Source organism: Phyllopteryx taeniolatus, chromosome 11 (genome assembly GCF_024500385.1).
Source record: "Phyllopteryx taeniolatus isolate TA_2022b chromosome 11, UOR_Ptae_1.2, whole genome shotgun sequence".
Taxonomy (NCBI): Eukaryota; Metazoa; Chordata; class Actinopteri; order Syngnathiformes; family Syngnathidae; genus Phyllopteryx; species Phyllopteryx taeniolatus.
Genome location: NC_084512.1, coordinates 7,533,052 through 7,603,733, shown reverse-complemented (window position 1 = coordinate 7,603,733; position 70,682 = coordinate 7,533,052). Strand labels below are relative to the sequence as shown.

Sequence of the window (70,682 nt, the reverse complement as noted above, 5' to 3'; positions counted from 1 at the left end):
AAATTTTTTTAAAAAAATATTACAACATATGAATAAATAAGTATTTTAAAATAGGGAGTTACTTTTCAATCACCCTGTATCTCCATCATGACATGGCTGCCACGTCAATGCTCCACATTCAACATGCCCGCCACATAGGCACGGGAGGCACATCTTTTGGAATTGGATCTATTTGTTTTGTATATCTGTGACCCAGAAATACGTCAGTCCCACTCTCTGCCTGCATTGCGCCACAGCGCCAGTAAACAACAACGGCCAATTCTGGAACGAACAGACTTTGTCAGCGGCAGTTTAAGTGACAAATGGAAACTACTTTTGTACACATTAAGTCCCTACGGTCAGTTTTATCCGATATCCGTTACATTGGGGTCCATTTTATCGAGGTTCCACTGTACATTAAATATGTTTGAAGGTAAGGTTAGTATGGAATTACTGAGAGTGTTAACTGTTTTTCACCAGCTCCGATGGGTGGATTTTTTTTTTTTAGGGGGCGGGGCTAAAACAGGGTTCCACTGATGTCACCAGGGAACAGCTTGACTTGTCCCTACGCCACTATATAACTAACAAGCGGAATCTATGATTATTTGTCGGAATTGTGAGTTACTTGGTAATAATACCTTGTTCCATTTCCATCACCACTCCTTCCTGCAGTTACCCATCAAGCTATGCCTACAACGCAAGAAATGCATCTTCCCTGAGGTCTTGTGTGTTAATGTGGGCTAGTGTCACTGTTGTGGTGACCGGTGCCCGGGTCACGCAGCGAGCTGACGGCGAGTTATACCACCGTGGATGGCTCCACTGTGAAATGGCCTCCTACTAGCGGCTAGGCTAGTATATATTAGCTGGTAGTGGGGTGGACTGGTGGCGGCGCCGCCCAATACGCCACAGCCTTGCTCCATGCACCCCGCATAGATCCACACAACAAAGACAGGGAGGGAAAGTTAACCGTTTATGTTCGTGAGCTAACGAAATAGCAAGCTAAGGCCCTCGTAGGGGGGGATGTTTAAAACGTCAGCACCTCGCTTGGAGGTGTTGTGTGTGGGTTCCCACATCACAGACACGGGAAAGTTAACTGTTTATTAATCATAACCACAGCGGCACATGTTATTCAGCCAGTAGTTGATTACAGACACGAGCACACAGCCTACGAGGGAGCGTATTTGTTTGACGGGTGGAGGGCTGTCACCAGCGCCTTCAGTGGACACGCCCTCACAGTCCTGCAGCTCATTCATAAGTCATATTGCAATTTTAAGAAAGAAAAAAAAAAAAAACCTTCTGACTTGTCTCTGATAGTTTAAAAGTCTTTGAACAGGATGTAAAGTAATTTACTTATTTGTACCATTCTATCCTATTTTGTCCCAATTAACCAGCTATGCAAGAATGTGCTCCAATGTAACGCTCATCATAAATGTTCTCTGCTTCTCTGCAGTGTACCTGACTCACTTGGACTATGCAGACACAGAGCGCATAATGACAGAGAAGCTTCACAATCAGGTGAATGGTACTGAGTGGTCCTGGAAGAATCTCAACACATTGTGTTGGGCAATTGGATCCATCAGTGGGGCAATGCACGAAGAGGATGAAAAAAGGTTCTTGGTCACAGTCATTAAGGTATTTTAAAAAGTTGCAAAAAAATTACATTTTGTGAAATAGCTTTACAGAGTGTCTACAAAAACAGTTCTTGATTTTAAACTGATGGATGTAACTTTATTGTAATATTCTTTCGAACTTGTGTAGTTATTAGAGAGAGTCAATGTGCGCCCCTCTGTTGACGCTGCAAACATTGATGCAATAGTTGAGCGCTGTCCACTCTCTGCAGCATATCTGTAGTGATCAAGCGTACTCCTTTAGTGGTACAAATTTTCATCTCATCCAGGGTTGCTTTGTAAAGAAGTCAGAAGCAATTAGGTTCAGTGATGTTGCCGGCCACTTGCCGAACACCTCATCTGTCTTATCCAGTGTGCTCCATCAGTTCTGACAGTGAGATAGATACCAGTGTGGCAGTGCACCATCTTGCTTGTCACCACCATCAGCAGCTAGTTGTCGAAACATACAATTAAGTTCATCTCTCAAAGAAAAAGAGTCCATATGAAGTGTTTTAAGATATTCAGGGCTATAAGACTGAAAATATAAAAAAATATATATATACAACCCCAATTCCAATGAAGTTGGGATGTTGTGTTAAACATAAATAAAATCAGAATACAATGATTTGCAAATCATGTTCAACCTATATTTAATTGAATACACTACAAAGACAAGATATTTCATGTTCATACTGATAAACTTTATTGTTTTTAGCAAATAATCATGAACTTGGAATTTTATGGCTGCAACACGTTCTAAAAAAGCTGGGACAGGTGGCAAAAAAGACTGAGAAAGTTGAGAAATGGTCATCAAACACCTGTTTGGAATATCCCACAGGTGAACAGGTGGGTGCCATGATTGGGTATAAAAGGAGCTTCCCTGAATTGCTCAGTCATTCACAAGCAAAGATGGGGCGAGATTCAACTCTTTGTGAACAAGTGTGTGAGAAAATAGTTGAACAGTTTAAGGACAATGTTCCTCAACGTACAATTGCAAGGGATTTCATCATCTATGGTCCATAATATCATCAAAAGGTTCAGAGAATCTGGAAAAATCACTGCATATAACCAGCAAGGCCGAAAACCAACATTGAATGCCCGTGACCTTCGATCCCTCAGGTGGCACTGCATCAAAATCTGACAATGTGTAAAGGATATCACCACTTGGGCTCAGGAACACTTCAGAAAACCAATGTCAGTAAATACAGTTCGGCTCTACATCTGTAAGTGCAACTTAAAACTCTACTATGCAAAGCAAAAGCCATTTATCAACAACACCCAGAAATGCCACCAGCTTCTCTGGGCCCGAGCTCATCTCAGATGGACTGATGCAAAGTGGAAAAGTGTTCTGTGGTCCGACAAGTCCACATTTCAAATTGTTTTTGGAAATTGTGGATGTTGTGTCCTCCGGGCCAAAGAGGAAAAGAACCATCCGGACTGTTATGGACGCAAAGTTCAAAAGCTAGCATCTGTGATGGTATGGGGCTGTGTATATGCCAATGGCATGGGTAACTTACACATCTGTCAAGGCACCATTAATGCTGAAAGGTACATGCAGGTTTTGGAGAAACATATGCTGCCATCGAAGCAATGTCTTTGTCATAGATGCCCCTGCTTATTTTAGCAAGACAATGCCAAACCACATTCTGCACGTGTTACAACAGCGTGGCTTCGTAGTAAAAGACTGCGGGTACTAGATTGGCCTGCCTGCAGTGCAGACCTGTCTTCCATTAAAAATGTGTGGCGCATTATGAAGCGTAAAATACGACAACAGAGACACTGGACTGTTGAACAGCTGAAGCTGTACATCAAGCAAGAAAAGGAAAGAATTCCACCTACAAAGCTTCAACAATTAGTGTCCTCGGTTCCCAAACGTTTATTGCATGTTGTTAAAAGAATAGGTGATGTAACACAGTGGTAAACATGACCCTGTTTTGGAGCTTTTTTGGAACGTGTTGCAGCCATAAAATTCTAAGTTAATGATTTGCTAAAAACAATAAGGTTGATCTGTTTGAACATTAAATATCTTGTCTTTGTAGTGTATTCAAATAAATATAGGTTTAACATGATTTGCAAATCATTGTATTCTGTTTTTATTTAACACAATGTCCCAACTTCATTGGAATTAGGGTTGTAATTGATGGGGTATCTATCCATCGTAATCAATGTATTTTATTTTGTTTGGATGTCATGAAATTGGGGAGTGTTTTTGTGGACACCCTGTATTGTAAACTGACTTTACAAAGAATGCGCAAAGAAATACATTTTAGTTAGTTTGCTTCAGCTATGATTGGTACGATTGTTGAGATTGGTACGATTGTTGAAAATGTGACTTGTGTTTGTCCCAGGATCTGCTAGGTCTGTGTGAGCAAAAAAGGGGAAAGGACAACAAGGCCATTATAGCCTCAAACATCATGTACATTGTCGGCCAGTATCCTCGCTTTCTCAGAGCCCACTGGAAGTTTCTCAAAACGGTGGTCAACAAGCTCTTTGAGTTTATGCACGGTGAGATTTGGAAAGCGGATAATTTTGTTTGTATCGTGTTTCCACTTACTAGTCTGATCACCGTCTATGGTCCTTTGTCATCAGAGACCCATGATGGCGTTCAAGACATGGCATGTGACACATTCATCAAGATCGCCCAGAAGTGCCGGCGCCACTTCATCCAGGTGCAGGTGGGAGAAGTGATGCCCTTCATTGATGAGATCCTCAACAACATCAACACCATCATCTGCGACCTACAGCCACAGCAGGTCAGCACAGAGATGTGCTTCTGTTTCACAGAAGCAGAAAGACAGTTGTCACACTTCAGTCATCTGCTCACCCCATCACATTTGTGTCCAAGGTTCACACATTCTATGAAGCTGTAGGTTATATGATCAGCGCTCAGACAGACCAGGCGGTACAGGAGCATCTTATCGAGAAATACATGTTGCTGCCTAATCAAGTGTGGGACAGTATCATCCAGCAGGCCACCAAGGTAACGCATACTTATTAGACTTCCACTGTCTCCAGCAGGTATTTCAATAGTGGGATAATGAGATACAAGTAAACCCAAATGCACTTACGTGTTTCACACTGCATTGTCATTTTAAAGACCTAAATGTATGGCCTCAGGAAATCATGTTTTGTGGATCACTTTTTGAAGAGATGAGTTGTGCTTGCTGAGGTCATTTTAAATAAAGATTAGTCTTATTTCTCTGTGCTTTCTCCTGATGCATCCACCTTCAGAATGTGGACATTTTGAAGGACCCAGAGACTGTGAAACAACTGGGCAGCATCCTAAAGACCAATGTCAGAGCCTGTAAGGCCGTCGGACACCCATTTGTCATCCAACTGGGACGGATTTACCTCGACATGCTCAATGTGTACAAGTGCCTCAGCGAGAACATATCTGCTGCCATTCAGACAAATGGTATGGGAGGTGTGTGTTCATTATTGCATTTATGTGTTTGGAGTTTGGAGATATTTGAGTATCCAAATTCACCTTGGATATTGAGTAGTCATACCATTGATGTTCTTGGTTTAAATCTTTAAAAGTAATTTATTTTACAAAATGGCACACTGACCTAAGCACTCATTTGTGCATACGTAATCAGATATTTAGTCCATAGCTAGCTCACGTTTAAACAGATTCAGCGACTTCTAGGGACTGACCTCAAGGCAGAGATTTCCTTTAAAAATTAACTGCCTTGTTTAAAGATAGTGGGGGGAGGGGGAAACCTCAACAATATCATTTAAGCAGGTGTGCAAAGGCAACGAAGCATGAGGATCTGCCATACTCCTTTTTAAGGTAAAATACACAATCCAAGTAAAACACAAAGTTGAGCATATGCACAGGTATCCAGGACAGGTCTCTGTCCCGGTGATACAGTCCTGAATTTTCCTTTATGGATTAATCAAAATATATTTTTCATAGCAATTCATGACAAAGCTTGTTGGGCTTAAGATAATTACGCCCTCTGCTGTTTCCCAAGATGCGACCCTGGCTTCAAGGCAAGAGCAGCTACACAACAAAATAAGATGTATTTCCATCCATCCATTTTCTGAGCCGCTTCTCCTCACTTGGGTCGCGGGCGTGCTGGAGCCTATCCCAGCTATCATCGGGCAGGAGGTGGGGTACAACCTGAACTGGTTGCCAGCCAATCGCAGGGCACATACAAACAAACAACCATTCTTCATATTAAAAAGGATAGCAACCGCTTTAAGTAATGGAGGCTGAAGATTCTACTCTACGCATTATTCTAGGCATACATACACCTTGGAGCTCAGTAGTCCTGTGGAGTTACCGAAAGGTGAAATCTGGCACCAAAATATTTTCCTTCTGAATTCTGTTGTATGATATGTTGAACATGCTGCTCTCTTTGTGGTGCAGGAGAGATGGTGACCAAGCAGCCTCTGATCAGGAGCATGAGGACAGTGAAACGAGAGACCTTGAAACTGATCTCTGGCTGGGTCAGCCGATCTAACGATCCACAAATGGTGAGAAATTTTCATGAAATCCATAGAGACAGTAGTTAGGTCTCTCACAGCTGTTGTTTGAAAATGTACACGTATGACTTGTCACCGGACTCACCAAAGCCTTCTGGCCGTGCTGATCAGAAAGAAAAGGAGGCGGCACTTACCGTAATTTATCGTGTATAATGCGAACCCTTGTATAATACGCACCCCAAAAGTTGACCTAAAGATTCTGGAAAACCCTTCAACCTATGTATAATGCATTTTTACAATGTATGATTTTTTTCTACCCATATGATCAAAACATGAAGTATTATCTGTATTTTGTTAGTTTTTTCAAATAATTATTCTGAAGTTAAGCACTTTATTTGAACACATACTTTCTTTTTATTTACTTGCACTTATTTTGAAATTCACAACCCTACTTTTACAGTATTTAGTAAATGAGAAAACACACAGTTGTGCTCATGTTTGATTACCCAGGCATAATTTGTAAAATCTGTTTTAAAGAAAGACCAGGCGAAACACATTTTATTTTAATGGAATTCAAATTAAACTGTCAAGCATTTCAGAAAAGCATTATCATTAAACAAAACAACCATAAAGAAATTAATGATGGTTGTTGTTCAGTCATCAGTCGTGTATTTTTTATTTTTTTTTAAATCACAAATCTGCCTGGGTATGTAAACTTATGAGCACAATTGTACATATATGCAGTCATATTGGAATGAAAGTGTCAGCTACACCTTTTTCATAACCTCTAGATGGTGGCATACATTTATAAAATGGAAAAGTCTTCATTTTCTCCTACTGCATAATGAGCACTATAGACTTTTGACTTTTTTGGGGGGGGGGGAAATGTGCATTATACACGACAAATTACGGTATGTCAAAATCCTTTTATGAACCTCTGCCAAACAGATTTTCTAATTGACATAGTAATTTTGCTTTAGGTTCCTTTTTGAGTCTTCACTTGAAAATACCACAATGGACAAAAAAAAAATTTCTTGCTTATATTGATTTTCTGTTTTTGGTTTCTGTGGGTAGCAATTAAAATGTGTTAAAAGCGTCTTGATGCAGCCTATTCTGCCATTCTCGCCACCTGTGGTGTCAATGTGGAAACAATTCTATCACTGGTGACTATGTTGAATCACTAATTGTAAACCTCAGAAAACAATAATTGTCTTTGAAGATATAATGGCATTTAAAATTTCAGTCTTGTTTTATTTGTCAGTCTAAATGATTCCTTTTTTACCTTTTGAGGCTTGCTGCACATAAGTGACTCTGGTGATTGATTATCTTGATGTGCTTGAAGCAGCTCTTTCTGCCTTCTTTTCTTCCCCTGGTCATTGGGCTGCTCCATCTTGTCCTTTACAGGTTGGGGAGAACTTTGTTCCCCCGCTGCTAGACGCAGTCCTCATCGACTATCAACGCAACGTCCCAGCTGCCCGCGAGCCTGAGGTTCTCAGCACCATGGCGACTATAGTCAACAAGCTAGTGGGACACATCACCACTGAGATACCCCAAATCTTTGACGCCGTCTTCGAGTGCACTCTCAACATGATCAACAAGGTACGGTTGGACTTGTCATGTTTGATGCAGGCTTTATCTGTCTGAACGCAGTGATGTGGCTTAGTTTTAGTTAAGTTGAAATTGTTTGGAACCAACAGCAGCCAAAACCAGGATTTGACCAAACTGAAGGTCTGCTTTTAAGAGGGAGGTAACCAGATTTCACGCAAGTACAGTGGTACCTTGAGTTATAGGAATGTCCCAACTTGAGAAGTCTTTAATGTATGAGCCATCACTTAGTCAATTTTGTATTTTTATTTTTTAAATTACTTTGAGCATGGGTTAGCACATGCTTGAATATGATACGGACCAAACGGACGCAAACTCTGGACAACACTGTTACATATAGCCGGGACAGTGAGAAAGTTAGAGTAAGAAGGTCATTAACAGTATTTATTAAAGTAATTTAACTGCAAAATAAAGTAATTACAGTAAGTTAGCACCCATTATTTCTGTAGAGTTTGATTTGACCTAAACTTATGTCAATGGCCAATCCTTGAATGCCCCCTAGAGGTCATTGATGTTTTAACTTTTGTCTAAAATGCTAGAGAATAAGTTTGAGCTGCGATGGGCTCCAGCACGTCCGCGGCCCTAGTCAGGATAAGCGGTACAAAAAATGGATGGCTGGATGGATGGATACAGTACTCAGTATACAGTACACAAGTATATACAATAAATGAACAAGTCATCTACATGGACACATTAATCCCATCTTGTGATCGGATCGGTTATCGTTTTACAAAATTTGCTGATCGGTGATCGGCCCCAAAAATCCTGATTGTGTAAAGCCTACCAGAAATATACAATCCCTTGCAACCCTACTCGTCAATAAGACCCCAAGCGCCTCCTCCACTTGGGGTAGGTTCACATAACCAAGCCTGATTTTCATCACAACCTCTTTACACTCAGCTGTGAATCTCTCCAGCAAGAGTTGGTCACGGCTTGATGAAGCCAACAATCATATAATCTGGCAAACAGAGGAAAAAATAGATGTAATGCAAACATATGCGGCTTTGTGTCAGTTACTAATTTAAATTCTACTCTCAGCTGTATATTTCGAATATTTTAGGCACATGAGGAGGCCCTGATCAGATCTTATGAAACAATGTCAAGCAGTTGTGTTGTCAGCATTAAGTCTCGAGTGATTTCTCCCCCCCCCCCAAATTGTGTCACCAGAATTTTGAAGAGTATCCCGAGCACCGAACCCACTTCTTCTACCTGCTCCAAGCTGTCAACTCTCACTGCTTCCCTGCGTTCCTCGCCATCCCCCCGGCCCAGTTCAAACTGGTGCTGGACTCCATCATCTGGGCCTTCAAACACACCATGAGGAATGTTGCTGACACTGGTAAGGACTCACAGCCAGACTTCCCCCTGTTAAAATTTTAAGAAGCTCAAATGCCATTTGATAGCACAGATGGTAATGGAAAACATAAAGACAGGCCATAGAGTAAGCGTAGAAGGATGACAATGCGGATATGTCGTTTACCACTGTTAGCATCAAGAAGCTGCTCCCTCACCTGTTGTTGAGTGAGTTTTGCAGCATCTTGTTGTTGTGCTGATCAGGTCTGCAGATTCTCTACGCAATGCTTCAGAACGTGGCTCAAGAGGAAGCTGCAGCTCAAAGCTTCTACCAGACGTATTTCTGTGATATCCTCCAGCACATCTTCTCTGTGGTTACCGACACGTCTCACACGGCTGGTGAGTTTGCACACAACCTGACAACCACACTTATGTGAACGTCTTGAGTAGAGATTAAAGGGTTAACCGATAAATTATTTCAAACTTAATATGACAATTTTAACTGGAATTAAAGTAAATACTGTGTTTAGTCTGTGTTGTTGGTGTTGCTAACGCTAGTGACTCTTTTTCCAAAAAGCGACCTGTGACAAATTTTGCAAATTCTTCTTGTCACTGGAGAATTTTGAAGACTCAGACGCCCTCCCACATGCAGTCGGAGTGCAAAATTGTTGCACCCCTCTGAGTCCAGACTCTAAGTCGGGTGTGCGCATGTTCATGGTCCAATATTAACGGTGGCTTAGGGCCACTACGCCGCTGACGCAACGAGAAACCTTCACCAGCACTGCTTGGCTAAATAAACGGGCACGCATTTGGGTTAGCCTTAAGACTATAGCCAAAGCTAACACCGGTAGTGTCATACAGCAGCTCGTACTTTGCAGCCTGTAGAATGTAGAACCCTGAGCCTATTTGAAGCTGTTTGACACCCCAGTTGGAGTTTACACAACAAAGATAATTACCCTTATTTTATATTGAAATACATGCCACACACAGTTTTAGAAATTTCCAGTTTAATGCTAACAGTCAATGGAAAACCCTATTGTCGGGCTAGCTAATATTAGCATTTGGTCACGGGAAGGAATTACCTTCAAATAACAAACATTCACACACAAACGCCATAGTAACACATAGACCCGTAATATAAGAACACTAACGGGCATATATTCTTCCTAATCAATGAACGTTAGTTCATTAACGTTATATTGCAACTTTCTTCTTCTTCCCCTTTTATGCATTTATTTATTTATTTTTTTTAAAATTATTATTATTGTTTTAATAATAAGCTTGCATTAAACGAGTAGCTCCATGCATGCATCGCACCACAGTGCCCCGAAGAGGCCAAGGCGCACATGGCAGGAACAGCAGATAGTCATTGACTGTATAAAATGACAAGGTTTTTTTTTTTTTTTTTTTTTTTTTTTCCTCCTGTGACATGAAAGCGCACTACACTTTTGCTGTTTTAGGTCAATTAGGATTACCAAAATTATTTGTATTTGCTAAATGCAAGAATAATGAGACGATATTTTTTCAACAACCATAATAGACAAAGACAATACAGTCATGGCTAAAAAGCATTGTCATGTTTTTAACCATGAATGTATTTATTTTTCTTTGTTAGTTTTTTCAATCTCTATTATATTAATATTATTAATTTTCTTGTTACTAATTTATTCTTGGGTTCTTTTAAGTTAAAGTTGAGTTTTGGTTGTTAAATACAAAGTTTCTTAATCATGATCTCTCCATCTATCAAAATAATCGGGATTATTATTTTTTTCTAGAATGGTGTGGCGTCCCCTCCCCCCTTCACACCGTGCAGGCGCGCTAGCGCTACGAAGCAAACCCAAACATTCCAGATCATAGAGCCAACAGCACTCACCATTAATAAATTTGAAAAGCTTACAGCTAATCTACATGATTGGTATCAGCAGTAATTGGCAGAGCTCACTCAGAAATTATCGGTACCGGAATTGGCAGCAAAAAACCCTGATTGGAGCACCGCTAATTATACATAGTGTGCACAACATTATGACGCAACATAAAGCTTTGTTGAAATGTCAGTGCTAAGTAAATATTTTAATAATTTTCTAATTGATTTATTCTTTGAAACATTATTAATTTGTACACTTGGAATGCCTTGATTTTAGTGAGGTTAGTACAGAGTCATCGCCGTGAATGCAGTTATACTAATTTCCTAAAGGGGCTTAAATAATACCGTATAAAGACTCTAAATTCGCAATAATCACCAAAACTATAACTAATATACGGGTCCAGTACAGGTTCTGACAGGGCCACCACTCAAAATGGCTTAATATCAAACCCTGATGTTGTATGTAAATTAGGGATGCACGATAACCATCGGCCCAATATTGAGGGGAGTGGGCTGTTACACTCATCGGTCCGATACCCCAAAAACTGAATTGATTACGAGCTGTATCATTCAGCAGCGCACAAGTCACCACTCGCCAGTCTGATGGATTGGCTCGTTACGGTCATGGATATTGTGACCAAAATCCTTCGCCTACGATATCAAAAATACTTAATATCCGCCATAAATTAGCTTATGATTTCTAGCACTTGGTGAAATTACAACCATCCAGAGACTTTGAGGTCGTAACGACACTCTTGGCAAGACCCCAGAGCCGATGAATCAGCGGACTCACTTGGCATTTCAAACTGACAGAGAAGCAAGCAGGGGGGCCGTTTGGCCTCATGCAGAAGCACGGTCTTTGCGTTGGGCTAACAGCTAAGGTAACAACAGCTAACATCTCTAAACACTGCTCCTACATTGCAACCTATGCTCACTGGACAATAAATTACATCATCTACAAATGGACTGCAAAACTCACAACCGCCCTCCTACGTTTGGCAGGTGAATGCGTGAGCACGTTTCCACTAATGCTCCGCGCACCTGCCAGCTTGCTCTATCAGCACCAACACTGCGCCCTGGCACTCTTCGCCCAGCCATAAATTCAAATGTCTTTAAATAAACATGAACATGAATGGTCGCCCATTCTTAAATTGTTTAAAGTAAAAAAAAAAAACATGAATATTTAAACCTGTGTATTAAAGTTTGACGAGAAAAAAAAGTTTGCAATACTATAGTATTGATTGCACAATAAACAAAGTGCTCAGTCATTCACAAGCAAAGATGGAGCGAGGTTCACCTCTTTGTGAACAAGTGCGTGAGAAAATAGTCCCAACAGTTTAAGGACAATGTTCCTCAGCGTACAATTGCAAGGAATTTAGCGATTTCATCATCTATGGTCCGTACTATCATCAAAAGGTTCAGAGAATCTGGAGAAATCACTGCATATAAGCTGCAAGGCCGAAAACCAACATTGAATGCCCGTGACCTTTGATCCCTCAGGCGGCACTGCAACCAAAAACCGACATCAATGTGTAAAAGATATCACCACATGGGCTCAGGAACACTTAAGAAAGCCAATGTCAGTAAATACAGTTTGGCGCTACATCCGTAAGTGCAAATTGAAACTCTACTATGCAAAGCAAAATCCATTTATCAACAACACCCAGAAATGCCACCGGCTTCTCTGGGCCCGAGCTCATCTCAGATGGACTGATGCAAAGTGGGAAAGTGTTCTGTGGTCCGACGAGTCCACATTTCAAATTGTTTTTGGAAATTGTGGATGTCGTGTCCTCCGGGCCATAGAGGAAAAGAACCATCCGGACTGTTATGGAGGCAAAGTTCAAAAGCCAGCATCTGTGATGGTATGGGGCTGTGTATATGCCAATGGCATGGGTAACTTACACATCTGTCAAGGGACCATTAATGCTGAAAGGTACATACAGGTTTTGGAGAAACGTATGCTGCCATCCAAGCAACGTCTTTTTCATGGACGCCCCTGCTTATTTCAGCAAGACGATGCCAAACCACATTCTGCACGTGTTACAACAGCGTGGCTTCGTAGTAAAATAGTGTGGGTACTAGACTGGCCTGCCTGCAGTCCAGACCTGTCTCCCATTGAAAATGTGTGGCGCATTATGAAGCGTAGAATACGCCAACGGAGACCCCGGACTGTTGAACAGCTGAAGCTGTACATCAAGCAAGAAAAGGAAAGAATTCCACCTACAAAGCTTCAACAATTAGTGTCCTCAGTTCCCAAACGTTTATTGAATGGTGTTCAAAGAAAAGGTGATGTAACACAGTGGTAAACATGACCCTGTCCCAGCTTTTTTGGAATGTGTTGCAGCCATAAAATTCTAAGTTAATGATTTGCTAAAAACAAAGTTTATCAGTTTGAACATTAAATATTTTGTCTTTGTAGTGTATTCCATTAAATATAGGTTGAACATGATTTGCAAATCATTGTATTCTGTTTTTATCTATGTTTAACAATGTCCCAACTTCATTGGAATTGGGGTTGTATAAGTGGGGGTCCCCGCAACAGCTTTCCATCAGTTTGTGGGTCCTTAGCCTGGAAATCTTCGGTGTCTATTTGGAGAAGCAGCAAGTTATCTGTTATCGGTAGGGGGGGAAAGTTATCCTGCATCCCTAATATGAACAAAGAAAAAAGGTAGGTCCATGGAGAAAACCAGAGTCGGTGTTCACTCATTCCTTCAGTGGAGGGATAACAGTGGATCAGCCATGAAGTGCAGCTATCCCTGTCTTCAGCCCTTGAGTCGCAGTAACAGAGCACAGGAATGACTAACTGAATAAAATAATCAGATTGACATTAAGTTGGAGGTTTGTAAATATTGTCAGTTAAAATGTAGCTCGAAATAATATATTCATATAACTGTACATAAAATAAAAATACCACTAATCTGTTTGTGTATGAAGTCGCCTTATGAAGAATTTAAAAAAATAATAGAATTGTTTGAAAAAGTTTTACCAAATATATATATATATTTTTCATAATAGTCCCAACACTATTAAATGTATCACTGTCGCCTTAGTCGTTTTAAGTGCATTTTTTGGCATCTTGCGTGTACAAATCCCCTTGAGTTGTTGCTGTTTACAACTTTGAATGTCAGTATATTTTTGGGATTCAGAATCAAATGTTATATTGCTTTGTGTGTTTTTCTGTTTACATAACTTTTAGTAAATGTGATCAATTTAGTCATGATAATAGTGATATGAAATTGTCATAGCATGTCATCCCTAGCTTTGAGTGACTTTTTTATTTATTTATTTTTTTGGTCTGTCTCCTTCAGGTCTGACCATGCACGCTACCATCCTGGCCTACATGTTCAATCTGATGGAGGAGGGCAAGATCACCACTGCACTGAACCCCGCCTCTCCTGCCAACAACCAGGTGTTCATTCAGGAGTACGTGGCCAACCTGCTTAAGACTGCCTTCCCTCATCTGCAGGAGTAAGTCCACACAGATCACAGCCCACCTTCTGCTCTGCTTCTCCCATCTAATGTCGCCGCTGTGTGTAGTGCTCAGGTGAAGGTGTTTGTAACCGGACTGTTCAGCCTCAACCAGGACATTCCTGCCTTCAAGGAGCACCTTAGGGACTTCCTCGTCCAGATTAAGGTGAGACTGCCACTCACGATTCTGCCATAAAACTTCCTGTAGCTGATTTGTTGTTGTTATTGGACTGTTGGTCAGTCAATCCCAGGGCACATTTACGTATACACCAACTATTCACATTCATATTAGACTTTACGCCGATCTGATTAGTGTTATCGGTATCGGCCGATAATTAGCATTTTATGCTGATGGGCTTTCATGTCATACGTCACCGATCCAATCAACGACGTCATCGATCGGCTCCGCACAAGACATTTAACTCCGCGTCTTCGTCGCGTATGAATCCAAATGCTAGTTTATTTTTAGCCTTGTCACGTGTCTTGTAGCGCAGTACTGTAACTATCTGACGGCCAATAAAGTTTTTTCAATCTTGTCGGTGAAAAAACACGTCGTCGGTGTGGGACTATTTTGCGGTGTCTCAGACAAACATGCAAGTTATTTGTAGACTGCACAACTGAAGTACGTGGTGGGGAACGTCGTCTAAATGCTTCAACATAACAAATTTGATCGACCACCTGAAGAATGTACGCGAGGAGCATGCAGCGTACATTGGGGGGGGGGGGGGGGGGGGGGGGAACGTGTCAAACTGACTCAAACTCTGGACAACACCCGTCCATATAGCTGGGACAGTGAGAAAGTTAGAGTAAGCATGTCATTAACAGTATTTATTAAAGTAATTTAATTACAGTAAATTAACACCCATTATTTATGTCATGTTGTAATGTTGATTTGACCTAAACTTGTGTCAGTGGCCAATCCTAGAATGCCCCCTAGAGGTCATTGGTGTTTTAACTTTTGTCTAAAATGCTAGAGAATAATTTGAGTTGGGACGGCTCCAGCATGTCTACAAACCCTTGTGAGGATAAGCTGTACAGAAAATGGATGGATGGATACAGTATACAAGTATATACAATAAATGAACAAGCCATGTAAATGGACACATTGCTCCATCTTGTGATCGGATTGGTGATCGGTATTCGTTTTTTTTATTTTTAAACTTGCTGTTCGGTGATCGGCCCCAAAAATCCTGGTCGTGTAAAGCCTACTTCATACCCATCGACAATTTCGTCTTCAACTAATCTAACATGCTTTTTTATTTTTATTTTTATCTTTTTTTTTTTTTTTATGCGGGAGGAAGAGAGTACCCGGAAGAAAACCCCACGCTTGCTTATTTATTTCTACTGTTCGCATTGCATAATTTAGACTAGCTTTTATACAATATTTTTACCATTCTATTTTTTTAATTCTCTAACACAAAACTTGGAGTTTTACCTAAATTTCGTATCTGCACAACACAATGACAAATAACAATTGGAATTCCTTTATTATTATTTATTATTAGTTGAAGTATTAGTATGATTACATTGTGAACCCTTACATATACATGTTTGCAATGTCAGATGAAGAAAGACTCAAGTTGGCTCAGTTTTGTTTCATGATTGAGAATTTGTATATTTATTTGTGGAAGCTATCCTCCATTTGCTGGGAAATTCACTTATTTTTGGGAGGCCAAAGGAGTGTCTCATAAGTGTTTTGGCGTCTTGGTGCCAAGTAGCTTAATTTAGTCAGGCCATAGCTTTGCCTAATAGAAAAAGGGCTTTGACACCACTAATAAACCCTTGAGTGGGTGTGAATTACTGGTGGATTTTTGCTATTGGCAGCAGGGCTCTGTCCCAATCCCCTGTGAATAGCGGGGGTTCACTGTGCTCAATGTATTTCTATATTATTTGCCTCTCAACTTCTAATACTATAAAATTAATAAACATCAGTCGAGAGAAAAGAAATTTCCCTTTTACATGTTTGAATTTGTATTGGTACAAAAATGTTAAGGGTTCTTGCTCAGTATTGAGTTTCTCGGAAATCATGCTTTTTAGGTTTCCTGCTAAGAAATGAACAAGACTAACAATCGACAAATAACTGTCACATGAGTTAAAAGCAAAAAGAGTTGAGAGTCTGAGGTGTAACCAACTGGTGTGACGCTCCGCAGGAGTTCGCCGGTGAGGACACGACAGACCTGTTCCTGGAGGAGAGGGAAGCGTCGCTTCGTCAGGCTCAGGAGGAGAAGCACAAACTCCAAATGTCGGTTCCAGGCATCCTCAACCCACACGAGATCCCCGAGGAGATGTGTGACTGAGCCACGCCCGCTCACTCACACGCCTCTGTCGAACTGTCCAACTAACTCAACTAACCACAGCAAGACATCAAAAAGTCAAGAGGGGGCACTTCAGCGTGATGATGGGAGATTCCGACCCCCTTGGCGGAGTGGATGCTGGTTGTGCAAACAACGCCAATAACATGTAAATGAACCGTGGCCCTTTTTGCATAATCTACATTTTATATGGAGACTTTTTCCCTCTAATCTCTTTCCACAGCTTGCGTTTTTCGGTCCAGCCCTCCACTGAACTGCATGAACAAGTCAACCATCTTGTTTTTGTTGTTTCTTCCACTTCCCTCACTCCTTCTTCCCCATATATTTGTTGATGTATAAATATATATATACGTGATAAATATATATATTTATATAGAGTGAGAGAGAGGTTTTTGTTCTTGAGCTGCATCAAGGCTTGTAGAGTTGGAAGGTCTTTTAGAGGCACATACACCGCTCGGTGGGAGAATGAATGGAACGGCTAATGAATGAAGGCTTGAAAGATGTCAGCATCTTTTCATCGTGAGTTGTGCGGCACCATCCTAAAGTTGTTAAAACACTTTTCTAAGGAACACAACTATGTGCATATCATCCCACTTGTATAGCATCTTTAATACCATGGGAACATCCCCCCCCCCCTTATTCTATGGTTTCTTTGGCGTGTGTGTGTGGGTTCTGTCGCGTAGTCGACATCAGGCTTTTGTTTTCCTCTAAGAGGATTGTTGCTCATTTGTGAGCCTCCACGAATGGGACGTTTTAAAGAAGTGGCAAAGGTATTTATGGGTTCTTGGTTGACTGCTTTCAACGTGTTCAATTGTACTCATTTAGATTGTTTACCATGCAGTAGTGCTTCAAGACACTACCGATAGAGCAAAATGACAAATGATAAATTGGGTTTACATTTTTTTTTTTTTTGTATTTTTGCATTTTTCATTTGTACCTGTTCAGAGTTCTGTCCAAATAAACAATTAGGCTAAAGAATGTATAAATTCCTAATAAGTACCCAGTCTCTAATAGCAAATATCCCTTCTCAAGGTGTTACATTTGTTGTGAATTTTTTTGAACTGATTAAAAAATGTAGAGTTTTACAAGTGTCTTTGCTTTTTGTGTTCACAACATGTAAAAGTACAATGCCGTGAAAAAAGTATTGGCCACCTCAAATACTTATTTCTTTGTAATTTCCCCACCTTAATGTTTTGGCTCATCAAACTAGGGTTTTCAAACATTACCAGTCTTTTTTAAGGTGATTTAAATCGGATTTTACTCTTACTAGTCCACTTCAAAACTTTTTTTTTTAAAAGCCATTCAGAGGTTGACTTGCTGGTGTACTTTGGAAGTAATGGACGACTTGTGATTGATGGAACCGTGAAATCTGTTCTTCACCGGAAAATGTTCAGCCATCAGTTTAAGTCGTCCATTACTTTTTAACATAGGCCCAGGTAGCTTTGAACAGTACCCCCCCCCCCCCCCCCCCTTAATTAAAAAAAATAAAATAAAATTCCAAACATCATTTCATATGTATTTGGGTTATCTTTGTATATTTAAATTTTTTTTGGGGGGGGGATGATATTAAACAAGTGGGGAAACTGCAAACAAATTGAGAAGGGGTCAATAAATTTTTTAAAACACTGTACATTACTGGGGTTGGATGCGTGGAATATTAAAAAAACAAAACAGGAGTGTTCTGTTGCTATGTTTTATTTCTGTTTAAAGCAGTCTAGTATAGCGATTGTCAAGATTTGTCAACTTGATAGTGAGTGAAAACACATTTATTTATTTATTTATCACCCCTCCCCGTTCATTAAACAAGGATTGTGGTAACTGCAAGGCTGCAAAGTTAAGTGATGGTGATGAAGATGGGGGTCACAGAGCTCACCAATCACACATGTGCACATTCTTGCTTCATGCTCGCTACTCTGTAGCTGTCATGGAGCACAGGTCAGACCGGAAACATGTTTTCTTAGTATCATACACTATGTGAGCTACTATGATACACTCTCACGTTGTCCTTTTTGAAGCCCCTCCCCTGCTCCCACTTGCCTGTGGCCCCAAAATAAATCCTCCAGAAACACTTGAGAAGTGCAAACAGTCAGAGCGGCGCTTCCCATAAGCTGACCCAGGTCCAGGGAGCTCCTTGTTTTTCAAGGACTGAACACAGCTGCACAAACAAACTGCAGCGCATGCTGATCCCTACACGGTCACCTCAGTTTAGCAGAAGAGACCGCTCGATCGACGGCTGCTCGGGGTGAAAGGCGGGTGGGGGGTTGATGAATGGCCACGGAGCAAGTAGAAATGCCTGGAGCACATTATTAGATTAATATACAGCCTCAGCCGTCACTTCTCTACATTTGGCCGGATCTGAGCATAGCGTATTTTAGGTCTACAAGGGGACACAGAGAAACAAAACAGTTAATCGATTAATTGAATTAAGCATTTGTATCTTCAAAAGACTCACAGCTTCCATTCCATCTTCTATACATTTACAGGGTATTTGACTTTCCAAAATGAAGTTCTATGGAAAGCTGTTTGAGCATTTATCCTGTATCCAGCTTAAGGTTCATGTACTAGGCAAGTACTTGACAGTACGTTTTGCACAACTCAACTTTAACAAGGAGCTGAATGGCAAAATTCACTACTAATTTGATCTATGAATCAACCAATACATTTCCTGGTTCAATAAAAATGGCTACTTTAGCAGTCCTCTTCATCATCCTGTTAACACGATATCACGAGACCAAGACGTTAACAGTCATCAACAGTACCTCGCCATTGCAAGGCTTCAAACAGGACATTCTCAGAGGGAAGAGAGGCTGGAGGAGTCACAGAAAGGCACAGAAGTGGACTTTCTTGGAAATTAATTGGTTGAGTCATGCATCAAACACTTTTGCTGAATATTGTCGTTCAGCTTCTTGTTTGAATTAAGTTGTACCTTACCGATTTTCACCTCAACGGGGGTCTACTATCAATAACCCCACCTTGGTGTCTTGTCGAAGGTGTGTCTGCTTTGAGTTGAACTCTTGAATTGTGCCTCTAGTCTGGAGTAGATTCCTCCTACTGGCTGCAACAGTACACATGGGCGCACATACGCACACACACCCACACAATAAATAAATAAACTCATATCTTGCATGTATTGCGACACACTATTCAACACACACCTCCTTTGTGTCCTTGCATCTGTTTTGTTCCTGGTCTCCAAAGCGCATCTTGGTGAGGTAGTCGATGATCTCGGCCATGCGACGCTGGTCTGTTAGGAAAGAAAATGAAGTGCTGTAATGTAAACGTGTGCAAACACAAGCGATGAGAGCTGTTTAAACATCTCCAGAGAATTTACCTTCTTCTCTCTGAGCATCCTGGTTGTACCGCATGGAACGAGTACTGTCCCACTTACTTTTCTGGACACTCACTCTACAGCCCGCAAATAACAAATGATCACTGCGTTATTCAACAAAAGCATCTTGTGGAGTTAAAGCCCCTGTTCTAAAATAGTCTAGTCAAGTATATAAGTGATTTGTGTTGCCTGGGCATGGACAATGTAATAACAACAATTTTAATAGTAGTAAGTTATTGTTTCCACAGATGAACTCACATGAAAGGAGTTTTGTCTCCGGACTGTGACTGTAGAAAGAAATTTATATTTGCAAATCACAGGTACTGTTGTCAGAATAAATAATTACGCATGTCATAAGTCACGTTCATATTGTGTATGCAAACTGTGACTCACTTTATCTGGTTTGACCTTTCGCTGGAGGTTTGGCGAGGAAATTTGTTTTTTAAGAACTCTGTTGTTCCTCTTGGCCTTCTTGGCAGCTGCTGACACACACAAGAACATGAGGAGGTATTTACAGTGGAATCTGTCTCTATCTGCTGGTCAAGGAAAGAAATATGAAGTGTAAAATCTACATAATAAATATACAGTATGTCCACCCATTCATTTTCATTTGTCCTCTTTCGGGACAGCGAATCACTGATACACCAGTCGCCAGTCAATCACAGGGCACATACTGTATAGACAAACAATGTCAGAGCACATTTATTTTTCAAAAACAGACTTTTCAACATGAAGACTAGATTACATGTGCAAAATTCATTTCAAAGCAGACCTTTAAGAAAGGGATGAATAAAGCCAGATTAAATATCAAAGTTGTACAAAATAAGAAACAAAACAAAATTCGGGATTTCCCTTCTGTATTTACTGTATATTCCTATCACAAGCTGAGGAAAAACATTCGACCAAAATGCTTCACTCTATAGCACTACTACGAGACCACTGTGCTGTGCTCAATATGAAGTTGAATGATAAAAAAGAGAACATTAAACATTGTTATATGTGTAGCCCACTTTGAAAGAAAATGAACAGATAAGTAGGTGCTATAAATAGTTTCTTAGTACACGTGCGCTTCACTTATGTGTCACTGATAATAAACTCCAATGGTTTGTTCCGAACAGCCACACATGAAGAGTCAGCCCTTCAAGTCAGGTACAGGCATACACATTTTTAGAGCACCATAAAATACTACAAATTCATTTCACAACACTGGGGAGAATTTTTTCTCCCGGGAAACTGGCCATTAATTATTGTCACAAATATGCACATTTCACAGTCTTTCATCGGGATCAGTGTGTGTCATTCATCTCTCTGTGAAACCCTTCTCACATTTTAATTTCAGTATACAATGAACCCCTGCATATTCACCATTTGGCATTAGCAAACTCCCCTATGAGCTGATATATATATATATTTAAACATATCCTCGTTATTCGCTTGAAAACTCACCTATTTGCAATTTTTGTGCTCATTAAATATTTAACACAACCCTCTGAGGGAAACCGTAATGACAATGTGGCCCGTGACAAAAATGAGTTCGACACCCCTTACATCACATTGTAGATGTTATGACGGCGGCAATTTTATCCTGTAAGAGATATAGTTTCCATTTTTGAGACTATACAGTAAGTAAGGACAACGCTGAGATTCCCACACATTGTGAAACAGATTGGTCCAATTTTGAGGTTCCACTCTCGTGTGGATTTGGTTTGTTTTGGGAAACACGCCATCTGTTTTTATTAATAATTAAAAAAAAGATCTACTTCATTGTAAGTTTGAGAAGCTTTTTACGTGTTAGGAGTCATGGGGAAAAGGTGTGTGTGTGCAAAGTTCGAATCAAAACTAATTTGTCCTGCCAACACTACCTCTCTACCGGCGCGAAGACGATGTTAAGGGTGAGGAAGAGAACATGACACGCACACCAACTCGTAATTCACCGAAGACTTGGGTAACAGAACAACTAACTTCCAGCAGCCATGTTTAGACTTCAGGCTGTGGCTTCTTCAAGCGGCAGTAGCTCTGCTACATCATCGGTTCGTCAGGTCAACGTGCTCTAACAAAGTGCTGCCTCCAGCTCGTCTGAGTGTTACCATGGAAACACAGCCTCAAAATCGAGGTAGTCTGGCAACAGCACGGCTAATGTACATTGGACTAGGAGAGTCAAATTAAGACGATAACAAGTTTGCTCGATTTCATTTGTGGTGTAATATACACATCACTCAAATGAATTCTTGAACTATGGATAGGACATTTCATAATGTTTGTAAACAATGGACCCCAGCATAATTCATTTGTCATGTTGTAATGCCTAATTATTTGACCATATTTATTTTGCGCCACTTTGATAGACTTATTCCTTTGTTTTTGTTTTTTTTTTTTTTTTTTTTTTTTTTTTTTTTTTTTAGGCGGCACGGTGGACCACTGGTTAGAGCGTCAGCCTCACAGTTCTGAGGTGTGGGGTTCAATCCCCGTCCCCGCCTGTGTGGAGTTTGCATATTCTCCCCGTGCCTGCGTGGGTTTTCTCCGGGCATTCCGGTTTCCTCCCACATCCCAAAAACATGCATGAATTGGAGACTCTAAATTGCCCGTAGGCATGACTGTGAGTGCGAATGGTTGTTTGTTTCTATGTGCCCTGCGATTGGCTGGCGACCAGTTCGGGGTGTGCCCCGCCTCCTGCCCGATGGCGGCTGGGATGGGCTCCAGCATGCCCGCGACCCTAGTGAGGAGAAGCGGATCAGATAATGGATGGATGGAAGTTTTCTTTAAAATGTGTTTTGGATGGCAGTTTGAACATGTGATTCGCGGTAAGTGTATTCATGTTCATGTTTTCTAAAGCTATTTAACGAAATTAAATGTGCAAATTTGCCATCTATAAAAGTGGTTTGGGATTAATGACCATTGGAACATGTGCGTCCCAGGGTGAACAGATCTCCATGATGGGCCCCACACACAATAATGTGGTTTGTCAAAAGGCAGCAACATCACCTTGCATCTTGGACAACTCCTCCTCATCTCCCACCTCATCCTCGGTGACCTCCGACCCAGTGGTGTACTCCTCATCCTCTGACAGGAGCGACTGCCGCCTCTGGAAGGACCAGTTCATATTGTAAGGGTTTTTTTTTAGTGCATATTTTCATGATTCACCGACATGAGAAACAGGCAGGCAGGGTTGAATTCACGGCTGATCTTTGAACAGAACTCGTGTTTTGTTGACTTATTTTTCTATTTTTCTTGAAGGTGAAGCTTGATCGTGATGTGAGAATAATACACCAGTCCATCATTAAAAAAAAGTGACACATACACCAGGCAGCCACTACATTAGGACCACTTGTACTAATAATAATTTTCTTTAATAAACGATTCCTTTACAAATAGAATAATGCTACGTTTTTGTTTTTTCACACTGTAATTGTCAGTTGTTAGTTTTATTGTGGTCGTTTGCAGTGGTTTAGAACTATACATATTTACTGTACATGAAAGAGTCCAAATATTATACACACCTGTCATTATGATGCAGTGCAGTTCTACACCACTGCAAACTATATCCACAATAATAAACATTGTTAAATCAATACCTCTGTGATTAAATTCAAGATGAATAAAAACTAATCTAATCTGCAGTTTATTGATTGGTTACTATAATTTTGTACAGACGTAAAAAGGAGCAGTCCTACCAGTTGCAGACTCCAGTTTTTCAAAAGAGAAAACTGGTTGAAAGAGAAAGTACTCGATGTCAGAAATGGAAAAAAAAAGAGAAAAAGCGTAGAAAACAAAGAGAAAGACTTACAGTGCTCAATTCTCCTCTTGGAGGTCTGAGCAGTGTTGGTTCTAAGAGGACATCACAGTCCTTCTCCACATTGGTTGGGCACTCTTCATCTCTGGCAGAAAGACAGACACAGTCAGACAGTCTGATGCTGACTTCAAAGTAAAAACAAATTTCAGTTTGAGCAGCATCCCGGAACCAATTGCGTTCAATCACAAAGATTCCACTGACTTCAGGTTACAAAACACTTACCGAACGGCAGGTGGCGAGTCAGACACACACACGGCGTCTCTGTGCAGCAGGAGGTCATTGAGGACTCTGGTGTGAGCCGAGGTGGCCTCATCACAGTCGTCCTCGTTCGGCACATTCACGATGTGGTCTCGCATTCTACAACCCTGAATGTACACGTTAATCCACACGCATTTACACGATCTCGTGTACGGCACGAAAATCACATGAAGGCATCTCAGCGTAGTGGCAGTCATATGTTCCTCTTGAAATGCAATTGTGTCTGTGTCCCTAATTCCATATACTGTACCTTGGGCATACCAGTTGGGTCAAAGCGCAGTACCGTCTGGTTGCAGCAGGGGTAGATTCCCGTCCCATTCCAGCTTTTGCCCACCCCTGAGCTGGGGTACATGACGCTTTCTGGGTGGTACCGGCAATGGGTCAGCTCTGCACATACAAACTCCTACACAAAACACAAACACTAGAACAAAAAAAAAAACATTTGATAATGTTTCTTCTTGCATATGCAAACCTGTTGGCAACGGGAACAGGTAAGACAGTTGATGGTTCCCCAGATTCTCCAGTAAACCAGGGCCCATGATTTGAGCTCCTCGTGTAGACTGCTAACATATTCATTGGCATCCCAGTTCTTCTCCCTGCACAAACCCACACAAAGATCATGTGATGATGCGTCCAGAATTCACAAGTGGCATCCATGTGAGGTGGAGTTCCGTTGAGTCAAAAAAGATGTTCTGTCATACCTTGAGTGTGTATAGACAATCTCTCCATGAGAGTCAATATTGATTTTGCCTGCCACACACGAAATCTTCCTCTGTGTGTCTTCAGTCAGCATCTTCAAGCACAGACCGCACCTGATTGTGGAAGACAGCAAATGTTACTGAGTGACAAGGATCAAATTTAAAGCCAGTTAAATACTTGAAAAACATTGACAACAATAAAGGTCTTGCCGTTATTTCATTAGATTACACACAATGCTGAATTGTGATTACAGTATTTCTTTCGTGCAGGGTGGTTGTTATATTTAATAACTTCCAGAGCAATGCCAATGCTTGCATTAATCATGACAAGTATACTGTATGCGCCTGGAGATGACTCAGCAAGCTGAATTTTTACATTTACTGTTTTGCGTTAAACATGGCTGAAAAAAAAAACTGAAAAGTGTTTCTTGATTAACGTGACATTATAGTTACATACAGCACTTGCATTCCTAAACAGAAAAATATGTTGACGCTTGATTAATTTCTGACTTCTCAGAGAAGCCCAGTGAGCTGTGTCAAATTTGTGAATTCAGTTTGAAATTCCTCATTCACGTTCAAAATGGTAAAACATTAAAGCACCTCGTGATGCTGGCCACTCTCTTTATGCTCGGCGGTCGAATACATTTGTTAGGGACCATATGTAGCCTTGTAGTCAGAACCCGATCATTCCCCCCCCCCCCCCCCACATAAAAACGCCACTTATTGTTGCAGCCATAAGTTTATCCCAGATTGAAACGCCACAACACACAAAAAAACTGTTTTACTTCCACAGCACTGGATGTATGAAAATATTTCTCTCTTTACCTGTAGAGAGTTGTGGCATTTCTTGGAGAATCTCGGTTCTGGTAGTTTGGGTCGAAGAGAAGCTCAATCTTCTTTTGGAACAATTTGCTTTGTACAGTGAAAGGGGAGAGAGAATAGGAGAGAGTTGTTATTCCATTTTAGTGGCAGCTCAGTGACTGAAAATATCTCTTGTCCTCAGTCAGGTGGGATACATTGCAGCTTCTTTGTGACTCAGAATCAAGGTAATAAAAGTAGATGGAAAATATTCACAATAATGACAATCATAACAACAATGGCAGCTACTAGGGGGAAAGTGTTTGTGATTTTAAATGGAGGGGTTAGGACTCATCAAGTTCGGCTGGCATTAATATTGCCAATATTTTTTAGGGGTGAGGTAGGAGTGGATAATAGTTACTCCATTTGTCCGAGCTGCTAGGTGGCTAATTGTTTACACTTTAATCACAAGTGCTCGCTTTAGCGCGTACATGTAATGTTGTTTTACAGAATAAGCACAACTTTCTGAAATAATTGATTTTAAATCCAATTTGTTTTCTTTACTGTTATACCACATTGCTGTGCATACTTTTGGGTGATGCTTGGCTAACATTTACATGAGTTTTATCTTTCAATTTTTACGTGCCTTCATGTTTTTATGTTGTGAAGCAAGATGACAAACATTCCGTCTTACAATTCTCCATGTTTATTTAGGGGAGTTAGTTATGGGCACAATCGACTGATTAAATGTACTAACTTTGATTTCATCAGAGTTGGTCCTGTCTGAATGATGCTAAAGAGTCACTCTTTTAGTCACGATCATGTCTGACCACATCAACTACATGTCAGTGAGTGGAACATGTAAAAGGTCTAAATTTTTGTAACGTATGTGACGTCTGACCTGACCTGTACTGTAGAAGGATGACATCACAAGTCACTCACAAGACACTTTGAGACAGGAGTGGAAAAAAAGTGAAGTCATCCATCCACAGAACTTCTCACCTCTTGAATTTATCTTTTTTGTCTCTGACGTCGTCTGCCTCGTTGTGGTTGAAGAGCTCGGCGATCCGCGACACCAAGTTGCTGTTGATGCAGTTCATGTTGCAGGGTGTGGCCACGATGGCGCTCATGTGTTTGTGACAGTACTGGACACACTCGTCCACCTGTGCAGATACAGACGCATGATGGTTCTCGGGAAATTGTTGCCTACATTGAACTACGTAGTACGATCCCAAAGGTATTTATATCATGACCCAATTTTCAGTTTCAGGGATTTCAATAAAGTTGAAAGGGTAACTGCTGACTGGAAATGACACAAGAATGTGGCCAATGTATGTAGGGTTATGTGTTGTTTTGCCATCCATTTTTTTTATACCACTTTTCCTCATTAAGGCTGAGAGTGAGCTGGAGCCTATCCCAGTTGACTACGGGCAAGAGACGAACCGGTCGCCAGCCAATCGCAGGGCACATATAGACAAACAACTATTCACAATTTGACACTCACATTCACACCTACGAACAATATAGAATCTTCAATTAATCAAACACGCATGACTTTGGAATGTGGAAAGAAGCTGGAATACCGAGAGAAAATCCACAAAAACATGGATTGTTGATTGAAGGCACAAGATTAGAAATGACCAGGATCCTTTCAAATAGTACAGAAGGATGCATTTATTGGGGGCATGAATAGGGATACACATATTCCTTTGATATCTATATTGTCTTTTTCTACTTTCTCGTGTCATTTCCAGATACCCATTCGACAAATTCACTTCAAAATTCACTTTAGCAAGTGTAAACTGTATACTGGATACGTACGTAGATGGCAAACGTTTTACATCTAAGCAACAATAGGAACTTTTGCTTTCTCTGACAAATTATTACCATATATTCATTACATGTAAAAGACTACAAGTAGTTGGAATAGTGATGTGCATAAAAATCTATTAACCGTTCATGAAAAACGATTGTGTGGGATTGTTGGATGGATAATCATGTATTAAAGCAATTGAGGCCAAATGAGAGAAACTGAGGGTGATTCTGAACTGCTTTGTGGTCTAAAGAAGAACAAAATCCTCCGCTATGGTAACTACTCCATTACTCTGTTGAATACTCCACCGGCATGGAAAGAGGACTTCCAAACATTCAGAGCGAGACCTTTCTAAAAGCGTTAATAATTAGCTGAATAAAACAAGATGCCCTAAAATCAACAGCAATGACCCAGTGTCGTACATCAACACACTTACTAACGTGTCCATCTTCAAGAACTCGGAGGAGATGAGGATTGAGATCACATTGCTGGGCTCTGTAACCAACAAACACCATATGACCAACCAACAACACACAACACACAGCCAATGACCCACCAAACACAACAATAAGTCCAGCCAGTTCACATGTGCAAGGGACAGCTCAGGTACTCCCATGTGGAATGTGTTCACTGTAAATGTAAGAGGACTGTACCGAGCCGAGGTTTATCCTTGGATGAGTTCCTCCGGACGTAGTTCATGAGCCAGTCGAAGATCTGAACATCGCAGTGAACCGAGATGTCCACTTCTTCCCATCTCTGCGAGCCCACAGACAAATACTCTGCAAAGTAGCGCATCTCTTTGATTAGAAGATCTCTGGGACATGCGAAGTCCTGCTTCAGGTTCTTGGTCTCATCGCACACGTGGATAACCATGTTGGGGCTGTGCGGGGACAATTTGGCATCATTGTATGTTACACTAAGATACAGAAGACAAGTGTGTGCTGTGGTTTGGTGTAAACGTACTCTCTTAGCTTTTGAGGTTTGTCACCATCCTCAGTCAAGACTCTTTTGTCTTTCTTCTCCAGTGCACAAACACTTCCTGAGAGTGTTGATTTGCGGCCTGCAAGGCCACAAAATACAAAGGAGAGTAGCAGTAGATTTTGGATTTTCAAAGCACTTTTATAGAAGAAAAACCAGAAGACGCTCGGGTAACTGTTAGCTTGTCTGGCAACTACATCGCGGTTGCAAACGGAAATGAACGCTCGTTGGAGCTGGATGTGTACAAACTCCCAATTCCAATGATGCTGGGACGTTGCGTAAAACCTAAATAAAAACAGAATACAATGATTTGCAAATCAATGCAATTCAGGCATCAAATTCAAAATGAGTGAATATTTGCAACAACAACAACAGGCATCATTTAGTATCTTGACGTTGTAGTGTATTCAATTGAATATAGGTTGAAAATGATTAGAAAATCCCTCTATTCTGTTTTTATTTACAAACCCTAATTCCAATGAAGTTGGGATGTTGTGTAAAACAGGTTTTTTTTTTTTTTTTTTTTTTTTTTTTTTTTTAGCATTCCTCAACTTTGCCACTCCTTTGTTGCCCCTGTCCCAGCTTTTTTTTTTTAATGCGTGGCAGGCATCAAATTCAAAATGAATATTTGCAACAACAACAAAAAAAAAACTCAATAACGTTCATCAGTTTCAACATTAAATATATAGTACGAAAATTGATCCCTAACTCTTTAAGATGACATGGACAACAAGGCAACAAAGTAGAGAGGTCCAGAAGTAGAAGGCATTTTAGGAACTTCACCTGTAACTTTACAGGCACTGTGATTACTTCCTGTCCCCGCTGCTTGACCAGTGTCCAGTATGGTGGACATGCCATCTGAGGGCGCTCCTATTGTGCCTGCATTACAATGGTCGTCCGCATGAGGAAGACCTCCAGAAGTTTTCAACTCCTCAAATCGAAGTGCGCACTGTAATATCCAGTAAGCAGTTCTGTATTATAAACCAGATAGCAGATCACAGACGGACACAATTGTGTACAGTATTTACCTCCTTGGGAGTGAAGCTTGGAACAAGCTTGGCCACACTGTCCCAGTTTATTGGCTGGGACAGTCCCCAGAGGGAACCCAGCACCATGTCCAGAACCAGGACATTGTTGTCGTACGGAAAGTTGTTGTTGTCCAAAGAGCAGCGACTCATTTCTGCCCCCAAAAAACTACAAAAAAACACACACACACACAAGGTGCACACCAGTGATTCGCTAAGTGTGGTACGTGGGCTCGCTATAGTGGGTATGCAAAAGAAGATTTAAATATTTTTAATACAGTTTCTTTTTTCAAAACTGTGCATAATTTTATATTGGCTTACATGAATTAATACAGGTATACTGTTTAGGAATTAAACTTCCTCCTCGTTATTAGTTGAACACGTAGGCCTTCTCCAGCACTGTATTTTAAATGTTACTCATTATAGCGGCACGTGGAGAGATAAGTTTGATTTGCTAAAATGTTCAAAATATTAAATGATTTTGTCTGATCCCACTGGCAAACAATTTCATTATTAAGAATGTTAACGTATACGTAACAACGCACATCCAATCCCCGACTTCGGAGACTTGGATGCTTCCCCCTTACTAATGCAGATAACTGGGGGTTAAAGTTTGAATTATTAAGTATAGAAAGAAATAACGGTTTATCACATTCCCAGCGTTGCATTTGTCTTGTCTGCGACAACAATGACATTTAATAAAGACAAGGATATGTAGACATGCTTGTTTCTCGTCACAGTGGTGCTGGAGAGATGATGCTAACGCAGGCCGAGCCCCTCTACTGTATGTTCCTGCAAGCAAGTGGCCATCTTCTTTGCCAAATCGACCCAGACAGAAAATAGCAGACTCACAATTCATCAGTTACATACTTAACTGCTGTCAAACAGATGGTTTCCTGTTGCCTTAGACTGGAAAATATATCGACGCGTGTTCTGTCGTTGAGAGTCGGTGATGCTGATGCTGATGCTGAGACGTCCTATCGGCGGCTAACGGCATTGCTAATGCTAGCTAACTTTGCCGGACACGGTGTGGTGCCTTCAGTGACTCCTGGTAATTTCTGTATTAATTAGCGGTTGTTGAGACGCGGCGGCATTGTAATGGATTTATGCGTAGTTTTTTTTTCTTCTTCTAATAAACAATGTCCTTGCATATATACCGATAAAGTAAAATCATTTTTTGTGGTTAATGTTACTGTAAATCGTTCGCAATACTGCACGCAAACAACGTCTGTCTCGAACGATTTTTTTTGTCCACAAATTATTTCTACCCTGAACGCTCCACTAGCTCTCGCTTATCGCGGCAGTTCGGGCGTTCGCTCCGGATAACCAAACAAAAACAATAACCTAACAAATATTTACCAATTATGCGCTCAGAAACCACGCAGATAGGAGACGCTCCTAATAGCAAAGCTTTCGGTGTGAACCATGCAATTGTTACAGGCGCTTTTGTTGGTTTATTCGCTCCTGTCGTAAACCGAAGGCGGAAGCCTTAGCGTCCCGTTGCTAAGAGACGACGGCTGACCCGTTCCCTCCAAGTTTAATGTTATACAGTATCTTTATCAGAAACAAGTCCTGTAAGTTAAGTTCGCCTTCATTCAAGCCATTAAGTGGAATTAAAAACTAATGAAATGTTTGAAGTAGATTAAATAACACAATTGGGATTTTTCAAAGCATTTATTTGCCAAAATTATTTCATTAGTTATTTACACTAGTATTTTGTGTTCAAGGAAGCGGTCAAAATTAGTTGCTTCTCATTATGAACACTCACACTTGTGATTTTGCATGATAAACAGCAGGATTACACACATTTTATCTAAATTATTTTAGGATAAGTTGGGAAATTGCAAAGTGATGCTTACCAATTATGAAGAAACAAGAAAAAGTGTTCACTGTTAATCAGTCAACCGTTACAGTTGAACGTGTGCCATTAAAAAACCCGGAAAAAAAACAGACTTGCATACAGATATATTCAAACTTGCAGAAGCTTCACAGGTCGGTTTTCTCCGGGACGTTAACCACTGTGCTGGAGCTGGAATTTGAAAGTCCCACACTGGTGGAAGTTGGCGTTTCTTTGTACGCAGACTCTAACAACTCCTCAGACGAAGGATTCACATTTGTGGCGAGGGTAGTCCGGGAGTCCTGAGAGTTCCCTTGCTGGTCCTGAGCGAGCCTTTCCATCTCTGCCTGTTTACGGCCTCTCCTCTTGCCGAGGACCTTGACGTAATTGGCTGGGACGAGTCCTGTGGTCCGACCGTCTAGGCTAGCCAGCAGCCAGCCGCGCACACGGGGCTGTTGCTCTGAAACAAAGAGGAACGCACTAAGTTTCTCAAGATGCAATAATGGGAGCTGTCACAAACAAAAGAAAAATAGCACTGGATTGTACAGATAAAGAATTTAAAGCAAGACTGGTTTTATTTTGGTAATTACTGTGCATTGGGACAAGTTGCGTCACAGCAACTGTAGTGTTGTACAGTGCCGTGAAAAAGTATTGGCTCCCTCTTCAGATTCTTAAATTTTTTTTTGCATAGTTTCCCCACTTTCATGTGTAAGACCATCAAACAAATGTAAATATCAAACAAACATGACCCAAGTGAACTTCAAATGCTGTTTTAGAATGGTGATTTCAGTTCTTAAGGAAAAAAAAAAAAAAAACTATTCAAAGTTACCTGCCTCCGTGTGAAAAGGTCATGGCCCCCTAAACCATGGCCACCCTCAGCAGCAACAACTGAAATCAAGCGTTTTCTATAACTGGCAATGAGTCTTTCAAATCTCTTTGAACCTATTTTGTCCCACTCTTCCTTGCAGAATTGTTTGAATTCAGCAAAAATGGAGGGTTTTCAAGCATGAACGGCTCTTTGAAGGTCATGCCACTGCATTTCAATCGGATTCAAGTCTGGACTTTGACGAGGCCACTCCAAAACCTTAATGTTTTTTTTTTTTTTTTTTATTATTATTAGCCATTCAGAAGTTGATTTGCTGGTTTGTTTCGGATCGTTTTCCTTCTCCAGAACCCAAATGCGCTTCAGCTTGAGGTCACAAACTGTTGGCTGAACATTCTCCGTCAGGATTTTCTGTTAAAGAGCAGAATTTATGGTTCCAACAATCACAGCAAGTTATCCAGGTCCTGAAGGAGAAGCAGCCCAAGCTCATCCCACTACCACCACCATGTTTAACTGTCAGTATGATGCTCTTTTTCTGAAATGCTGTACTACATTTACACGAGATGTAACAAGACACACACCTTCCAAAAAGCTCAACTTTTACCTCGTCAGTCCATATATTATTCTTCCAAACGTCTTGGGAATCATACAGATGTTTTTTTGCGAAAGTAAGACAAGCCCTGCAATTGGCTGGCGACCCGTTCAGGGTGTACCCCGCCTCTCGCCCAGAGTCGGCTGGGAGAGGCTCCAGCACGCCCGCGACCCTAGTCGGGATAATCAGTACGGAAAACGGATGGATGGATGAAAGTAAAATGAGCCTTTCTGTTCTTTTAGGTCAGCAGTGGTTTTCGCCTTGGAACTCTGATATGGACGCCATTTTTGCCCAGTCTCTCCCTTATTGTTGCATCATGAACACTGACCTTAACTGAGGCAAGGGAGGCCTGCAGTTCTTTAGAAATTGTCCCGAGTTCCTTTCTGGCCTTTCTGGCCTCCTGGATGAGTCATTACTGTAATCTTGGGGTAATCTTTGTAGGCCAGCCACTCCTGGGAAGGTTCATCACTGTTCCATGTTTTCTCCATGTGAGGATAATGGCTCTCCCTATGGTTCGGTGGAATCCGAAAGCTTTAGAAATGGCTTTTGTAACCCTTGCCAGACTGATAGCCATCAATTACTTTATTTCTCGACTGTTCTGGAATTTCTTTGGATCGTGTCATTTTGTTATAGCTTTTTTAGATATTTTGTCCAACTTGATTTTGTCACGACAGATTCTGTTTAAGTGATTTCTTGATTGAAGAGGTCTGGAGGTAATCAGGCTTGGGTGTGATCAGTGAAAATTAACCCAAAATTGTGATTAGCCACAATTAATCAATACATTTTTTTTTTTCACAATTTCACAAGGCCAGGGTAACTTTGAATATTTTTTTTCCTTAATAAATGAAATAAACTTTTATAAACAGCATTTTAAGAACACTTGGGTTATATTTATCTGATGTTTACATTTGTTTGATAATCTTAAACATTAAAGTGGGGGAATGATGCAAAAATATAAGAATTTTAGAAGGGGGCCAATACTTTTTACAGCACTTTATGTGTATAAAGGAATACCTGCTTGGTTTTTTTTATACATGTAATAAAACATGTTGATGCTATTTTTCCATTTAATAAGCATACTAAACAAATCACTTGGCTTTTTGCAGATTTTTTTTGTTTTGTTTCAAGCATTCCATTCAAATGTAATCTTTCCAAACTGATAATGCCAAAAGAAAGCTCACTAGTTAAGAAGAAATGGTCAGTCTGGGTTCCCTATCCTCACCTTTCGGTGCGAGGTTGAGCATGTCGCCAGCTCTGAAAGCAATCTCCTCCTCGGATGAAGCTGAAAACTCGTACTCTGCTCTCGCCACAACATGGTCATCCTCTCCACTGGCCCAGTTAGTTGCTGTGAGACAACATAATCATACCTGTTAAAAGCATGAGCAAAAGGACCACAGCAGTATTATGACATTACCGCACACTAGGACAATTTTGGGCATACTAGCATGACAACGAAATTTTTACTGGTGAGGAAAAACTGCCTCTGAGACATTTGTAAACACTTCCTTTGGATTACACAGGCACTTCTGTAGGGTGCATTGTGGCAGACTTTGATGGGCACGCGTGGCTGCCATGGCGGACACCCGACGAGCATCTCCCGGGCAAAGGCTCAACGTTGCTTAATGTAAAAAGACTAGTAGTCAGTCGTCACCAAAATGTATGTGTACATCTCTATTTATGCCTACTTACACCTCCGAAAATATCAGAACAATCGGCCCAATGTTTTTGAGTTGATGGATGTTTATGCGTTTTCCTCTCCAAAGATGCTCACTAAAGAAACTGTAGCACAAAAACCTTAAAAGTCTGTGATCCAAAGTTTGCTTTTCAATGTGTTTTAATCCACTTATTTCGGGCCTTACGTAGCACCACATACAACAAGTAATGTTGGCTCTGAATGTGAAAAGTAAACAAATGGTGTGATGCCACAGACGTCTGTCATCCAATCAGCCCTCGTTTGTACAGCCCGCCCCCTCAAGATTCCATGGTAGTTTTAAGAAGACCCTGGGGAACAGAAGGAACTAAATAATCCTTGAGGAACCGTCTGTACCCTGGTAGGTTTTTTTTTGGTAGAAAAACAGGGGCAACTCAAACTACCAAGGTAGTTAGGGACGTTCCTCAAACGGGTTCCTGCGGTGTAAAAGGGGCTCTTGCTTGCCCAATCTTGCTAAGGTCAAATCTCTTCCTAGCATGCTGAGACCAGTAAAGTGAACCGACTGAAACGAACCAGTCTTTGATCAGATGTACCCAAACACCATAAGAATTGCCTCGACAGAGCGCATATAATGTGAATCAAACTTTTTCTTCAAGTATAATATCTTGTATGCGACAAAAATCTCACCTCTGTCTTCAGAGCCAGTGGCAGAGCTGAGCAGTTTCCAAATTAGGTAGGGTCCACCCAGGACGACGGCAAAAAACAGAAAGATTGGCCATGACTTTACAGTCTGATCGTCCATTCCTGCTCCAGAGCCTCTGGATGAACTTGTTGCCAGGGCATCGCTTGCACTGTCTTCCCACAAATCCTCAACTTCAGCGGCGGACCCCCGACCCAGCAGTCTCTGTAAACGTCGGTAGAGGTATCGCAAGGTGCGCACCAACGCAAATGCAGACAAAACCCTGGTGAGGTGCGCACGTAACCGCGTCAGATGGTTCGCCACATCCAGCACAGCACGAAAGCTGTTATAGACAGCTGAGAAAGTGGCGTCCAGCATCATGCTAACTGAGGAGAAGGCTTGGACGATGCTTTCGATGGACTGGAAAGCGCCACGGCTGCTTTCCTCCGCCTGTTGTACGAAGCGACTGGGGGCGGCATCCTCGGCTCGCGGGAAGCGACCGTAACCTCCGAGGCCGTAGCCGCCGCTGTAAGGGCTGTACGGGCTGTAGCCCCCGTAGACGGAGCCCCCATAGGGGCTATAAGAGGAGGTGAAGGAGCTATAAGCCGGACGGTAGGACTGCTGCATGGGACGTGGAGGTAGCGGAGGTGCAACTCTGCTTAGGACAGGAGGGCCAATAGAGGGGCCTGCAGGAGGTCCAAAGTCTGTAGATCTGTTTGGTCATAGGAACAGATGTACATGGGTTCAGTAGATTCAAGTAACAAAGTACAAATACTTTGTCACTGTACTTAAGTAGATTTTTCACATACTTGAGTATTCAAATTTCAGAAGACTATTTTTACAACCCGACATTTAAAAACAGACATCTGTACTTTCTACTCCTTAGTTGATTTCAAACATTGTCAGTCTAATATGAATAAACACATACAAGTAAAATGATTTTTTTTAATGTTGTTATGGTCAACTATATTTACATTTTTTTTTTTTTAAGTCAGTTCATCCAAAATGTTAGCAAAGCCATGAGAACACGTTTTGGTAGCATGTCCAATTTTTGTTCTTTTCAGTTGAGTATCATGCAAGTTAATAAAAAAGGGAAACCATTTTGTGTGCAGTTGTTTTGTTTCCCCCCCATTAATGCAAAGTTACAAAAATATATATGTATACAAATGGCAGTAATTCTTACTTTTCTTTTGCACTAAAATACCTTTCAGAGGGTGTACCTTTTTTAAATTTTTATTATTATTATTGTTTTTACTTTTACCAATGTAAAGGAGTTGAATCGTAACTAACGTTATCCTTTTTAAAGAAAGGTATCTGTAAATGCAGAGTATGAGTACTTCTGCCAGCTCTGCATAGGTTACTATTTGTGTACTATCTCTGTTTAAATAAATTATGAATAATCGAATAATACTAGTTCAAATGCGAATAAATAAGAGCACCAGAGTAACAGTCCCGTGCCCCGTTGAGGAGGAAGAACCACATTGTGTTATTGAATACTATGGGCAAGAGGTGCGGCACTAGTATCTTCATTTCGAACACATTGGAAGGCCACGATATTAGGCCAGGCTACTGAGTTAGCAAAACAACACGACAATAGTTTCCTTGCCACTTCTGAAGGTGGTGACAAATAGCGATATAGTACAATAGTGATATGATATTTGTTCATTACCATCACGCTTTTTACAGACGTCTCGCTTTTCACGTCCGCTCCGCTGAACTCGGACTTTAGCATCGCTACTTAGCAAACACGCGACGTTGGTACTGCCAGTACGTCGACAAATATTGCTAACGAGCCGCACATTAGGACAGCAAACTGCTCCGTGTGTTTACCTGTAATTTATCGGCGTCCCAATGGTCCCGGGAATCCGCCGTTCCCACGGTTTTGGTGGCGGTTGCGAGTCCATCGCACAAAAATGTCCGGACAGTGTCAAATAATCCGAACGCTCCTGAACGCGTCTCGCGATGCCTTCCGGTGCACCTGGTATATTGCATAATTTCGCCTTTTGGACCGTGTAAAAGTTTAAGGGGGATGTTAGTAGTATTTGATTTTACTGTAGCAAATGATAGTATTTGTTGTACTGTAGTCTGTATTTGAATGAATTATTGTTTTGTTAGGGCGACAAAAAAAAGATGAGGTTTCTTCGGGCTCATGACTGACATGCCTTAGAAATTAGTACTGTATTTTCAATTTGAACATTTAAAGTGATGGGGAACAAATTGACGTTCTTTTTCACTCTCGGAGCAGTACAGTACTGAGTAGTGCAAATGATGCATTGCAACGTTTCCTCCAACAGAGAACGCTCTTGTGAAGGAAAATACTCAATTGCCACAACAAAGCTAGAGAGAGAGAGAGAAAGAGAGAGAGAGAAAAGAGAGAGAGATAGAGAGAGAGAGAGAGAGATAGATAGATAGATAGATAGATAGATAGATAGATAGATAGATAGATAGATAGATAGATAGATAGATACTATATCCATCCCGCATGTATACTAATATAAAAACAGCCAACAACGTGAAAACAAATACGAACAGACATCGAGGAGAATTTAAAATGTCATGTAAAGAAGATGGGGGAGGGGGCAGAAGATTGACATGTGGCATATTGGTATTTGGTCATTAATAAATAAAGTCCAATTATGCTACAGTAATAGTTGTACAATGAGTGCAAAGTGGGTAGTACCTGTAAATATTCTCATTCATCCAGATCATTCCATTCTCAGGGTATTGAGTCGATCGTGAGTGGGAAGTATATCGGTCATTTTCATATAATTTGATGACTAACGTTTAAGACGTAGCGCACGGAATTTCATTTCGAAAATAAATCGTTAATTAGACTGATTTGAGTATTTGAATTATTGGCAGTTGTTATAAATCAAAAGGTCATATTTGTTTCTATGAACAGAAATTGTTCTAAAGTGATATTTTTCACACTTTTTAATGTCAAAATGTCTTTACTGTTATGTGTCCCAAATTACATTAAATTATGTTTTCTTAAGATGCAAATGAAATTTTGGGATTTATAGTTTTTTTTCTCTCTCTCTTATTGCTTAATATTAATTTTCCATGAAAACTAACACAAATGCATCTTAGTGTATTAAGAGTTCAGTTTTCTTTTTTTTTTTGCATCGGTATGTATGCATTTCTGAAAGTGTCAGAACAATTTTGTATTTTTTTTTTAACCGTTATTATGAATGTACAAAGACAAGAGTGTAATGGGTTTAATGAGTAGTTCGGATCATTTATGCACTTGTATTTGCAGAGTTTGAAGGGCACCGCATCTAAATTGTGTAACTCAAATGGTTGCTATGAAGCTGTCTATGTCTTTACCGTTATGCACTTTTGTCAGTACAATTATGCAAGGAGTGTATTTCCGTGGTCCAGCGCCATTTGCTCTGTCAACGGCTTCTATCGACAAGGTTATGGCATGTATTATTGTTATCATTGTTTCTGATTTTGTTGTTCGGATGACATTTGCACTGGACTGCCATGAAATGCGCGTATTTATCTCTTGATGGTCTTTAATAGTTCTATTGCACGGTGAAAATGGATGGATGGACCACTGTGCAAAAGGCAAAATCTAAAAAAACTCAGTGCCTGCTTTTGCACCAAACTGGATGTAGTTGCATTTATCTATAAAATATGATAGTGACATTATAGGGAAATTCCCCCATGATATGGAGAAGAGTAAAGTGTGTGAGGAGGCGGCTGCTGTCAGTTTCTCTTGAAGACGAGCAGTGAGTGCAAAGTTACGTATTGTGGTTTGACCAAACGAGCCGAGTGATGTCAATGCTGTGGAGCGGGCGTGTGCGCAGAGCCGTCAGCAGCGGCTTCACCGTGGGGCCGACTGCATTAAAATGCCGATGTGGTATTACTATCGTAGGCGTGTGAAGGTTTGGCTGCCATTTGTGAGATGATGCTGTGAGTATCCTGGGAAAAGAAAGTATTGGCTTGTGATGTCAAAGTGTGTGGGAAGATACTTGGGCTGATGGTGGACCTGATATTTAGGGTTCATGTAAAGGGCCCCGGGACCTTTTACACTGTAGTGATTTATGCAGGTCAAAGACAAAGACGGTTTATTTTGACCAAACACTACATCAGGGACGGGCAAAGTATGGTCTGCGGGCCACATACAGCTGGCAACGCACTGAGCATTTACATGATCAAGAATTATTACATTTATTGCACGAATATAGCTATTTTCTAACTGGCTGGTGAAAATGATTTACATTTGCTAATTCAAACTTATTATTTGATAAAAATGTATTTGGCGCATTAACACTTGTAGTCTAGTGGAACATGCGCTGCCATTCATACCGATGGTGTGGGTTTGATTCCCGGCCACTGCTGCGGGTGGAAAAAAGAGGTGGTAAGTGTAAAAACAGTGCCAAATAAATTATGCATAATTTTTGTTGTTGTTGTTGTTGCAAACCTAACACGAATGGGACAAGCTGAAAGTCACAACAGTGTCAATTTGACATGCAAAAGTCTTTTTAACCATGTTACAATAACCTGGCCTTGTTTGTTTGAAGAATCAAACGTGGCCCTTGAGCACAAAGTTAGCCCACCCCTGCACTATATGGAGTCAAGTGAGAGCCAACCCACATGGAGATCACCAAACCTGTTCTGCTGTAACTACCTCTCCTTAATGGACTGTCCAAAGGACACAGCAGCATTAATGTCAGTCTATCCAACGTGGAGATGCCTACAGTATTTCAATTAAAATGTCTTTGACCCTGCAATTGCTTCTAGTTAGACAACTTTGCGCGAGGCACGCTGCTGCAAGTGTCAGTCTGCACACATGACCACTAATCGCGGGTCTACATGCAAGTGCATGCCCGCGAAAATCCATCCATCCATCCATCCATCCATTTTCTGAGCCGCTTCTCCTCACTAGGGTCGCGGTCATGCTGGAGCCTATCCCAGCTGTCATCGGGCAGGAAGCGGGGTACACCCTGAACTGGTTGCCAGCCAATCGCAGGGCACATAGAAACAAACAACCATTCGCACTCACAGTCATGCCTACGGGCAATTTAGAGTCTCCAATTAATCCCATGTTTTTGGGATGTGGGAGGAAACCGGAGTGCCCGGAGAAAACCCACGCAGGCACGGGGAGAACATGCAAACTCCACACAGGCGGGGACGGGGATTGAACCCCGCACCTCAGAACTGTGAGGCTGACGCTCTAACCAGTCGGCCACCGTGCCGCCGGCCGCGAAAATGTTCTGTCAATTCTTATGCGATCCCTGCCTGAGCTTCTTGCAGAAGTGAAGAATCGTGACATATACACCGAAGTGAAGGTGTTGTCAACTTCAAGCGAGCTGCGTTTTTCTGGGATAAAATTTGTCATGCAATGTGGAATAGAGACCCTTCAAACTTGAGACAGTTAGCTCACGAGGAGTGAGTGAGTGGAAATACATCAAACATCTCGCTGAGAGTTCCGGAAATCCTTGGTTTGCTGCGATTGCCTCAAAAGGTTGTGCAGCAAAATATGAAGTTAATGTTACCATCATTTGTGTTGAGGCCAGTTTCATTGTCAGTTTCTTTTTTTTAAATACTGAAATTTTGCTTGTCTACACAAATGCCACACAAAAGCAATGCATGATTTTAAGTAGTTAATCTTCAGTAAATTATTATTTATTATTATTTTTGTCAATCTCACTTATTTCAGTGACTGATGTGCATTTTTATTTTATTTTTCCCTAATAGACGTTTGTTCATGGGACAGGCCATCTTAATGATCACATTTTTTTTGGTTTTGTTTGACACACTGTTAAAGAGAAAGTCCCAAAATATCCCCAACTTACATGATAAGTAGGACAATATGACGAATGAAAAACTCAAATTATGTAAAATGGTTACATTTTACAATTTAGATGCTTCTGCAATATATTGCAATTTATTTTGCCGTTAAAGAAAGCAGCCAGCTAAACATAAAGACAACAAAAGAAAAAAAAAACTTCTTTAAGACATAGACAATAATAATAGCAAATAGTAACAATAAAGCCAAAAAAGGAAGGATTTGAGGTAAAATTACTTGCTTTGGAACCAGAGAGTCAGAGTTTGAATCCCCAAAAAATAAAAAAAAATAAAAAAATAAAGACAACTAGTTGGTAGAGGGATGCTAGTCTTCTTCCTGACTACTGTCAAATACCGTACTGTACTGTCAAATTGTCTTAAAGCTTTGGTGGGATTTTCCCTGCTCTGTGAGTTATAATATTGAAGCAAGAGTCTTTGTAGCCTGAACACATAAGCTATAATTGCTATAATTAAAGCCTGCTGCAAAAGGTTTGCAAAATGTTGTATCACTGAGAATGTCTGTTATCTAAGCGAACGTAGTGACACAAAAGATGACTGTATGCGCAGTGGGCATCCTTTCATCAGTTAAATTACAAATAATTAAATTATAGCAGCATATCATCTATAGCCTTGCACTGACTTGTTGAGCTGAGGACTCTATTGTTACATAAAAGGTTTGCACATTACAGTACATCATAAACAAAGTATATTTTATCTATGTATCGTTGCATGGCTTTGTTGCACATTAAGACATGATAGAAGCATACATTAACAAACATACTTACACTAATAAACAACACATTTGCAAAATGGTAATTACTTTTAGAAAGTCTTAAATAGATCTACATTTAAACCACCAAATTAACAAAATTGAAGTATTTTACAGTTTCTGAAGTTGTTTTCAATTTTGTTCATAGTTGATCTCAGCCACCCTAGAAACCCTTTGAGACACATATAAAATGTAAAAAAAAAAAAAATTTCAGTTCACGAGTGCAAACACAGATGCAAATGTCCTGTTTGAAAAACCAATGAAAGAGCTGGCCTGTTATAACCACAGTGTAATTAGATTAGATAACATCACTGTAGTACAGTGCATTGCATTGTCAGGGTGTTATTGATTGCAGGCTTGTGACAGGTAGGGTGACAGCCGAGACGAGGTGGAGCTTGACTGGAAATGGGTGGCCCGACTGGTCCAACGTGTGTTTTCCAGAACGACCTGGAGGAAATGTGATACGAAACATTGTGGCAGCAACGAGTAAGACTCCGAGACAAACCTTCATCACTATTACATACATAATCATCAACATGATGATCAACACGTGCATACATGCATTTTTGCATTGTGAAAATACCCATGATCACTGAAATAGCTTCCTGCAGAAGTGAAGACTTTCAATGTGACAACGGGAGATTTCAAGTATTTTTGTAAAGGGATTGGATGATTGATTGCAGAGACCAGTTGTAGCATCCGTCGTTGTCGGCACGACTAAGTGCCTTAGTTTTTGAGAGAAAACAAAAACATCCCCAACCTGTTGTATTATGTAAAAAGTAGGTCAGTGTGACAAAACAAGATGAACTTTTGCTTGCAAATTACTGTTGAATAATCTGTTAAAGGGTTATTTGTGTGCCGTTCCAATTACAGCAACCAACGCCACACATGGGTCATTATCATTTTTTTCCTTCATATTGAAACGCTACACTGTCTTACATTAACAGTGGAAACAATATATATACATGCTCTCCAATATAAACAGCATTTGTACATTTGTCCATGACTTACATACGATCAAGAAATGTCGAAAAATAGAACAGCATAGTTTGATGACAAACATGGAAAACATATATATTGGTTAGCATGTCTGCCTTATAGTTCTGACGTCCTGAGTTTGAATCTTTGTGTGGAATACACAAGTATTCCCTCTGCTTGCACGGGTTTTCTCCGGGTTGTTCCCACATTCCAAACGCATGCACGTTAGCTTCAGTGCAGACTCAAAGTTGTCCACGGATGTGGATGGTTGTTTGTCTCGACTGTGTGTGCTACATGATTGACTGCCCAGTGCAGGGTGTACATGCCGAAAGTCAACATGCAACCCCAATCATGACACACACTATAGAAAATGGAGATAGATTTTCTTTTATTAGAAATAATTGATCATTTGAACCTTTGTTAACCTCATGCTTTTCTATACATATGAAAATAAACCTCCTGGATCTTAAAGAATTAAACAAAAATAAGAGTCGATACAATCTATTTTTTTAAAAGCTCGTGTCAGTAAGTCAAAAAATACTGCAAATTTTCTATCTGTGGATTGTCACTTTTGCTAAGGGCACGTACAGTGGATATTTAAAAAAAAAAAAAGTCTACACACTGCTGTTGAAATGATATTAAAAAAACAGAGATCAAGGTAAATCATTTCAAAACCCTTTCCACCATTAATAAGACAATAACCTACGAAACATGATTTAAAAAAGAAATCTTTTCAAGACGGAAAGTAAAACAAAAACAAACAATTGAAATAATGTGGTTGCACAAGTTTGCACACCCTCTTATAAGCTTATAATTCTACATAATTATAAGCTTATAAGAGGGTGTGCAAACTATTTATATAACTTTATTAGAATTATATAACTTAATTCTAATAAAGTTTGTTTTTTCTGCTTTCTAGAACTGTTCATAATTCCTGCCACCTTGACTAAGGTCTCTCAGTTCCAGGTTAAGAAAAACTGCACCAAAGCACGACACTGGCACCACCATGCTTCATTGCAAGTACGGTGTTTTTGTGATGATGAGGAGTGATGTTTTTTGCACCAAACAAACCTTTTAGAATTACAGCCCAAAGTTCAACATTGGTTTCATCGGACCATGACACATTTTCCCACGTGTGTGGGAGATTCAAAGTGTGGTTTTGCAAAATATAGCCAGGCTAGGACGTTTTTCTTTGTAAGGTAAGGCCACCCTACCTCACAGCCTAGACATACAATATGAAGAAGATGGGAGATTGTTGTCACGTGTACCAAACAGTCGCTACTTGCCAGAAATTCTTGCAGCCTCATCAGTGTTGCTGTCAGCCTCTTGGCAACCTCCCTGACCAGTTTTATTTTTGTCGACAATTTAAGAGGGACGTCCAGTTCTTGATAATGTCGCCGTTGTGCCATAATTTCTCCATTTGATGATGACTGGCTTCATTGTGTTCTGTGGTATCTTGGAAATTCTTTTGTACCCCTCTCTTGACTGATACCATTGAACAATAAGATCCTTCTAATGTTAAGGACGTTCTCTGCAGATGTAAGATGTAATGACTAAAATGGCAGAAAACCTTACTAAAACATCTGAACTTTAGCTGGGATTAGTCAGTGGCACTTTAAATGGTGGCAGGTATGTGCTGACTTCCACTTAACACGAGTTTGAATGTGATCTGAACACAGCCACATCCCGAGTTAAAGAGAGTGTGTACAGTTATGCAACCATATAATCTTTTTTTTTTTTTTTTTTTACGTCCCCTCAGTAAAATATTTTTTTTCAATTGTGTTGTACAGGTTACGTATACAGTAAGTCAAATCAATTTTGGAAAATTGTTTATCTTGGTCTCATTTCTTAATATGACAAAGCCTAGCATTTGAATATATATGTGTCGACTTTTTACATTCAATGTACAGTAGATTTACTACAAGGCAAGTCAACTGAACAAAAGTCAGAACTATTTAGAATTGTTTTGTTTTTGTTTTTTTGGGGTTTTGGTGTCATTTGTCATTTGGTGGCTTCAGGGTCCTGTGTGGAGTTTATATGTTCTCCCCATGCTTGCGTGGGTTTTCTCTGGCTTCCTTTAACTTGGTCATAATTATAATAAGTTATTTATATAGGGCCTTTTGACATATTTTATGAATGTAATGTAAGAGATCTAAATGTAATAAGTGACAACAGCTCTTGAATAACATTGTTTATTAAAAACTGATCCTGCAGTAAAACCCTCCAAACAAACCCCCAGAATATCGTAGTCAACAATTCTTAGTAAAAGTATAAAACATAATGAGATAGGCTCAAGGTGGTAAAGCAACTCTGTGCAAGATCAAGTGTTTGTCCTTAATTAGCCATGTGTCCTATCAAAAATATTTAAGAAGAAGCCTGAGCTGAATGACAAAAACAACAAAATATTTACATTTCTATCAGTCAAACATGTGTTTGAGTCTCTGAGAAGAACAAATGTGATCACTAGTGTGACATAGTCATTACTGAGGAAACTCACAACTCTGTGTGCTACCTCCAACTTCCTCATTGGAAATTTTAGTACCTTGTCAATTCATGAGCCATTCAGCAATCACTGAACTACGGCTAAAATGACAAAAAATAATAATGTTGCTCCAAAGAAAATATAGACAAAAATCTAAATGCACATGAGCAATATGTGACATTCTTTTACAGCGCAATAAAAAGGCCACAGTAACTTGAAAACCCCCCACCTTTTCCTCAATAATTAAACCTCCAATGAAATAATGATACATTTGCACTTGATTCACTCCAACGAGGAATGAAACATTACAAGGGGGAAAAACATGACTTGAGTATGTTTGTGTATTCATATATCTATCCCTCCGTCCATTTTCTACTGAGCTGGAGCCCATCCCGGGTCACTTTGGGCGACTACACCCTGGACTGGTCACCAGTCAATCACAGTGAACACATAGAGACAGACAAGCCTTCACACCGTCACTGAGCGGGAACTGAACCTACGCTACCTGCACCCAAGTCAGGTGAGTGTACCACTACAACATGAGTAACCCATTCATATAGACTCCTCTAATTTTCAGTCTCCATCACAAACTCATATCTAGTTTACGAGTAAGAAAATCGGACTATATCTCTATTTCTATATAACAGCAAGAAAAAAGGCGCACTGGAGCTGTAGTACGGTATTTCCTGTCTGAAATGACTTAAAATGCAATAGGAATACTAATTATTAGGTGAAAACAAGTACTGTACCATGTAACGATCAGCATTACCAACTGCCATGCCATAACTCCTTACTCTGGTTATGGGTGTGGAACTGCCAATTATTGTGTTCTCCCACAGATGTAATCCATGATACACTCCATGCCCACGGAGCATCCTCAGTAGAGTATCAAGTTCAGTTTTCAGGGAGTCAATGCTAAATGAGTGACGATATGACTTCTTCGGATCTGAGCACCTTCTGTTGATGTCATTCCTTGTAGTCACTGTGTTGATGAATGACTCTGTCCGCCCTGACCCAGTCATCCAAAGTTGGGAAGTGAGTCTCAGAAGTCATGTGGTTAGTAGAGTAAGGGTCTTTAAAATTTGGGTAAGCAAGGTGCGTTTTTCGTCCACCTTGCCTTAAAACGTTCATGTTGGTGCCGTTGCTCATGGGACAGGGAAGCAGGCTGGTGTATGTGTTTGCATGGGCTTCTCTAGAGAATGGCATCACAGACATGTTAGACTCTTGCTTGACTGAGATTTGAGGCTTTTGTTCCATTTGGAACCCAGTCTGAGGTTCCCTTCCTACTTGGCCCTTCAGAAATTCATTTCTTTCCATCCCCTCCAAGAGTGGGAAAGATGCTGCCCCCTTTTCTGCCCCAGGAACAGTGCTCTCAAATGTGTTCTGAATTGGACTGAGCCCACTAAAAGTATTCCACACATTTTGGAAGCACTGGTTCTGACTCCCTAGGTGGTTTAGGACCTGGTTATTGAAGGCTGGTCCTGCCCCCTGGTGCTCCGATTGGAAGAGCTGGTGGGACTCAGGCTGAACTTGAGGGACTGTGTCCAAGCACTGCAAGTCCCCCATGGAGAGCTGAGTGAGAACATTGCTCTCACAGAGGAAACCAGACCCATGGTTGAGATGCTGTGGCTGACTGGTCATGACATTAGAAGGATTCATGGGGACTGTATTCATTGGGAGAACCGGGTTAGGGTTTGTCAAGGAATGGCTGACTGGAACATTTGCTTGATAGGGTTGGTTGAACACAGGTTGGTGTTGCATTGAAGGCGGAGGCTGCCTCAGGTACATGTTGAGGTCTGGAAAACATAAAGTGACTTTAAGTACGTTTACATGGCACTTGAGAACCCCATCGATCTACTCAGTTTCCCTCATTCGCAGGTGAGCTGGAGCCTATCCCAATTGACTTTGGGCAAGAGACAGAATACACTCTGGACTGGTTGCCAGTACATGTCGACATACAGACTCACACCTATGGACAATTTGGACTTTTCAATGAACCTAACATGCTTGTTGTTGGAATATGGGACGAAGCAGAGGTACCCGCAGATAACCCACACAAGCCCTGGTGAGAACTTGTAAACTCCACACAGAAAGGCTCGGAGCAGAGATTGGAACCCCGAACCCCAGAACTGAGGCCGACATGTTAACCACTATGACATAGTGTAGCCCACGAAGAAAACAAAACTTTTAAAATACTAATACAGGAAACTGAATTTCTGTGGGAGGATTAGATCCAGAAATTGAACCCCATCAACTGCACAACAGTAGAAGAAGGCTAAAAAAGGAACACGCTGGAACCATATTTTAAAGATACAGATTTTCCACTTTGTGTATGATTTTACGTGGTCAATCTTTTGTCTGTGCTTTTTTTAATGATGCTGCGCATGCCTTTTGAAGTGCCCCTCGGGGATAACTAAGGTGTTTTGAATGCAAAATCAAATATTGACGTGTGGTCTACTGGTGTGCGTACTGGGGCGGCTGGGCTACTATAGTTCCTTTTTACTAGTGCCGAGTCACCACCAGCTAACTCCTGGATGAGTCCCTTGTGAGGCACTATATAAATCTAAGTTTTTTGTAATTACCTTGCATGTGAATGCTGGTATTCTGTGACGCTGCTCTTTGCCTGCTTGCAGCCAGGCCAGAAAACGGAACAGCTAGAAAAATGCAGAAACACCTGTCATATTTATGTATTTATGTACTTACTCTTGTTTTGAACATACTGTACATAGGCGACTGTTGAACTGACTCCATTCAGTCGCAAATCTTACCTGACAAGCCTGACATCTTCATTAAGTTCTCTCTACTGCGCTTTTTCTTATTATAGCCGTATGGGTCTTAAAAAAAAAAAAGAAAGAAAGAAAGAAGAAGAAGCATGAAATACATGTATTGTAATAAATCTATTGTAATACACTTAGATACACTTCTTATCCAACTGAGAGGTAAAGGCTGACTGCACACCTTTGTCATGGGGAAGATATCGGAAGTCCAGGGGCTCGCTGACTTCCAGATCAGAGGGTCGGCGTAGCTGCATGTGTACAGTGACTGACTCCGTTATAGAGGCGTTGTAGAAAGGTGGCGTCTTAAAGACGATGGCTACTTGGCGATGAACATCGGCTTGGGAAAATGAGCCTTTGGCTTCCCAGCCATCAGAGGAGAAAAATCGGACTTCTATGTCATCTAAAGGAAGGAGGGATGATGGAAAGAAAAAATGGAATGTGTATACAAAGAATATAGATGGCTTTTCCTCGGACCACAGTTGTGGAGAGTTTGTACTCAAGCAACAGTACTGTTACTTTAGCATAATATGACTCAAAAGTAGAAAGTAGTCCTCCAAATGATTACTTCAGTAAGAGTAAAAATATTCTGTGAAAAAAATACTCAAGTACTTAGTAACTGGTGAGTAAATTCTAATTGATTTTTTTGTGAGATCACGGTGTTCTGCCTGTTCTGACTGAGATGGCTTTGTGTGCAGTCATGTGACTGCCTGGCACCGTTTGATTGGTCGAATGGAGTTAAACCTTGCCACTGGTCACATTTACATTTAAGTTGGTCATGGTAAACAGTCATGTGACATTAGTCAAATGAACACTAATTGTTTACGCAAGCAATAACAAAAAAATAGAAGTAGCAAGCGGAATTTAGGTCATTGTAACAGCGTATAAAGTAGCTTTTCTCTTAAAAATACTCAAGTAATGGTAAAAAAGTACGTTGCATTAAAACTAATCTGACAAGTACAAAACGTTGATTCAAAACGTTTCTCAAGTAACTGTAACGGGGTAAATGTAGTTTGGGACTACCCAGATTTGGCTCAGACAAAAAAAAACCATGAATGAAGTGAATTAAAAACACAAACATTTTTTCAAATAAAAATCAATCAATAAATAGAAGACACTGATTTATAAAACTATGTGGTGAAAATATAAATATTATTCCAAAGGACTTCAGATCATGGTACCTTTTTGCACTTTATCACAAAGCAGGAAGATCTCATCTCCTCCCTTAACAGAGCCACTGTTGCTGTTGACCCGACAGATCCTCAGCTCTGCAGTGTTTGGAGCCCCTGTCGTTTTCAAAATGGAAAAGAGCACATGGGTCAAATCACATGTGGCATGTCAGGTTGTAAACACAGAAGTAACCATATCAAGTTAGATTCAAACAAACACATATTGACTGAGCAGCAACCCTCAAGTTGAAGCCTCACCAGGTTGAGTCACGTCTGTTGTCAGAAGAGGAAGTACTCCATGGTAACGCTGTTGTTTGAGGGTTAGTACGTATACAGTATACAACTTCCCCTTTCTCAATGTGTGTGTGTGTGTGTGATAAACACTGAATTAGTTCACAAGTGACTGAAGCACCTGACTAAAGACACGTACTGTATGTAATAATTCTTGCAGGTGCAAATGCAGTTGTGGCTTTTGCTGTTTTTAGATTCTTTTTGCATTAGTATTATCATAGGCTTGGAATCTAAGAATCTCCCATTACTCCAAATTGGTATTATGTTATTTTTCTTTCTAAAATACAACAAAGACATCTACATGATGATTATTATTTGTCATTAAATCTATTCATTAATTCATCTTCCGTACCGCTTATCCTCACTAGGGTCACGGGCGTGCTGGAGGCTATCCCAGCTAACTTTGGGTGAGAGGCGCAGTACAACCTGAACTGGTCGCCAGCCAATCAATTTAGCAATTTAGAGTCTTCAATTAACCTACCACGCATGTTTTTGGGGTGTGGGAGGAAACCGGAGTGCCTGGAGAAAACCCACGCAGCACGGGGAAAACATGCAAATTCCATACAGGCGAGGCCAGATTTGAACCCAGGTGCTCAGAACTGAGAGGCAGACGTGATAACCATTCGTACACTGTTCCGCCGTCATTAATATTAACAGTTGTTAATTGTACAGTTACATGACCATTAAGAATGTTAAAATGTTACTTAAAACATGACCTGTACACTTAATACAGACTTTTGTGATGACTGCTTTGACCCTAGAACACATTTCTTTTCTATTACTTTCTGTTGGAGTAACTGTCGCCACTTTGAACTCAGCGTGACACAAAACACAAAAGGCCACTCACTGTTATCATAGATGGGGTTGCTGACTACAGGGTTGAGTGCTCGAGTGTAGTGGCTGGTGTCATCCTGCAGGAAAACCTGTATACACAAGCGGACCACGTTCAGGTCATACTCTTCTGTCTGCAGCAGCTGCTCTTGTGGTACTGTGGTCACACACATTCACGCACACACGCACAGATACACCAAGATGATTGTTATTATCAGAGCGCAATTGCAAAGCATACATTGACAGTACAGGTCTGGCAGTCATAAACAGGCTCAGTTGTGAGTGGATGGCACATAAAAAAAAAAAACAAGAGCTCTTAATTGACACAATGCAGAAATGACCCTTGAAAACTGATGTAGGGAAAATGATTTTGAACTAATGTACAAATATCTCAAAATCACTGGCATTGCACACAATTGCGCACACCTTGCAGGGAGACTGAGATATATCCAAACACACGCTTCCCACCTACAATTTGTCGCCACAGTGACGCTGAGCAACGTCACAGCAGGGTGGAAAGAAGTGTGCGTGTGTGTGCGTGTATAACCGAGAGCTGAGACTCCCAACACACGTGACTGAAACGACTTGTGACGTGTGTGAAAGTACTGCAGTCGGGGCAGAAAGCGAATCTTTGGCTGGGGTGCTGCTATGCACGAGATGGAAACTCATTCATCGAGAATGCGTTGACTGAGTAGCATAAACATTGCAAACAGCTTGTTGGGTATTTTCCATGTTCGCTGTCTGCGCTTGAAGAATTAAAGATCGATGCATCTACACAGAGATGCCTGAGGCATAAGTGGCATATTTCCTTCCACCAATACATAGGATTGTAGTTGCCTAAAATATTTTGTGGGCATAACACAGGTCCAAGTATTTCACATTTTGTTGGAAAATGTGAAATAACAGTACTTCAGACTGTCATTGTTACTACGACCTAACAGTACTTCAGAGATTTCAACAGAAGGTCAAAACCTGTATAACTTACTACAATTTTCATGAAAATCTTTTATTTAATGTTTCATTTGTCCATTTTCTGTAGCGCTTGCCCTCATTAGAGTTGTGGGTGAGCAGACAATAGGGCGAGCGGGGGAGTGCATCCTGGACTGGTCGCCAGCCACTCACTGGGCACATCTAAATAGACAACCATTCATTCACGGATGTTATAAGCCATAACATGCGTGTTTTTGGGATGTGTGAGGAAGCCGGGGTACCTGAAGAAAACCCAGGCTAGCACAAGGAAAACATGCAAACGACACACAGGAAGGCAGGAGCCAAGACTGGAACTCCCCAAACTTCAGAACTGTACAGCACACGTGCTAAACACCACATCGCAATGCTGCTCCTCGTGGTTTCAATGTAATTCAAATTACGTATTGTGCTGACCTCTCCTTATTGTATAAAGCATCATAAAAAAATGGAGGGTGCCTGGTGGACTACATTGAAACAATGTACTGTACATTATTTCTCATTTGATGCTCCAATACAGCTTCTGTGTAAACACAGAGGACCATGAATAGCAATAAAGGACATAGATGAAAATAACAGTTTGTATAGTGCTTAATTATGCAAGGCAAGTAGATCATTGCAACGGAGTAAAAGTACAGTTTGTTCTGAACATAAATACTCAAATCAAAGTAAAAAGTATGATGCATTAAAACTACTCTGACAAGTATAATTTATCCAAAATGTTACTTGAGTAAATGTAACGGCATAATTGTAGTGCGTTCCTACCCACTTCTGGTTGGGATGAAAAGAGAGGAAGTAATGCCCTCTGATGAGGGAAGAAGTCAAATTTCAGAGCAGAAGTGAGCAGACAAGAGAGAGAGCTACCCATCACACAAACTGTGCTAGTACTGCTATAAATGAAAACCACTGGTGCTTCTTTTAAATTAACTTTCATGCCCATTTCGGGTGAGTCGCCGACAGCTAGTACAAATATTACATAAACTGGTCTTCATATTCAGATTTTCTTTTCGTATAGTACAGAGGCGAACCAAGTTCCGACACAGAACATAGTAGGAAAGCAACAAGAAATATTACTTCCTTGTGCTTTGGCCACTAGTTTACTCTGCAAACAAATAGAGCTCAGCTCAAACTCCGGCTCGCACATATCATGGCTAGCAGTCTGGAGTTATAGCAAACTCATTTGAAACGGCATTTACATGTATAATATACTGCACGTGTTTTCACCGGCAAACAAACAAACAAATCTTTATTGCTCTTAAGTTCTAAAAAAATGGGTGGCGACTTTGAAATAATAAGAAAATGCGGCTCCCTGGGTGAAAATCGTTGAGAACGACTGGTCCAGCCTATCTATACAGTACATAAGTATACAAGGTATTAATTCAAGCCCACAAAACAGTCTCTCTGAACTCAGCAATTTCCGTTTTGGAAATTGAAAGTATGTAAAACACAAGCACTTTTCGCAATCTGTTGCTCATGTCTTGCTCAAGGATACAGTACAAAATTCAAGTTGAAAGCCTTTTATGTCAAAAGTTTAAAGACACTGCAATCGCAAGCACAGTCACCCTGAACCAAATTTTGAAATATATATAAAGGTTCCATTCAAATATGGATGCATTTTCACAGCAAACTGCATATCAAGCAGGTCTATTTTGTGATTACAGGGGTCCTTGGTTTACGACAGTCCCAATATATAGCATTTCAAAGTTATGGATGGTGCACATGAAGGCACACTTGGTTACCGCCATACTGACAGTTTTTTTTTTTTTTTTAGTTTATTTAGTTCATTTAGTGTTTACTGTAAATGTTGTCTTTTTCATTCAAATATTCACTGTAATTATGACTTTACTACCGTGTTAACATAAGTGATAGACTTCGGGACATTCTGACAAACTTACAAATTTGGGTAATGTTGCCGTCACACAAACGGAACTGTATTATGGACAATAAAGCTAACATATTAAGTCATTTTGCAGCGACCTTCAATTAACAACATGTGAACTGGCTTGGGCGATAGGTTCAAGACACACAGGAGACCAAGCCTTATAAACGTCCATTGTGCTCTTGAGCAAGGCACCAAACTGTTTACATACACCTTAACCAAGACATCCCTTAGACATTGATGCTGTTTGTGTGTGCATAATTCTCGCTTCCAACAGTATCCAATGGAGGCGCTGTTGAGTCAGTATCAAATAGTGGCCAACAGAACAGCATCAAATCAGCTAAGGCCTCGCTACGGTGGCCGGGAAGTGCAAAACAATATTATAAATTGTGAAACACCTTTACATTTCAGAAAACACATTTTAAAAAAAACGAAACACTTTTACATTTCAGAAAACACATGAACAAAAGACGAAACAAATTACAAAAGACGAAACACGAAAATAAATTTCTGGGTTTGCGAGCAGTGCCGCCGCGTTGCCTCGACTCAAGCCATATAAATATTATGTAAAGCATCAAATGTTGCTTAACATCAATGCTAACCTAAATTCATAATGTATAATGTGTCTGTCGATGAAAAAGCATAGGTTGTGACCAGAATGTATGCAAGGTAGATCCCTCGCTCAGTACGTTCAAAAATGAATGAATTGCAAATATCCACACTTTCCCTTTAATTCTCGCCAGCATACTCTCTCTTTAACAACCTGCTTCTTCCTTAACTCGTAATTTATCTTTTTATGGTTTAGGCAATGTGATCAAGTACAATATATTGTATATACAGCATCAAACGCCAATATAGGCTCGCTGTTCAGGGGGTCCATATATACAATCGGTATTTGGGATGGACATCTCGTTACATCTGCGCAGCCTACCCTTCCCACTATGCAGGAGCCAATCATGTTGAAGCGGGGCGGGTCTTGCCAAGAAAGGGCGTGGGATTTCTAAGAATGTCTGTGAAACGGGTGTTTCGTCTCTTGTAATTTGTTTCGTCTTTTCGTGAGAGTGTTTCCGCTTTCGTTAATGTGTTTTCTGAAATGTAAAAGTGTTTTGGCTTTTGTTCATTTGTTTTCTGATATGTAAAACTGTTTCACAATTTGTTATATTGTTTTGCACTTCCCGGCCACCGTACCTCGCAGACCACTATTGTACAAAGATTTTGCAAATCTTTGACGTATATACATTCATGGGAAAAAAATTATGATTTACTCAATTTAAATTAGGTAATTCAAACACTTTCACTCCCCAAAGCAAGAGTCTAAGAACTAAACCTGGTATTAAACCCATTCTTACCATAGAGCTGCATGAAAAACAACATCCAACCTTTCCTCTAACCTCATCTTTGAGAGCTGGTGAACCCCCACCGCAGTCGGTCAACCCCTCCCCCTATTTAATGAATCCTGCATTCCCAGCTCTCACGTGGCATTTTCCATGTGCTCAATTGAGCAACTGTGACCAAGAATGGGGAAGTAGCTTAACGCCTGTTTGCACGAGAGTACCACTGTCTGTCTGCACAGGCGCAAAATGGAAAGAGAGAGGAAATGGCATTTCACTAGACATCTAAGATCAGACTTTTGGCTTGGCGTGAGAAGAAATGGGTCAGGTTCTTTTGAACATAATTATATTATAACAGTGGCAAAAGAAAAAAAAGAAAAAAGATTTACCAGATACTTCAAATAGTATGTACCGGTCATTAGTATTTTTTCTAAATTAGTTTGGCACTGGCCATTTCAATAGTTACTGTACCTGTACATGCTCCCAATGAAAAGAAAAGCAAAATGTCATGTCATGACATCAAATACTAAGCATCCAATCACATTGCTCCCGGGCACATTTTGGCACGGTATTTTAGGATTACTAGGATACCCTGTGATGCATTAACTGTGGTTATACTACTTGCTTCGCTTCATTTCTTTTCTTTGTATTTAAGCAACAGCATATAAAATGCAAATCATAGGTGGACTCCAGTTTGTAGTGTTCCATCCGTTTTCTATCACACTTGAGCACAGTAAGGTCACAGGTGAGCTGGAGCCTATCCTAGCTGACTGACCGCCAGCCAATTGTAGGGCGACAAGGACAACCATTCACACTCACATTCACTGATGGACAATTTCAGTCTTCAATTCACCTAACGTATGTTTTTAGAATGTCAAAGAAAGTCTGAGTACCTGGAGAAAACCCACATAGGGTTTTATTCTGCAAAACAAAATTCTTAATCATTATTTTAATGCTGGTTAATAGCATCAGCAATAGCTTAATCAAAAAACTAAATTGGCTGTGTGATCAAGATGAGAGTTATTTAAAAAAAAAAAAAAAAATCAGTTTAAATATTTATTTGCAGCCACTATTTGCTTTCCACACTCGTTAGGAAAATGTTAACTTTCTAGATTGGCCTTTGATTTGCACTCAAATTCTTTTGGCACTGGATAGCCACTCACACCGTTAGCACTGCCTGGGCAACTACCCCTGTCCTGTCCTGGTTATCCCTGTCCCATTTTCCCACGTTCAGATAAAATCCAACTCCTTTTTAACATTATTGTTGTTATACACTGTGGTTATACAGTTATTGTTATCAGAGGTGGGTAGAGTAGCCAAATATTGTACTCAAGTAAGAGTACTGTTACTTTAGAATAATGTGACTCAAGTAAAAGTAAAAAGTAGTCCTCCAAATAGTTACTTGAGTAAGAGTAACCAAGTACTCAATGAAAAAAACTACTCAAATAAAGAGTAACTTGTGAGTAACTTCAGATTTTGTTTTTTTTAAATCAGAGCATGAACATCAAATAATATTTAAAAAAATAATAATGTATGGGAGTCCGACACACACCTGCCACCATTTAAATTTTTAACTGCCCAAAAACCAACAACACACACATTGGGCCCTATAGATTTTTTTTTGCTTAAATGACTTCATGAAAAGCTGTTTGCTGAACAGACTTATTGATTGTGTGTTCGTGTGTGAAACCATAGGGATAGTGCTAATTTTGCCACATCCACTGCCAAAACAACAGTAGAAACATCTGTAACTTACTGCAAGGTGTTTTCTCAAGTTAGAAGTGGGCTGAAATTGAAGAGCTGCGTGACAAAGCTGTTGTTTTTTTGGAGTCTGTAAAATAAACAGTCGCGTGGCTGTTTTTTCCTCCCCAAAAGAAGTCATTTTGATTGCCTCGCGAAGGCTATGTGCGCGGTCATGTGACTGTCTTGTGTCGTCTGACTGGTGAAAAATGAGTTATTTTGATTGGCTCGCGAAGGCTACGTGCGCGGTCATGTGACTGCCTTGTGTCGTCTGATTGGTGAATTCGAGTCAAATGACATTGGTGATCCTGTTTGATTGGCGCAACACTCACCCGATGCGGAAGTCGAAGATGGAGTCTAATAATAGACGCGCACACGAATGGATAAATCAAAGTAGCGAGCGGCATGTCGATCATTGTAATGGAGTAAAAGTATCGATCCTTCTTCACATAAATACTCAAGTAAAAGTTAAAAGTACGGTGCATTTAAAGTACTCTGACAAGAACAGTTTAGGGAAAATGTTAATTGAGTAAATGTAACGCGTTACTACGCACCTCTGATTGTTATACTCTGCTTTAATCCCCCCTAAAAAAAGAACAGCTCACCAACGCAAAACAACAGCATGTGATTTCTATGACTGAGGTTTAATGTGTTGAGAAATTGTAGTTTTGGAACTGTTACAGCAAAAGAATAATAACATTAGTTTCGACACACTGTATTTGCATGGTACTATAGGGGATTGTTAGGACATGTTGATGTTTCGCATGGGCATTATATTACTCAATTTATTTCTGTCTTTGGTGTTTCTGTTCTGCGACAATATTTCTGAGCATTCATGCTCAATTTCTCAGGGAAGTGTCATTTTTAATTTGCAGTGCTCATTCAAAGCTTGTCATGCTGTGGTTAGTCTTAAAGGAGTCTTTCATTTCACTAACAAGTTGGTTTTATATATTTTTTCATCAAGAAAATGAAAATGTCAGTCATTTCCAATAATATTAATACATTTTGGAGTAATCAGTATATAATTAGATGCCCCTTTTTCGCCAAAATCAACCCCCCCGCCCCACACACACACGTCTTTGTGTGACGTCAGTGGCAGAAGTCGAGACCAAATTCACTGCATAGTTGTTGGTGTGGGAAAAAAGAATGTACTATACTATAAAGTGGCAGTATTTAGTAAGTAAATTAGTAAGTTAAAAATTGGATTGTTAATTAATTAAATTAGTAAATTTATTAAGCATCTTTCCCAGGGACACAACAATGACATGCTCACTGAGATGCATTTGTGTTATGCCTAGCTCAGACTACAGGATTTTAGTCCCGATTTGCTATCCGTGGCCGATTTCCCAGATCGTGCCAAAATTTTGTCGAGAACGACAAAACTTGTGGTAGTGTGACATAATCCACGACCAACGATTTGACCCTACGATAGCCCTATGATGCCAAAATGAAAAGTCTAGCATGTTTGATTTTTGGGGATATTTTCTGTGTAGTGTGACAATATCAACGACAACCCTCCAACAGCGAATGTTGACGTTGACCAATATGATTGCGTCTTGGAATGGTATATCGCTTCCCTTGCTCGCTGTTGTCAACATTTATTCACGTGCACAAAGCAATGTTTACCTACGCATTAGAGCATGATTCGACAGAACGCCGGCATGTTTACATACAAACATTAGTGGTACAGAACGTGTAACCTGCTTGCAAGCCGTATTAAAATATGTGAACCTACCTCAAGCTCTCTTTGAATGGACAGCCCAAAACATTCTCTCCCGAGCACCAGGTGACACCACCTATTGTTTTCCTTTTTTTTGTTCTTTTTTCCCCAGCATTGCTGCGGTGAGCCCTTGTTTTACAACAACAACTTGTTATAGCCATGTAGACAGTGGTATCCGGTTGTGGCGAAAGGTGACACGTTTACTGGTCACGCCTCCCTGACAGTGTTTGATTTGACAAGATAAAACCCAATGATCGTAAAAGACGGGATACGGTGGTACCGTGATAAATGTGAAGTGTTATGTGGCCACTGTCTGAACGAGATATGGCAAGATTTTATGGCAGTAGTCTTGACATAGTGCAATCGTGAAGACCAAATTTGTCTTGTAGTCTTATCCAGGCATTAGTTTACATGGAAAAGGCATATTTAGCAATAGGAGAAATCTATATTAAAACAAATAAAATAATAATTAGCATCTAAGAAAAAACGTTGCAAATCATGAAACTTCATTTCGGGCACACACGGTAAAGACATTTTGGCAACAAAAGTTTTAAAATTATTACTTTAGAATATTTTTATTCTGAGAAACAATTATGACCTTTTGTTGGGTAACAACTACCAAAAATTAAAAAACTCATATCAGTGAAATAATTGATTTTCCAAAGGATATTCAGTTGACCATGTCTTTAGCGTTATTCATCAAACTTTATGATAATGACCGACTTACAATTCCTCAAATACCAATGAAAATAATGAAATGGACTCACCATTGAAGGGGTTGATCCCTCTGCTAATCCTTTGTAAAATGGCATCTTTGACCTCCCGCTTCTTCATACACCGGATACCCAGATTCTGGAAACTAGGGGAGTCATAATATCCTCCATGAGCACACCAACCATAGATGTACACTATGGTGCAAAACCCCTAGGCCACCATTAGATTTGTTGTATCGCTAGAATGTCACTTGGTTGGTGAAGTACAGACCTCCACCAATGTCAAACAATTAGTTAGTAGGCTATTTCGTGGTTCATGGAGCCAAAAATGGGCTGTGGAATCATGAGTCTGTCAGAGGGGCGACGGTTGCATTCAGAGACTCCAACAGTGAAAATAAATGTCTATAAAAATTTATGAGCTCTTTCTGGGCCCATGCACCACCCCTCTACTACTTTCTTCCACTCTTTGTGTAATCCTCCTAACAGTATCTGCCCCACTATTTATTGTTTTACTATATGCCAAAATGGCATAAGAAATGGTAAATAAAACAACAAGGCAGGTTGTGGTGGTCTAAGACATTTGCACAAAGCTATACAGTATGTGAATGTTTACTACTGCGAGGTCCATGAGAGTTGCAAATTAGACACACCAAAATATTCTGAGTCATTCACACATGCTCGAGTACACACAACCTCAGTTTTCCCTTTCTACCACATATACAGACTGTATCAGTGATGACTCGGGGAACTCCCATGATGGCAAACATCATTTTTTTGTGTTTGTGTGTACACATGTTTGTTTATTTGTAATGCTTGACTTATTAAGACAGTAACTAATTTGATAATGACTCAGCACGTTAGCAGAGGTCACATGGAACTCACGCGATTACTTTGCGATCCGGCCCGAACTCAGCCTCGTAGTAGCCATCTTTGCAGTCCTTTCCCACCAGATCATGAGGATGTGGCCTGTAAGGCTCATTCTTCGTCACCAAATAAACACACACTTTGCCCTTGCCGCAGTAGTTCAGAATCTGAGGAGGAAGAAAAGCGAGCGGTTGGAAAGGTTTATTACAGGCATATGCAAGGAAAGTCAGTAAGTAATGTAAAGAATGGGAGCAGGGATTAGCGTAATTTCTCATGTATAATGCGCATTTCCCCCCCCAAAAATGGTCAATGGTGCGCATTATACATAGGTATAGGGGAAAATGAAAAAGCTTTTACATTTTATAAATGTATGCCACCATCTAGAGGTTATGAAAAAGATGTACACTTTCATTCCAATGTCACCGCCACCTAGAGGTTATGAGAATGGTGTAGCCTACACTTTCATTCCAATACGACAGGGGTACGTATGACTGCATATACTGTATGTACAATTGTGCTCATAAGTTTACATACCCTGGCAGAATTTGTGAAATATTGTTTTTTTAAAATATGACTGAACAACAACCATCATTAATTTCTTTATGTTATGTTTTGTTTAATGATAAGGCTTTTTTGAAATGCTTGACAGTTTAATTTGAATCCCATTAAAATAAAATTAAATGTGTTTCACCTAGCCTTTCATGTTTTCTTTAAAGAATTGTACCCATCTTACAAATTCTGCCTGGGTAATCAAACATATGAGCACAACTGTTTTCTCATTTACTAAATAAAAGCAAGGCTGTGAATTTCAAAATAAGAGCAAGTAAATAAGTATTAATAGTAAGTATTACATGTTCAAATAAAGTGCTTAACATAAAAATAATTCTTTGAAAAAAATACTTCATGTTTTGATCATATGGGTAGAAGCAAAATCATGCATTGTAAAAATGCATTATACATAGGTAGAAGGGTTTTCCAGAATTTTGAGGTCAACTTTGGGGGTGCGTATTATACACGAGAAATTACGGTAGTTTGGGTGTACATGAACACAGTCCTCACCTGCAGACTGGGGTAGGTCCTGTTGTTGTCCGTGCTGTTCTCACCAGGGATGCTGCCAGCCGAGCGACCCTCACACTTGTACCGGAAGCGCATTCCTCTCGGCCTGGGCTGCTCAAAGATCCGGATTGCTGGCTCAGCCACTAGGGAGGGGAGATGGTCGGAACAATTAGTGAACTTAAGTGCAGGAAACAGTTGGAGAAACTGAGAGACTTAAACATATCTCATGAGACTCCAAGATTGAGAGTACCTTTGTGTCATCAAAAATATGGATGAGTACATATTTTATTTATTTAACGTTTTGTTCCACTTTTATCACAATTAAGAATGCTAACATCTTTTAAAACATTGACAGTTAATACAAATTTCCTGTCAGTGACAGATTATTTTGGTACCACTTTACAATAAGTGTACCGTCATGAAGGGTTTATAAAGTGGCAACTGGTAATTAAGTACTTTGCTAATGCTTTATAATGTCGAAAATCGTAGTAACTACTTTATGAACGGTCATTAATGCGTCCCAAACAGTTTATAACATCATTACTGACCAATCTATACTATACTATCCTCCCTTTTACACATTTTAAAATGTAATTATAAATACAGTATATCTAGATATGCATGATAAAAGGTGGCTGAGTCTGATTGAAAGGCGTCTAATCTACTTCCAATTTTATTAGTGTTCGTTTCAGACCCACGTCGAAAAAAAAAGTCCTTTGAATTTCCTTAATTTGAACATGTACATCGGTTGCACATGATTAAAATGTGTCAAACTAATTTTAAATTAAAGTAAAACTTGATTATTTTTTACGAAAAGAGGGGAACATTACATCAGTTTACCACATTTTAAGCATGTGCAACTGAAAATTAAAATACTTTTTTCGGTGCACCTGCAACAGGTGAAAATCTGCAATAGAGAGAGACCAAATGTTTTTAAATATATTTTTACATCTCAACATGCTTTAGACACATGTAAAGTTATCAAAAAACAATTTTTGAAAACATTCTTAATGTATTTAAATACTTAAAAAATGAAAACACAAAATGTATAGTAAATACGGTGCGTAGAGTATACTAGTAGTGCTGTGCGATACAACATTTTCTTATCCCGATAAAGATATATATCCTGATGTAGTACTTTTCTTTAAAATGACTTATCTGATAGCTTTTCTTCATTTATTTACAAAACTCAAATTTTATATCGAAAAAAAATGAATAAAAGATTAATAACACAATAAAATGCTAATATCCAGTGGAAAAAGTCAAAATATCTGGCATTATAACCACCGGAATTGAAATAAATACAATACCAAAGAATTGAAATAAATACAACAACAAATATACAGTTTCAGAGGTTTTAGAAGCATGAGTGGTCAGCTTGTTGTGACGTGAAATTTTATGTTTTGTTTCACTTTGTTTGCTATTTTATGTTTTGTTTCACGTGTTTCACAAGTTGAGGGCTCGGAAAAGCTTGTCAACTCTTGCCAGCTTCAGACATGATATCTTACATGCAAATATGTACTGCTAAAAAACTGTACCATGTACTATTTTTTTTCTTTTCATCACTTTGTGGTTTTGGGGTAACGTTAGTGCTTTGTCACAACTAAACGCTGTCTCTGCAGTTTTTCATGTCTTGTCTTTAAGTGGTATAAAAGAGTCGCTAGTAACTACTTGTTCCCAACATGTTTTCAGATTACCGTTTTTTGATCGGTGTCTGCCCTTTTAAAACCAAACCACAGAACAACGGTTCCCTCTTTTTGGCAATGACTGGACTGTGTTTCCACTTCATCTGCTAAACTATCTGTGTCTGCCATGTTGTTTACATTCATGCTTCTCAAGCAGAGTATTTGCAGGTGATGTAAAAATGCTACTGTGAAGCAGTAGCATCGCTGCAATTATATTAACCTTGTAAAAATGCTACTGTGAAGCAGTAGCATCGCTGCAATTACACTAACCTTCATTTATTGTTCATATAATTTTTGCAGGCATGTGCACAGACATTTTTGTGGCTAGGTGCTCTATCCCAAAAAAGGGAACCCATCGCCAAAATTATTCCGACAATTAAGAAAAAAAAGTTGCGTGTACTTAACCCATTTAGTGCCAAATACGTACTGATACATTTTCAGGTTCATTTATTTATTTATTTTAAATTAAAATTGTAATAGAGGGTTTGTCGCAGCTCCACAATAAGTATCTAAGGCGTGGTAAATCTAGTCCAGATGGCAGCAGTAGCTTTGATCAGAACTTTGTCACCATGTCAGAGGAAGACCATATCCAGTGAGTACCCAAGTGACATGGTGTAGCATTGTAGGGTTGAGAGAGAGAGAGAGAGAGAGAGAGAGAGAGAGAGACACGGAGAGTCACTGTTAGAGTGAAAAACCATGGAAAAATACAGACATTTTACTCTAAAACAGAGTTTTGCTAACGCCAAAAAGAATGACGATGTACGATTGTCATCCTTTTCCCAAAAAAGAAAGAGATGATGCTACAACAACAAACAGCGTGTAAAGCTGGTCGTGTCGAGTGTTCGAAGGCCCGAGGTCCGACCAGATCCACTGCACTTTTTTGAAACATTTGGGGTCAAAACTGCATTTCTTAAAATTATCGAATGACGCTCCCCCACTGTGCCTGTGTCAGAGGAACTAGAAGTGAATCAGGAAGTTTCATGTGATGTGGACAGAACATTGATGTGACAGGTGCCCCACCAGACTGAGACGCTCTCTCTCTGTCTCACAACCACAGACATCAAGGGTGTCAGTACAAAACAAGCCCTGTCACATTTCTGTCCTAACTAAGTATGGGGTGCCAACTGGAAAAATGTGACGCTTACATCACAGATTGAGTGATAGCGTCAATCCCGAGCTGATGGTTCAAATTGCCCTACCTCCCAAACGCAGCTGTGAGACAAAACAAAAACCACTGGCTTCTTACCCTCCAAACAAAATGGGGAAGTGAAAGTACACTGCTATGCATTCAGTGATCGAGTTTGCTTTCTTTTGTGGTTCTTTGACTCTTGCGTTGGACTTACTCAGATGTGGGTCATCCTCAAGCATGGAAGGCAATAGAACTGGAAAAAAAGAATCACGGGAATGAAAAATGTTTCATCAAAGTAGTGATGAATGAGTCTGGACAAACCTTTGCTATGTGCTGCAAAATAAGTTATTTTAGCAATTTCCTGACACAATGCAAAGAGGAGGAGGTCACTATGTTGAATAAAAGTGGGAAGAAAAAGGTTATTTTAGAGATGAACAGTAGTACTGTAGTGTTGCCATTCTGGAGCCAGTCATATCGCCATACACATACAACGTATTACTAACATCAGTATTCATTTATTACATCTTTCAGTGTCCAGATATTGTAATTTTGTATAATAAATAAAATGGGGATTGTTACTCACCATCCATGATGCACATGCAAACACACTGTCGACTTGTCAAAGGCTTCTGACTTGCTCAGAGTGAGTGAAAGAGGAGGACTAGAATAGTGTAGTCGGTGAAGGAAGTGCCTGGGCGGAAATCCCCCAGAGGAATGGGCCAATCAGGAGCTTGTGAGTCACGCCATAGATCTTACACACAACGAAGAAAGTTCTTCATCTTGATAGTGCTTCATACACAGTCACACAGAACATTTCTTGAATCATGAATATGGCAACAACAACTATTTATCTGTTATGATCATTTATTATTATATATCCATAATATTGGTGGCCATTTTAAACATTAAAAGTGAATTCATAGTGTCCCAAAATTTTCTACTGACGGGAACGTACCGAAAAATGAAAGAAACAGGGGTCCACTTTACCTTACTGTGTTAATGAAACGTGCTAAAAAACAATTCAATGTTTGACATATGCTAAGCAGTTACTCGTATTTAAAAGAAAAGAAAGAAAAACGGTATACATTTCATATTTTTAACTTTAAAAAATGTGAATACAAATTGTTTATCTAGTAAATTTCCAATTGGTTAACAATTTTAAGTTTAAAAAAATCCTGACAACTTTTTATTAAACTTGTTTTAAATAATTTTTACATTTAATTTATATAAATACAAAGTGAGATATCTTGTGAGATTCAACCCTTACATTTTCATTTTCTGTAAAAAAAAATAATAAAAATAAAAGCACTTCCAGAGGTGTGGAGTCAAAACATTTACTCAAGCAAGAGAGACCTTTGACTATTATGTTTCAAGTAAAAGTCAAAACATGTCCTCCAGTCCAAATATTGTATTTACTTAAGAGTAAGTAGTCAGTGAAAACACTACTCAAGTACCAAATAACCGGCGAGAAACTTCTAATTTATTCATATTTAATCAGATTAACATACTTTATAGGCAAAAATATAAAATAGGAATGTGCAAATTCAGATATTGCCCAACAATATCACTTTAACTAAAACAATTTTTTTCAGATAAAATAAATTGTTTACACCTTTGAAACAATAGGCTCACCGGGCTAAGATTTGTAATAACATAATTAAATACCACTGTACTGAACTTCGACAGGTGGAGTCACCCACATTTTCATTGCCAACTTACATTTTTATCTTCAACGCTGTTTATACATTGTCGATTCTCCCTGCACTTTTTGAATGCAGACAGTTTCAGCAGGGAAGAAAGAGAACTCTGAAGGATTTAGATGAGCTGGAATTTGCATTCACATGCAGTTAACCTGCTGGTTTTTATCCCACAGAGCATTACATTTTGCAAATGCAAACCGACACAGCCTCTTATATGTTTCTTCAGTTCCAAGTGGAGTTCTTGTAGGCTGAAATGCCGACAATGCAGGCAGGCACAGTTGACAGTGTACGACACAGCTGGTTAGTTTTTTTTCTTTCCATCATCCATCCATTTTATACAGCGCGTATCCTTATTGGGTTCACAGGTGACCTGGATTCTATCTCTAAGGTAAATAACGTTTTCTGCCAGATTTCACTTAGATAAATCACTTACAAACATTGATTCTGTGCGAGGCCACACAGCTCGACTCTGTGCGATCATATAACTGCTTGGCTCCGTTTGATTGGTGAATGGAGTCAAACGTCACTGTAGTGGTTATGTTGGATTGGTGAAACAGAATCATGTGACGAAAGTCTCACCGACACACCACATTTTGATCCAAGCAGATACATGAAAATAAAACGTGGAATTTAGCTCACTATAACGGAGCGAAAATAGCGTTTATCTCATACAAACATTCCCAAATAAAAGTATGTTGCATTCCATATTTTGCCAAACCAACTCTTATTCATTCATTCTTACGCTGTAATAATTCATTTGGCTATTGTTACGGTGACGTCTGGAAGATGCGGAAGATACTGACTTCATAAATGACGATACTGTCAATGAAACCTGAGACAAACGTTTGTAAGGTAGTCAATATTACATTTGAAGTTAAAACAAATGTAAATGTAGGGGCTTGAGCAAAGAGAGTTTATAGAATTCTGAAAAGACTTAAGTTGTGTTAAAAACCGGTGATATTTTTTCTGATTTGGAAAGCATATTCATGTACCCAAACTTAGTGGACAGCTTGTGAAAAACTGAAATCTTTGGCACCATTCTAAGGAAGCCAAACAGATAGGGTATGGATAAATGTGGACATGGAACTTACAAATGTTAATACAGAACCTCACTTTGGTTTATACGTTAGTCGTCCCAACAGGATTCTCATGAAAAATGCACTTAACAATTTGTCCAGTGTACTTTCAGCTGTACAATCTAAATAAGTAATATATATATATACATATATAAGCTTTGCACGATCAGGATTTTTGGGGCCGATCACCAAGTTTAAAAAAACTATAACCGATCACAAGATGGAGCAATGTGTCTATTTAAATGACTTGTTCATTTACTGTATATACTTGTGTACTGTATACTGAGTATCTTCAAAAGTGTTCTCTAGCAATTTAAACAAAAGGTAAAACAATTACCTCTAGAGCGGCATTCAAGGATTGGCCACTGACATAAGTTTTTAAGGTCATGTCAGGTCAAAGCAACATTACATGGCAGAAATAATGGGTGCTAACTTGGTGTAATGAAATTACTTTATTGTAATGAAATTACTTCGCACAGACCGAAACTTTAGAGCAAGATTCAACAGAACGCCGGCATATTTACTACAACCGTTAGTGCTAGCACTAGCTTGCTACGCTACAGAATGTTTTGTTGCCTTCTTCCGAGCAGTATTGTCTTAAAAGTATGTGAACATACCTCCAGCAATCCATAAATAATGAGCATCGGTGATGACCACCACACGTTTTTCCTTATTTTATTATCCCCTCCACACACAATAAATTTGCACAATTGCTTGTTGTTGTCGTCGCCATGGTAACGAGTGTATCCGGTCGCATTTGAGTTGACAAGATAAAGCCCAGTGATCGTAAAAGACGGGATGCAGTGGTATCGGAATATTTTATTGATTTTATTGCAGTAGTCTGACATCGTGCAATCGTGAAAGACCAAATTTGTCTTGTAGTCTGATCCACGCATTACACGTTGTCTGTCCCACACCGCCGCCATGTTTGTTTTTTTTTCTTCCCCAAAATAATTTTATTGGCGGTCAGATATTTACAGTACTACGTCAAAAGATTTGAACCCTGGTCCTCAGAACTGTGAGGCAGATGTGCTAACCAGTCGTGTCACCGTGCCACCACTGCTAGCTCATTTGACAGTTCAATTTGTCAATGATTACAGGACATGGGATAGCCAAATACCTGATTAGTCGATTTGTTGATCATTGAGAATTCTGAGGATTGAGAGGAGCTGATGGTGACTTCAAGAAATGGAGGTCTCAACTTGTTTGTGGAAACAAACAATGTTACGTCAGAGCTACATTCATGGAGACAATGGCCTAAAAACAGGCCAGAACGTTCAAAGGGATTCTCCTATTGCAACTTTACATTTGGATGAAAAGTGAAAAGAGTGAGTTTACCCAGGTAGGCCAAGTTGGCAAGTATAGACAGCCTTCCCAGAAGAGTTGAAGCTGGTATGTCTGCAAAGGATCAACCAACATCACATTGAACCCTATGGATTAGGAATGGGATGTCACTTATGTTCACATGTGAATCAAGGCAGGTGAGCAAATACTTTTGGCAACATAGTGTATGTTTGAAGATAAGTGCTGAAATTGTGCAAAGACTGATTGTTGAAATATGGTTTAAAACTCTTTTTCACCTATTTTCCTGATTTTGTGGGCGGGGCTAAAAAGTATCCTTGTGACATCACAAGAATGCGACTTCCCCACTATATAAACACTAAGCCGCCTTATTCCATGCAGTGGCCCCTTGGTGGAATTGCACTTCCCTCTTCGTAAATAACTTCACCCACTTCTACCAGTATAGCTTGTAATTGGCCATGAAACGATGCCCACAACTTGAAAAAAATCATTTTTTCCTGAAGGGTAAAACCCACCCACTTTTCAAGTTAGCAAAAGTATTGGAACAGGCATTATTCAATTAACTTAGTGAACAACATTTAATATACAGTGGCATAACCCTTGTCATAACTGCATCAAGCTGGCGACCCATTAACTTCACCAGACTGTTGCATTCTTCATTTGAAATGCTTTTCCAGGCCTTCACTTTAGCCTCTTTCAGTTCTTGTTTGTTTCTGGGGTTCTCCCTTCAGTCTCCTCTTCAGGAGGTAAAATGCCTGCTCTATTGGGTTATGGTTCGGGGATTGACTTGGCCAATCTAAGACCTTCCACTTTTTCCCGCTGATGAAGTCCTTTGTTGTGTTGGCAGTGTTTTTTTAGGTCATTGTCCTGTTCCATGATGAAGCTTAGGCTAGGTCCGATTAGGTTGGATGCATTTTTCTCTAAATTGCCAAACAAAATGGTTTTGTAGACTTCAGAATTCATTCTGCTGCTACCATCATGAGTTACATCATCAATAAAGACGAGGGAGCCCATTCCAGAAGCAGCCATGCAAGCCCAAGCCATGACATTACCTCCACCATGCTTCACAGATGAGCTTGTGTGTTTTGGATCATAAGCAGATCATTTCTTTCTCCATATTTTGGTAGAGGTGAATCTTGGTCTCATCAGTCCATAATACACCAGTAGTTTCTCTTTTTCAGGACATTGCAAATTGTTGTCCAATGTTTTTGCAATATCTCTGATCCATTTTCCCCTCATCTCTCAGCTTCAAAATGGTTTGCTTTTCTCCCATAGACATCTCACTGGTCTTCATGTTTGCTTCTCAGCAAATGCAGTTTTCACAAGTGAAACCCAAAAGCAAGCACTGTTTAAGTAATCAAGCTAAAAGGCAACACCTCAGCAACTAGAAACAACCACCAGTAACATGTTCAAATACCTTTTCTCACATGAAAAGTGGGTGGCTTCAAACAAAAGGTGCTCTGTCCCGCATTGTGTAACACATCTAGATGTTAATACTATGAAATAAAAGCTGGAATTCTGAACTTTTGTCTCATATTCATCTTTTGATCTGAAACCAAAGTGTCTTCAATATACAACAAAAACAAAGGAATTGACCTTGTCGTTCCAATTCTTTTGGTGGGGAGTGCATATATAATAAAATCTACTGAATTCTTATGCATTACTGCCACCTAGTGAAAAGGGAGAGTAAATCGAAATGATGCAACTTGCCAAATATGCCAGCCCTGTACGCCTACTGCTACGTCATCAAAGCTATCCGTATGCAGAGTAGCCAAATATTGTACTCAAGCAAGAGTCATGTTACTTTAGAATAATATGACTCAAGTAAAAAGTAGTCCTCCAAATAATTAAGAGTAAGAAATCACTCAGTGGGAAAACTACTCAAGTAGTGAGTAACTCTTGGTTTATTTATTTTCTTAAATCAGAGCTTGAATGTCCAAATAAAATGAAAACTAAAAATATGAAATGTGCAAATTCAGATATTGCTGAACAATATCACTTGATCTAAAACAATTTTTTTATACGATATATATTTTTTAATACTACAGTGTAGTTTCTATTTGTTAAACAGCACAATACTGTAGGCTCGCCAGGCAGATTGCAAAAACAGCAACAAGGCTGCAGTGTGTATAAAAAGTATACACACCCCTGTTCAAATAACAGGTTTTTGTGTTGTAAAAGAATTTGACTAAGATAAATCATTTTAAAACTTTTTCCACCATTAACGTGACCTAGAATTTGGATAACTTGACTGATTTATTTTTGTATCTTTTTGAAAAGGGAGGTGAGAATAACTGAAATAAACTTCAATGTGATTGACTTGGACTTGACGTTTCACTTGTTGCCTTCTTGACCGGGTCACCATAACTAACTAACTAACTAAGAAAGAAAGAAAGAAGAAGAACCCCAGATTCATGTTTTAGTTGCTTGTGACCATAAAATAGTGCTAAGGTTGCCATATTGACAGCCAAAACAACAAAAACATCTGCAATTTACCGCAAGGTGTTTTCTCAAGTTACAAGTGGGCTTAAATATCCAAGTTTGGGCAGTGACAAAACTACACTGCACGTTAAAGCTGTTTTTCGTAGTTTGTAACGTAAACTAGCTCGCGGCTGACACAACTCACTTTGATTGGCCCACGAAGCCCAATAGAAGACTTTGTACGCAGACATGTGTCCGTTTCGTTTGATTGGTGAATTTGAGTCAAACGTCAATGTGGTATTCACGGGAAAGCTTGAAGCAATGGCGCCAGATACCATCCATCCTTTTTTTACCGCTTATCCGAGGTCGGATCGCGGGGGCAGTAGCACCATGTTGACCATTGTAACGGAGTAAAAGTACCGTTTCTTTTTAAACACTCAGTTAAAAAGTATGCTTCACTAACACTACTCTGACAAGAACGATTTATCCAAATTGTTACTTGAGTAAATATAGCGCGTTACTACCCACCTATTTCACTATGCATATAAACATTTGAAAACAACCTTCACAACGTTTAAGCTTGCGGCCTAAACAAAAATAACAGACACGTTGGTGTTGTTTTCTGGGGTTTAATGGTTGTACAGATTCATTTACATGAAGTGATAACACATACAAAAATACCCTTTCAATACATTTTAGAAACAAACATCTAAATGACCTTTGTTAAATGTTTCTCAACAATAACGTTGCCTAAAACAAAGTGGTGCAGTTTTTTGTTCAAAAAATACCTACCCATTATGAATGCTATTTTAAAAAAAAGATCAAATGGTACAAATATGCAAATATAAATTAATTGATAAGAAAACCCCCATTAATGAAGCATGTGATATTTCGTTGGAAAAAAAAAAACAACAAAAAAACAAAAAAAAAACATCTGTACATTTTGGGGAATGGGAATCTGAAGCTGGAAAAAGAGCCTGTGTCAAAACAGTACCTGCTCTGAGGAAGAAGGCTCCTTGTTGGTTACAAATGCAGCAGTACATGTTCACATCACCTTTAGTGCTGAAATCCACCTCGCGTTAGATGAATTGTGATGGAAGGATGGGGTTTTGGACAGGAAAAAAAAAAAAAGTCTCCTGATGCCCTCCCTGTGGCCCCAGGAGATGCCTTTTAAGAACCTCCAC

At 39.9% G+C, this 70,682-nt stretch overlaps 5 protein-coding genes and 1 long non-coding RNA gene across 18 annotated transcripts in view; 2 read left to right on the top strand and 4 right to left on the bottom strand.

The window, feature by feature from the left end:
• xpo1b (exportin 1 (CRM1 homolog, yeast) b) overlaps positions 1–17,644 on the top strand; it is a 36,368-nt gene extending 18,724 nt beyond the window's left edge. For 2 of the 4 annotated variants that reach the window (XM_061788952.1, XM_061788951.1), the window contains exons 14-25: positions 1,430–1,611; positions 3,935–4,091; positions 4,176–4,339; positions 4,432–4,566; positions 4,818–5,010; positions 5,962–6,068; positions 7,422–7,616; positions 8,790–8,958; positions 9,177–9,311; positions 14,085–14,244; positions 14,314–14,410; positions 16,395–17,644. In XM_061788952.1, the coding sequence (XP_061644936.1) occupies positions 1,430–1,611; positions 3,935–4,091; positions 4,176–4,339; positions 4,432–4,566; positions 4,818–5,010; positions 5,962–6,068; positions 7,422–7,616; positions 8,790–8,958; positions 9,177–9,311; positions 14,085–14,244; positions 14,314–14,410; positions 16,395–16,541 (1,841 nt within the window). In that variant the 3' untranslated portion in view covers positions 16,542–17,644. Of the gene's footprint in view, positions 1–1,429; positions 1,612–3,934; positions 4,092–4,175; positions 4,340–4,431; positions 4,567–4,817; positions 5,011–5,961; positions 6,069–7,421; positions 7,617–8,789; positions 8,959–9,108; positions 9,312–14,084; positions 14,245–14,313; positions 14,411–16,394 lie in introns of those variants that run through there. The other 2 variants (XM_061788953.1, XM_061788954.1) reach the window with 2 other exon arrangements.
• A 591-nt stretch (positions 17,645–18,235) lies between these two features.
• sanbr (SANT and BTB domain regulator of CSR) lies at positions 18,236–30,348 on the bottom strand. Of its 5 annotated transcripts, none has more exons than XM_061788955.1 (21): positions 30,115–30,338; positions 29,248–29,413; positions 29,003–29,168; positions 28,205–28,301; positions 27,895–28,121; positions 27,678–27,736; positions 26,431–26,591; positions 25,456–25,542; positions 24,634–24,744; positions 24,405–24,528; positions 24,183–24,335; positions 23,897–24,039; positions 23,669–23,759; positions 23,556–23,588; positions 22,867–22,966; positions 20,278–20,366; positions 20,143–20,171; positions 19,888–19,961; positions 19,712–19,800; positions 19,529–19,611; positions 18,236–18,933 (listed from the first exon to the last, which is right to left on the bottom strand). In XM_061788955.1, the coding sequence occupies exons 2-21, from the start codon at positions 29,395–29,397 to the stop codon at positions 18,888–18,890; spliced, it is 2,112 nt and encodes a 703-aa protein (XP_061644939.1). In that variant the 5' UTR covers positions 29,398–29,413; positions 30,115–30,338; the 3' UTR covers positions 18,236–18,887. The 5 variants fall into 5 exon arrangements, 4 of the variants coding, with proteins under 4 accessions (XP_061644939.1, XP_061644940.1, XP_061644941.1 ...); XM_061788956.1 differs by having other exon boundaries at positions 20,278–20,363; positions 30,115–30,336; XR_009790676.1 differs by having other exon boundaries at positions 18,885–18,933; positions 19,529–19,607; positions 30,115–30,348.
• On the top strand, positions 21,919–22,938 carry LOC133485380 (uncharacterized). The gene is made up of 3 exons (XR_009790678.1): positions 21,919–21,997; positions 22,287–22,685; positions 22,800–22,938. It is a non-coding gene; the product is annotated as an uncharacterized LOC133485380 (long non-coding RNA).
• Positions 30,349–30,903: 555 nt separating the features above from the next.
• pex13 (peroxisomal biogenesis factor 13) lies at positions 30,904–36,793 on the bottom strand. 2 transcript variants are annotated; one of them, XM_061788959.1, is made up of 4 exons: positions 36,657–36,793; positions 34,835–35,538; positions 33,719–33,841; positions 30,904–31,541 (listed from the first exon to the last, which is right to left on the bottom strand). In XM_061788959.1, the coding sequence occupies exons 1-4, from the start codon at positions 36,728–36,730 to the stop codon at positions 31,231–31,233; spliced, it is 1,212 nt and encodes a 403-aa protein (XP_061644943.1). In that variant the 5' UTR covers positions 36,731–36,793; the 3' UTR covers positions 30,904–31,230. The 2 variants fall into 2 exon arrangements, with proteins under 2 accessions (XP_061644943.1, XP_061644944.1); XM_061788960.1 differs by lacking the exon at positions 36,657–36,793 and adding an exon at positions 36,496–36,643.
• A 7,752-nt stretch (positions 36,794–44,545) lies between these two features.
• On the bottom strand, positions 44,546–64,806 carry rel (v-rel avian reticuloendotheliosis viral oncogene homolog). Of its 3 annotated transcripts, XM_061790183.1 has the most exons (12): positions 64,719–64,806; positions 63,583–63,750; positions 63,214–63,252; positions 60,189–60,328; positions 59,148–59,296; positions 58,320–58,411; positions 49,933–50,073; positions 48,807–48,911; positions 47,810–48,028; positions 47,620–47,685; positions 47,434–47,505; positions 44,546–46,647 (listed from the first exon to the last, which is right to left on the bottom strand). In XM_061790183.1, exons 2-12 carry the CDS (start codon positions 63,596–63,598, stop codon positions 45,818–45,820), a joined length of 1,869 nt encoding a protein of 622 aa, XP_061646167.1. In that variant the 5' UTR covers positions 63,599–63,750; positions 64,719–64,806; the 3' UTR covers positions 44,546–45,817. The 3 variants fall into 3 exon arrangements, with proteins under 3 accessions (XP_061646167.1, XP_061646168.1, XP_061646169.1); XM_061790184.1 differs by lacking the exon at positions 63,214–63,252 and having other exon boundaries at positions 64,719–64,805; XM_061790185.1 differs by lacking the exons at positions 63,214–63,252; positions 63,583–63,750; positions 64,719–64,806 and adding an exon at positions 63,117–63,209.
• A 5,305-nt stretch (positions 64,807–70,111) lies between these two features.
• The window catches only part of papolg (poly(A) polymerase gamma), a 41,732-nt gene continuing 41,161 nt past the window's right edge, over positions 70,112–70,682 (bottom strand). For all 3 annotated transcript variants that reach the window (XM_061789783.1, XM_061789782.1, XM_061789785.1), the window contains one exon: positions 70,112–70,682. This exon is cut by the window's right edge and continues 1,454 nt beyond it. The gene's annotated coding sequence lies outside the window, so the exon portion shown is untranslated.

Excerpts from the sequence above, each read along its gene's own strand:
- sanbr (XM_061788955.1), bottom strand. The coding sequence starts at position 29,397 with ATGAGTCGCTGCTCTTTGGACAACAACAACTTTCCGTACGACAACAAT. Across the intron at positions 25,543-26,430 it reads AAAAAAGATAAATTCAAGAG|CAAATTGTTCCAAAAGAAGA; the intron begins GTGAGAAGTTCT and ends CACTGTACAAAG. Across the intron at positions 19,612-19,711 it reads GATGCAAGGACACAAAGGAG|CCAGTAGGAGGAATCTACTC; the intron begins GTGTGTGTTGAA and ends GTACTGTTGCAG.
- pex13 (XM_061788959.1), bottom strand. The coding sequence starts at position 36,730 with ATGGACTCGCAACCGCCACCAAAACCGTGGGAACGGCGGATTCCCGGG. Across the intron at positions 35,539-36,656 it reads GGGACGCCGATAAATTACAG|ATCTACAGACTTTGGACCTC; the intron begins GTAAACACACGG and ends ATGACCAAACAG. Across the intron at positions 31,542-33,718 it reads GCTCAACCTCGCACCGAAAG|AGCAACAGCCCCGTGTGCGC; the intron begins GTGAGGATAGGG and ends TCTTTGTTTCAG.
- rel (XM_061790183.1), bottom strand. Across the intron at positions 58,412-59,147 it reads CCGGATCGCAAAGTAATCGC|TTTCCAGAATCTGGGTATCC; the intron begins GTGAGTTCCATG and ends TGACTCCCCTAG. Across the intron at positions 50,074-58,319 it reads AGGGATCAACCCCTTCAATG|TACCACAAGAGCAGCTGCTG; the intron begins GTGAGTCCATTT and ends GTGTGACCACAG.